The 60,948-nt window shown below is 37.0% G+C and overlaps 4 protein-coding genes and 1 long non-coding RNA gene across 7 annotated transcripts; 3 read left to right on the top strand and 2 right to left on the bottom strand.

Annotated features, from left to right (window-relative positions):
- The first annotated feature begins 7,398 nt into the window (after nucleotides 1–7,398).
- Nucleotides 7,399–8,709, top strand: LOC104117513 (uncharacterized). The gene is made up of 2 exons (XM_009628577.4): nucleotides 7,399–7,674; nucleotides 8,132–8,709. Exons 1-2 carry the CDS (start codon nucleotides 7,537–7,539, stop codon nucleotides 8,291–8,293), a joined length of 300 nt encoding a protein of 99 aa, XP_009626872.1. The 5' UTR covers nucleotides 7,399–7,536; the 3' UTR covers nucleotides 8,294–8,709.
- A 155-nt stretch (nucleotides 8,710–8,864) lies between these two features.
- On the bottom strand, nucleotides 8,865–12,236 carry LOC104117504 (hydroxyphenylpyruvate reductase-like). The gene is made up of 2 exons (XM_009628567.4): nucleotides 11,737–12,236; nucleotides 8,865–9,610 (listed from the first exon to the last, which is right to left on the bottom strand). The coding sequence occupies exons 1-2, from the start codon at nucleotides 12,157–12,159 to the stop codon at nucleotides 9,092–9,094; spliced, it is 942 nt and encodes a 313-aa protein (XP_009626862.1). The 5' UTR covers nucleotides 12,160–12,236; the 3' UTR covers nucleotides 8,865–9,091.
- Nucleotides 12,237–20,739: 8,503 nt separating this feature from the next.
- On the top strand, nucleotides 20,740–23,687 carry LOC104117484 (pentatricopeptide repeat-containing protein At4g38150-like). 3 transcript variants are annotated; one of them, XM_009628555.4, is made up of 3 exons: nucleotides 20,740–20,850; nucleotides 22,110–23,212; nucleotides 23,460–23,687. In XM_009628555.4, the coding sequence occupies exon 2, from the start codon at nucleotides 22,201–22,203 to the stop codon at nucleotides 23,209–23,211; it is 1,011 nt and encodes a 336-aa protein (XP_009626850.1). In that variant the 5' UTR covers nucleotides 20,740–20,850; nucleotides 22,110–22,200; the 3' UTR covers nucleotide 23,212; nucleotides 23,460–23,687. The 3 variants fall into 3 exon arrangements, with proteins under 3 accessions (XP_009626850.1, XP_009626842.1, XP_070047854.1); XM_009628547.4 differs by having other exon boundaries at nucleotides 23,343–23,687; XM_070191753.1 differs by lacking the exon at nucleotides 23,460–23,687 and having other exon boundaries at nucleotides 22,110–23,302.
- Nucleotides 23,452–25,639, bottom strand: LOC104117498 (hydroxyphenylpyruvate reductase-like). The gene is made up of 2 exons (XM_033661639.2): nucleotides 25,121–25,639; nucleotides 23,452–24,127 (listed from the first exon to the last, which is right to left on the bottom strand). Exons 1-2 carry the CDS (start codon nucleotides 25,541–25,543, stop codon nucleotides 23,609–23,611), a joined length of 942 nt encoding a protein of 313 aa, XP_033517530.1. The 5' UTR covers nucleotides 25,544–25,639; the 3' UTR covers nucleotides 23,452–23,608.
- Nucleotides 25,640–27,222: 1,583 nt separating this feature from the next.
- Nucleotides 27,223–28,491, top strand: LOC138903555 (uncharacterized). Its single transcript, XR_011412813.1, has 2 exons — nucleotides 27,223–27,759; nucleotides 27,949–28,491. It is a non-coding gene; the product is annotated as an uncharacterized lncRNA (long non-coding RNA).
- The last annotated feature ends 32,457 nt before the right edge of the window (nucleotides 28,492–60,948 follow it).

Here is a 60,948-nt window from a genome sequence, read left to right as displayed (position 1 = left end):
AACCAGTAGGTCAGTGATATTTGGCATATTTTGATATATGTTGATGTTACTTTACCCATGTTTTAACCATTTTTTGATGTTATTTGATCTTTAAAATACCCAACATGGTTTAATTATTGGTTTTACGACTAATTGAGTTGTGTGTGGTGAGTTAGGGTGTTTGGAGTGTAAAAATATGAAGAAAGGGTGCTCTAGGTAGAGGAAGAGAGATTGGATGCGTCACATCCAATCTAGAAAAAAAATCAGATTTTGTGCACCCTTAGCAGTGAAGTCGGCCCATAGCATCCGCCATAGCATCCGCACCTGGGCAAAGCTGAGATGGAGGAACAAGGGTTGGATGCGTCGCATCCACCCTCGCATGCAAAGCTGAGAAGTAGAGGACGAGGTGGATGCGTCGCATCCACCCTCGCATGTGAAGCTGAGAAATGGAGGACGAGGTGGATGCGTCGCATCCACCTTAGCATCAATCCCTGAAGCCGATTTGGACTAGGAATAGGAGAACTTTGGCCCACGACTTTTGTACGCAATATATAAGCCAAAAACGCCTCCTTTAGGTCATCTAACATATTGGGAAGAGGAAAAAGCCACGACAAAGCCGTGGAGGCCGGAATTCATCAAGTTTCATCTTTCTCCCACCAAACTTAGTAATTTTTATGTTTCTTTGTATGATTTGTTGTTTGGCTACCATGTCTATATGAAGCTAAACTTCACGTTCTAGGGTTGTGGTTCTTTCATGACTATTGTTATTCGGATATTGATTTTGACTTCTTGATTTATCATATTAGTTTATTTATTCAATCTTGCGCTTAATTATTTAATTACTTGATCACCAATTGAATATAATCTACGAATCTAGAATTGAACTCGACAGTGGGAATTCTATATTGCATATAGGATTGAGTAGGGCAAGTTCTTGAACTCGGGCATCGGGGAACAGATTCGTGGTTAGGATAGATATATACCTAATTGTCTTGCTTGGTTGATTTACAGGAATTATAAATGCGTTCTTGTTGATTCTAACTCCATAGACATATAGGCGTTAGGTTAGCTTGAATAGGCGAGTAAGAACTCGACAGATTCTTATGAGCAATATTAACCCTGTCAATCAATAAGCTAGATAAATTAGTCGGTCAATTCAATTGAAGAATACAATAGGATTGTTAGATAGCCCATAACCCTAGATCGTTTTCATTACATTGATATCATAAAAATCCGATCTTTCTGTGTTCAAAGTTCATTATTTATATTTTTTTATTTTATTAGTTTAGAATCAAATATTTTTAGGTTTAATTATTGTTTAGATAATTAGGATAGTCTAATTTAGTTAATAGTTAATCATAAGTCCTCGTGGGTTCGACATCCGACTTTTAGTCACTTTATTACTTGACGACCGCGTATACTTGCGTGAGTGTGTTTGGTCGCAACAAGTTTTTGGCGTCGCTGCCGGGGACTTAGAAATTAGCTATTTTTCTAGATTAGACATTTTTTTTTATCTATTCATTTTTTTTAGTTTAGTTAGTATTTGTTATTTATTTTAACATGGTATCTTGGAATGAAAATTATTCGAATGATGGTTATTCTTATTTTCATGATCCTTGTCCATATTGTGGAGGACCCCACTGGTGAAAAAATTATCAGAATATTCCTGAGACCGATTTGTGCGCACAATCTCAATCATTTGAGTGGAATATTTGTAATATGTGTGGTGGTCAAGATGGCTATTGGGATGGTTGTCCTAATCCTGTTCATCCTTCTTTGAGCCCTTATTATGATCTTTCTAATGATGTTTCTGAGTTTGATAGGGGCAATGAAGTGCAGGATATGGAACCTGATGCATATATTAGGGATATTCTTAGGCAAGTAGCAGAGCAACAGGATGAACTCAAAAAAGATATGAAAAGAATGAGGGAAGCAATCACAAGAATGAAGGCCAATATGGAAGAATTAAATAAAGAGAGCGAGTACCAGCAAGAAGATAATTTTGAAAAAGTGGAGATTTTGAACCATATGTCGCTGGTGGAACAATCTGAAAGATTAGAAATATATGAGGCTCAACGTGAGGAAATTACAAATGAGATGAGATACTTTATAGAAGGAAGAGCCGAATTGGGACAAGAGATCGATAAATTTGGCACTACTATTCATGACTTAGAGGCTCAATTGAATACAAAGGTTGATACGTCTAACGCCCAACAAAACAATAATGAGTTGTGTAAAGCTGAAAATGAGCTTATACGCCAAATTGAGGAGCTAAAAGTGGAGAGCCAATCACTCGAGCATATTTTTGTTGATGATGCCCATATTGAGAAAAGTACACTAGAGCCATGTGAGGAAGTAGATAATGTTATATTTGAAGATTCTTGTGTATGTAAATATGAGGATGTAAAGAGTAATACAATTCTAGAGTTAGGGCGTATTGGTCCTCATTCCAATCATTTTTCCACATTGTGTTTAGATAGTAAGATAGTAATCGAGACATCTGAGCCTATGGGGGAGTCAAAGAGTGAGGATGAGAGTGCTTGTATTCTTGAATTTGTCATGCCAAAAAGCAAAAAATACATTCCTCATCTAAAGGCCGAGAAGTGTAGAGTGAAAAATTTATTACTTGGCCTGGTTATCATTGTAGCCCCACCACTGGAGCATAGCCGCAAACTGGATGCCATGTTAGGGGCTCAATTCATAAGTTCGAGGTGGAGGCAAAAAGTGGTTCACGTCGTGCCGCTACGTTAAATCAGGCGCTTGTTGGGAGGCAACCCAGCTTTACTGTTTTTTTTATTTTTGTTTACTTTTTATTTTATTTTATTTTTATTATTTTGTAGTATTTATTTTTGTTTTGTAGGATTATGAGCATAGGAAGCAAAGCCATTAGAAGAGTGCAAAAGCGAGCTAGATGGTGATGACTAAGTGGGGGGTGCCCACACAAAGGATGATTCCTGGGGAAAGTCTGAGTACCTCGTGAGCCGCTATTGCTTCGGCCTTTGGCCTACCAGGGAGTCTCGTTTACCCTCTTATTATTTATAGTGTGCATTGAGTACATTGCAAAATTTTAAGTGTGGGGTGAGGAGATCGTTTGGATGAGTTTCTGTGCTATTTTAGCTTAGTTGTAGTACTCATTCTTAAGTGTAGTAGCTTTTGTGAAGAAAAATAAAAAAAAATTGGACTTTTCTTGACGATTGATCTCCTAGACAGTTTTCTTGGGGGATTAAAGTCTAAACAAAAATCCAAAAATATGTCTTTTAGCTTTCTTTAGGTAGTAATAATCCCCTATGGTTTTTCTTTGTGCCTCGGTTCTTTTCCATGGGATGTAGTTTGAACCGGGTAGTTTTTTTTCTTTCCGAGTAGATTAGGAATTTAGAAAATGAGATGGAGGAAGAAATATGAGATTCCTAGGGGACTCTTGACTTGTTTGATAGTAGCATATTCAGGCTTTGGCATGTGTAGTGCCTTTCCTATGTTTTAAAATTGATCATGAAGCCTTTATAAATTGGATAGCATGTTTTATGACACCTATGTCTCGTTTATATGACTTATGTTCACTTTGTGCTTAATGCTTAATATCTCGTTGCTCCGTGAATACTTATATTGTTTGAGAGTCAGAATGTGATCATCCTTAGTGAGTCATGTGCCATGTGGGGTGAGGTTTTTGTGTTGTTCATGTATTGTACTTGTGTCTAGAACTTGCTCGGTATGTGAGTTGAAGCGAAATTTGAGGTGATGCTCGGTTTGAAAAATGATTTTAGGCTTTCTTTGATCTTTTTGAGCTTATTGCTTATCATAAATAAAATTTATCCCTAGTTAACCAATTTGAGCCTATTGACTTTTATTTGGTACCCACATTACAAGCCTATACCCTTTTTTATTCTTAATTGACATTGTTTTGATCATTTTACCTCTTGAAGCACTTTAGTTGTTAGATGAGCGCTAAAAGAAGTAAGAAGTAACTAAGTGTGGGGTGACTTTTGAGTGGAACCAATGAAAGGAAGAAAGGTGCACTTGTTTTGTAAAATAATACACCACTAGCGAAAATTGAAAAAATAGTTGGAAAAAAAAAGAAGGAAAAATATAGATAAATAAATTATTGTCTTGTTCTTGCTAGTGGGTATGAATTAAAGTAGTCCTTAAGGAAAGAGAAAATATTGTTGGGGATGATATTATTTTTGAAATTGAAATGGTGTTGAAGAATTTGCGCTTAAGTTATTTGGTAATGTGTTAAAGTGCTTAGGAGGTTGAATCACTATTCCTAAAATATATCTTACCCGTCCCTTAGCCCACATTACAACCATGAAAAAGTCCTAATTGATTCTAGATCGAGCGAGCTTACATTAATAGAGATTTATATTAAGGGCAAGCCTATGGTACCAATTGCATGCATGTGACTTCTTTGTGAGAGTGAGCGGTTTTCTTTGATATATGTGAGTCATTAAAATATATTTGATCATGAGATTCGAATGTGTGGATTGAACTCGCTCTCTTGTTCTTGTTGTGAGGGCACATGGTTTCACGAGGGATATGTAACGTTATTAGACTTCTCTATGGTGTTGGGTGTTCAAGCTATGAGTGCATAGCGACATTGAGTCGGTTTTTGAGGTTAGGATTGTTGTGAGCATGTTGTCTTTGTTTGAATATTTTTCAAAGAATGACACAAGTAAAGGTAAGTGCATATGATGCATATTCTAGAGCCTAATTGTGGCAAATGACCATGGTCATAGGTATGGTGTGCTTTGAATGATAAGATCTTAATTTTATTTTGTCTACTATAGTGATGGTTTGTTCGAGGACGAACAAAGGTTTAAGTGTGGGGTAGTGATGTTTGGCATATTTCGATATGTGTTGATGTTACTTTACCCATGTTTTAATCGCTTTTTGATGTTATTTGATCTTTAAAATGCCCAACATGGTTTAATTATTGGTTTTACGACTAATTGAGTTGTGTGTGGTGAATTAGGGTGTTTGGAGTGCAAAAATATGAAGAAAAGGTGTTCTAGGTAGAGGAAGAGAAGTCGGCCCATAGCATCCGCCATAGCATCCGCACCTGGGCAAAGCTGAGATAGAGGAACAAGGGTTGGATGCGTCGCATCCACCCTCGCATGCAAAGCTAAGAAGTAGAGGACGAGGTGGATGCGTCGCATCCACCCTCGCATGTGAAGCTGAGAAATGGAGGACGAGGTGGATGCGTCGCATCCACCTTAGCATCAATCCTTGAAGCCGATTTGGACTAGGAATAGGAGAACTTTGGCCCACGGCTTTTGTACACAATATATAAGCCAAAAACGCCTCCTTTAGGTCATCTAACATATTGGGAAGAGGGAAAAAGCCACGACAAAGCTGTGGAGACCGGAATTCATCAAGTTTCATCTTTCTCCCACCAAACTTAGTAATTTTTATGTTTCTTTGTATGATTTGTTGTTTGGCTACCATGTCTATATGGAGCTAAACTTCACGTTCTAGAGTTGTGGTTCTTTCATGACTATTGTTATTCGGATATTGATTTTGACTTCTTGATTTATCATATTAGTTTATTTATTCAATCTTGTGCTTAATTATTTAATTGCTTGATCACCAATTGAATATAATCTACGAATCTAGAATTGAACTCGAAAGTTCTTGAACTCGTGCATCGGGGAATGGATTCGTGGTTAGGATAGACATATACCTAATTACCTTGCTTGGTTGGTTTACAGAAATTATAAATGCGTTCTTGTTGATTCTAACTCCATAGATATATAGGCGTTAGGTTAGCTTGAATATGCGAGTAAGAACTTGACAGATTCTTATGAGCAATATTAACCATGTCAACCAATAAGCTAGATAAATTAGTCGGTCAATTCAATTGAAGAATACAATAGAATTGTTAGATAGCCCATAACCCTAGATCGTTTTCATTACATTGATATCATAAAAATCCTATCTTTCTCTGTTCAAAGTTTATTATTTATATTTTTTTTTTATTAGTTTAGAATCAAATATTTTTAGGTTTAATTCTTGTTTAGATAATTAAGATAGTCTAATTTAGTTAATAGTTAATCATAAGTCCCCGGCAACGGCGCCAAAAACTTGTTGCGACCAAACACACTCACGCAAGTGCTTTTATGGTTTTTCATTAATAGCCCATTATGTTGCTCGGCTACAAGAAAATGTGAGATAAGTTCAGAATCCTTTTTGAATCTCATCTCTCGATATTGCTGCTGCAGGAGCATATTCGAGGCATGAAAAGTGGTGAAAGTTATCTCCAACATATCATGATCAGTAATATTGTCACCGCATAGTTTTAATTGGGAAATAATTCTAAACATAGCAGAATTATACTCACTGATAGATTTAAAATCTTGTAGCCTTAGATGAGTCCAATCATAACGTGCATGTGGAAGAACGACCATCTTCAGGTGGTCATATCTATCTTTCAAATTATTCCACAGTATGACTGGATCTTTAACAGTAAGATATTCCATTTTCAGGCCCTCATCAAGATGATGGCGTAGGAATATCATTGCTTTGGCACGGTCTTGGTTTGATGCCTGATTTTTATCTTTGATGGTGTCTGCCAGACCCATCGCATCAAGATGAATTTCGGCATCAAGCACCCAAGACATGTAGCTTTTGCCCGATATATCCAGGGCTACAAACTCAAGTTTAGAAAGATTTGACATTATTTAGAAAAAGAAAGTTCGGACCTCTGATACTTTCAAAGTATTTTCTCGAGATGGCAGAGTCTCGTGCTGATAACGTGTTATAAAATAAAGACAGTAAAGTAAAGACAAGTATAGAGAGAAACTGATATATTATTCAAACTTCAAACTTATGTACATAATGAACTGAATTCTCCTCTATTTATAGAAGAAAGGAAGCTGTTGTGTAAGCTGCCACTTTAAGTTGTTGTGTTAGATATAGATAATCTTCTACCATGTGTAATATTTATCCATAACGGAGTACCGAAAGGATAAGCTTTTTCAGGAGATTTATTTCCAATAAAGTACTAAATAGATAAATATATTTACGACGAATCCTCGTATGGATAAATTTTCTCAAGAAACTTATTTACAATAGAGTATTAAATGAATATTTATAATATAATATATTTATAACAAGATAAACTTTCATTTCTTAAGTTGCGAGTGCTAATAAAATTTGGGTAGCAAAAATGATTTGAAAAACATGGATTATTTTAGGCCTCACCAAGTTTATCCTCAACATAGTTATCCACATTATGGAATGACGTAGAAAGAGAAGAATCAAACAATAGAATAAAGTTAAAATTGTCCTTAAAGTGAGGAGGAACACGACACTGAAGTTGGACTATGTGCTAACACATGACTGCTTATCAAATGTCTCCTCTACATTTGGAAACTTGCATTTAAAAACAGATTGGGATGACCAATTTTTTTTATTTTTTGGAAAGAGCCGAAAAAACCAAAAAAAGAGAAGGGGAGCTTCTTTCCTCAATGTGGGTTTTTACCCCTAAAGTAAAGCTAGCTACATATTGTTAAATATACTAAATCCAACTGAGATTTGAGAGTGTAGGTAGTAGTAGCAAACACCATGTTAGAAGGCAAAGCTCTGATTGAAGATACAGATATGCCAGTGAAGATGCAGATCCAAGCCATGGCCTGTGCTTCTCAAGCTCTTGATGTTTATGATGTTTTAGACTGCAAATCCATTGCTGCTCACATTAAAAAGGTAAACTACAATCACTTTCTATCTGCAAAGAGTTTTAAGTTATATAAACCGTTAGTCCAATAGCCTGTCTTATTTTCAAGATTACAAATGTTATATTTATATTTTCAATATTACAAATCTCACGTTTGAAGAAACCTTAGCGTAACTGGTAAAATTATCGCCATGTGATCAGATTCGAGCCTATGGAGACAATCTGTTGCAGAAATATAGGATAAGACTTCGTATGATAGACCTTTGGGGTCGAACCCTTTCCTCGACCTCCCGCATAGGTGAAGCTTAGTGGACCGACCTTTTATTTTTTACAAATCTCATATTTGGATGACTTGGTAGTGTAAAGACCTGTGCTTTTGACACCCACTTACCCCTTCTTGATTTCAGCACATGTGGGGTTGAAAATTACAATCTTTTTCATTAAAAAAAGTACAATTTTTCCTGAGGTTTTGTGCTTTGTATGCAGGAATTTGACAAGAAATATGGAGGTGGATGGCAGTGTGTGGTGGGATCAAACTTTGGGTGTTTCTTTACTCATACTAAAGGAACATTTATCTATTTCACCTTGGAGACTCTTAATTTTCTCATCTTCAAAGGAGCATCTTCTCCTCCCTCTTCTCCTCGATAGGGGTTATTTGGCTGCTCAAGAAAAGAAGAAAATGAGGAGATGTAGTTACTTTTAGTTAGGTCATTCTCTTGTTCATAACGCCCCTTTCCCTTTTTGACTTCAATATGTTTTCTTTTTTACTACTTCTGAATGCAAGATGTGGAGATCTAGGTAATGAGAAAACCAAGAAGTTTACATGAATGAGAAGACTGCCCCGCTTAAACTGGATTTTCTTCCTTTTCTTTTTCTTGCCACCCTGAGCCGAGGGTCTGCCGGAAATAGTCAGAGAATTACGTGTACACTATCTTTCCAAGACCCCTTAGTTGTTATTTTTTTCTGGCCACTAAAAGCTGTGTATGTTTCCAAGAAACTGTAGTTTTTAGTTAGTCATGTATCCACGAGTAGATTAATGGAATGATTGGTGTTGCTCTGCTCAATACTACCTCTCTGTCTACCAAGAATGTCTCATTTACATGAAGTGGACTGGTCTGGAATATGAGGGATTGTGATGAGATTGTGGGGGGCAATTGAAGTGTTTGAGGCTCTATTTCAGATTGGTACAATGTATTTGTGATATAATGACTCACCTCAGTTTCAAAGACAACCATGTACATTCAGAAAAATGGCCAAAGCTAACAGGCCATGAATTTAGATAAAATTACTAAATATATCCCATAATCAATCATAAGGTTTTCTACAGATACAAGCATTGTAGTTTTTCATCATCAAACAGAAATGAATACAATTCCAGAATATTGGAATTGCTCAATGTGTTCAAAGATATTATAACTCATGCTAAGCACTGATGAATGCACATGTTCAGAGCACAGGAGTCAACAATGGTTTGTGAAGAAACTGAGCTTCCAAGTTTGCAACAACAAGGTCAGCCATGGCCGTGCAAGTTTCTACTGTATCACTTGCAGCATGGGACAATAGAACAACATTCTCAAGTCCGAACAATCGTTCAGGAACATCTGGTTCCGTCTGATAAACATCAAGACCAGCACCGCCAATACGACCTTCAATCAGTGCAGCTACAAGTTCAGATTCATCTACATGTGCACCTCGTCCTATGTTGATTAGGATGCCCTTTGGACCTAATGCATTAAGCACTTTTCGATTGACAATGTGTCGTGTTTCTTCAGTCAAAGCACATGCAACAATAAGGATTTCAGAATTTGCAGCCAAATCGACCACATTAGAGTAGTATTTGTAGTTTACGTTTGGTTTCTTTGATCTGGAGTGGTAGCTAATGGGGCATCCAAAAGCTTCAGCTCTCTTTGCTATTGCTGAACCAATTCTGCCCAACCCAATTATGCCAACCAATTTACCACTGAACTGAAAAAAAGAACAGTGATCATTTGTTTAAAATTAAAACAAAAAAACAAATGAAAAGAAGAATTTAGCATTTAAATTTTATCATGAAAAAGAAGAAAAAGAAAGAAAGAAAGATACAGGTCCAATGGAAGTGCATTATGTTGTACTGTTTTACATACTTTGAGGCCTCGAGATGATATATCCATACTATTTCAAGACTCAGCAGACATCATGACAATAGGGGGTTGCTCATTTGGTCAGCACCCCCACCTACAACTCGAGTCACCAAATGAGCAATAGCTCCTAACGAAGGGGGATCAAAATAAAAATCAGACATCATAAAAGCTGCAAAGGAACTCCTATAAATACTAACACTCCTGTTATAATTCATTTTGTGATGTATAATCAGCAAGGTGGTCTGCTCTGTCTAGATCAAAGTGACATACGAAAAATACCTATAATATTGGTTCCTGATTCATGGTGCTAATTTATGAAGCTGAGGCTTCTCATTCCATGAAATTTGAAATGGGAGACAGACTATAACAATCCAGAGTAAAATTTCCAATTTCCAAGATCTAGACATAATAGTGTAGTGATAACCAGTGTTATCAAAGGCGAAAAGCGCAAAAAAACTCTAAAGTCCGTTGGAGCTTTAAGCGCAAAGTGCAAATAAAGCGTGGGCTTTAATGAAAAAAGGCGCAACGGGAGAAAAAGTAAAAATATGCATATAGTCCAAGACTAATCATTATAAGCATGAATAACAAATATATGGACAAAGAAATTGAAAATAAAAATCACGATAAAGTGAAATATCAATTGTTTAAGGTCGCATTATCAGGATTACACTCATTGGCAAGGAAAAGTGTGTCTTAAAACTTTGATGCGACACTAAAGCGCACACAAAGCGAGGAGAAGCGCTAAACGTGTTTTGAGCCTCACTTCAGGGCTTAAGCGCGCCTTTGACAACACTGGTGATAACATAAACAAAACTAATGAAAGTCCAGAATTAGCATTCTTCAATTAGTGTCAACTATAAAATCAACACTTCATCAACAAAGAATTGCCAGAAAGCAAGGTCCCAAATAAGGAAAAGCACATTATATTGTGTCTGTCCTAAAAGAATTGCCAATGTTCAATTTCAGCGAGCCAAGTAAATTACTTGACCAACAATTTGCCAAGCAGTTTTTTTATATATGTACATGGCAAAAAAGATTAATCTTTAACTTAGTTGATTGTGAAGTAACTTAACATTTTACACAGCATCCCATTTACCCCACTAGATTGTGATGTCTGAGTCCAAATACTGCTATACTTAAGCTATGGTGAACATATTTTGGGGGGTCTTTCCCTCTGTTCAATAATCATAATTCCTAACCATGTTCAATTTTAGATGAAGGATAAGATCATCACTGTTCAAACATTGTGAATATGTTTCAATGAGAGATATGCAGTATTCGCAACCCTCTATTCCAGCAAGTTCATTTTCCTTTTTTGCCCCAATTCTTGGAACTCTCTACCAGTGTCATTAAAAGACATTGTTTCTTCACTTAAAGTGATGAAGGGATGCGAAGCCATGCGCTTTAAAGAAATTTATGTTTCAAATGATGGTGCACAATCTGACCCCAACTAGAATTGTTCGTCTATTGAATCTCAACTTTGAGGAGTTTGATTAATATCTGGATCTTTGTACATTAGATATTGAATTAGTTATTTTAATTGCAATTTAATTCTTCTCGCTTTTCGCTCATGAATGAACCTCGTCGTTTGTGTCTTGTAAAGCCACTGCTCTCTCTTCTAGATGAATTCAAATTTGCCTATAGAGGATTTCACTTAACTTATTGTGTCATTTCATTTCTTTGATTTCAGAGGAGGTCACGGGTTCAAACTACCTTTTGCAAAAATCCCTAGTGCATCGGGTTGACTTTTTTTGCCAAGGTATCATTCAATCAATCAAATAAATCTCAATCCCAAACTAGTTGAGGTCAATTATATAAATTTTCAGTATTCATTTCGCTATATTAAGACCCTTAATATTTAGACAAATTCATCATAAATAAAACTACTACTTTTTTGTCATACAAATCATATATTCTCAATCTCAAATTAATCGGGGTAAGATAATTAAAAAAATGAGAAAACGAAGGAACCTTAGTTGTCAACCCAAAATCGCCATTTTTCCACAACCCGCGCCTCACAAACCCATCAGCAACACAAATTTTCCTCAAAGTCGTTAATGTCAGTCCAATTGCTGTATCCGCCACGTCATCCGTCAGCACATCGGGAGTATTAGTTACTCTAATCCCTCTTTCTTTACATTTCCCCAAATCAATCTTATCTAAACCCACACTGTAAGTTGATACGATTTCCAAGTTTGGCAATGCGTCAATGAGCTCCGAGTCAGCACCGAAAAATGCGTTTCCGACAACTGCTCGGACTGAGTCGCCGTTCTGAGTCAAGAACTCGGCTTTGTTAGGAGTTAACCAGAATCTGAAGAGGTTGAAACGCTTGTTGAGTTGTTCTTCTAAGTAGGAAAACATTGGACATGTCATCAATACTCCCATTTTCTCCATTTTTTTCACACTAGTTCCTGGAACTGGGGAGCAGCAGTTGTTGGGATTATTAGGAATCAGGAAAGAAGTTGGTTGGGCTTGTAGAATGGGCCTTTTACAAAACAAAAGAGTTTTTTACCCGCTTCATCCTTTTTTAACTATTATTTTAAAAAATAGCATCATTTATTATTTATTTCATAAAAAGCATTTTTTTTCATTATTAGCATATTACAAAAATTAAGCCCAAATAATTGAGTGGGTATTTTTACCTTCATATACACTATTTGAAGCTTTATTACCCTACCTACTCAAGTTTTAATTTAATTACATAGGCATATATAATTTACCAATTATATACATTTTAGAAATTTAATGAGAATCAATTAATTCCTATAATCTCGCTAACGTACATAACCCACCCCCCCCTCCACCCCACATCCATACCCCCCACGATTCTGTACTTTCTCCCTCCATTAAAGCTCTCTTCCATTTTTGTTCAAAAATCTTTTATAATCTCTCTCAGTCTTTCTGAATTCTCTCTCAAAATCCTACGAAATTAGTAACAACTTAAAAATTTTCTTCCCTTACAATGAAGAAGAAAAGAGTTCAGAAGAGTAGCCCTAAAAAAGCTAATGTTGGTGATATTCCTACTTTTGATTTGGGTGTTTTCTTACAGGATTTACCCAAAAAAGTAGTGAAATCGACACATGCAAAACCAGAGACAAAGTCCAAGCTTTTCCCTCGTAAAGATAGGGCTAAAGATCGAACAAAACTCAAGCATGATAGGGATGCTAGTGAAGCTGCGACATCTGCTAAATCAGTAAAGCGGAAGGGCAAAGAAATTGCTCGTGATGATGATTTCGTCGAAGAAGAAATTATCCCGAAACCTGCAAAAAAAATTAAAGTTTCTCCTACTGTCAAACCTTCAAAAAAGAAGAAGGTTCAAAAATCTCCTAAAATTATACCCCAACCGTCTTTAGAGAAGGTAAAATTTTAGTAGTTACAATTTTGGTTCTTTTTTTTAGTTACAAAACATGTTCTCATTCTCGTGACTATACCTATTTTTTGTTTTTCTGTATTTGTAGAAATTTTATCTACATTGTGTATATTTGTTGTTGGTTATCAACGTTTCTATATTTTCCTAGAAATTATAGATTTCTTGTATATTATTCGAAATAATTTTGTTAGGGAATGTACTACATGATTTAGTTGGTTTTATTGGTTATTATTTGCTCTATTTGTAGATGTTAGTTTTATTTTCTGTAAACAAATTGTATATATTATGTCTAGTTGTTAGTTCTAATTTCTTGATCTAAACATAATTTTATCAGTACATTTTGTAGCTTAAATGTAGTCCGTTATGTTATATGTGTACTAATTTTATAACTTACTTGTATGCAATGTATTAATATTTTTCTGACTGTAGCTAAAGTGTAGTAGAATTGTGATTATTTTATTTTTTGATCTTTAAACAAATTTTATTAACTTATTATTTTTTTTGGTGCAGAATCGAACATTGTTTGCACCACATGATGTTGATTATGGCATCGCTAGGTTCCAGACATTATCTGACCCTGTTGTTCCTGGACAAATCAAGGTGTTGTTGTCTTAAAATGGGTTAAAGTTGTTTAAGAAGACATGTTTTGGGCACTTTCTTTCCATGCCCAAAATATGTATCCAAAATCAGGCAATTCACCTTCTCATGAAGTATGAATTGAACGCATCCGGGTCTCTTTTTTTTACAGCAGAGATAAAGGGTGAGAGGATAAACTTTGGGTTGAGGGAGTTTGCCCTTATCATGGGCCTTAGATGTTTTACAGAAATAACAAACTTTGGTTACACAACTAAGTATGATAGTAAAACAACGAGGAACTATGTTTCGAACAAGGAAAAAGTTGAGAAGTCGTACTTGAAACAAATTGTAACCAGCCGTAGTTGGGTGAATGATGAGGATGCAGTCAATCTGTGTATTCTCTATCTGATAGAATTCTTCCTCTGTCCTTCAGAGAAAGATAATAGTCTGATTGACCATTTTAGGTTCTATTTGGTGGACTTGGGGCCGTATGCGAATTTCGCATGGGGTATCGAAGCTTATACACAATTGCCTCAGTCTGTTAGGCATAATCTGAATCTTTCTGTGCATGTTTATCTAATTCGAGGTTTTTTACTCGCTATGCAAATCTGGTTGTATGAGTGTTGCTCTACAGTCAACACTGATATAGATACAAGGGTTGGTAATTCGATCCTCCGCATACTTAACTGGATATCTAATAAGGGTAAGATATGAATTTCTGCATTGGAAGAGAGGATGATCAAACCATCATGGATCAAGGTACATGTTTTTTACTTCTGGATAGACAATATAATACAAATTATCTACACATTTTATACATATAATGACTAGGTCCCTCGCATTTTTTTCACCCAGTTCACCAACATGCTTGAAGCCTAAGAAGAGCTTTCTAGAATGACTTTGCTAGACAAAGTTGAATACATCATTGAAGAAGCTGAAACAAAGGCTGAGCATCCGACAGATGCTCCATCTCCATCTGGACATAAGCAGGCAACGGGAATAGATGACAAGAAAGATATTGTGAAACAGCTAAAAAAAATTAAGAAAAGATGTTGATAAGGTAACATCTTAAGATAATCCTTGCTGGTTTCTTTAATTTATGTTATGCAAATTATTTATTTAACTCTTTCTATTTTAATACGTAGGTCGGTTCAGAACTTGGATTGTTCAAGAAAGATGTATACTTAATTCTTGATTTTTAGTCTTTTTTATATATATCTGTAGGCCTGTAATTGTCAGATACATTATAACCATTTTTTGTTCTTTAGGTTTTTCAAGAACTAGGTAGCATTCGATTGCTACTCAATGATTCCATCAAGTCTGTGTTACATGCAATAAAAAGTCAACATGATACTAACATTGAAGCTAAGGTTTCATTCGAAATATATTCATTTTGGACAATAATTTTTACCATGTTTATGTTTATATTAGCATTCATAAAGTATATAGCCAAACAAATTCTGCTTGTAGTTTACTGGCAGTTCTACGAAAAATGATGAGCATTACAAAGAAAAGAACAAACAACAGAATCATGGCAGTAGTGCTAAACCAGTGTTTGGCAGCAACAGTAAAACGTGTATTTTAACAATTTTAACACAATTTGATGATAAATAATCTACATTATATCTACATATAGCCTAAATTACCAACAAATAATCTATATTATATTTTCAATTGTTGTCTTAGATACAGAACACATGTCTGACATTCAAAATGAGGAGAACGTTCCTATATCATGCCCTGTGTATGTTGCCTTATCTTCTCAACGTTCCTGGAAAGCATGCCAAATCCCTTTTTCTCCCTTATTTCAGTTCTAGGGGAAGCACTTCTGTTGGACCTCCTCAAATTTTCAACATCAAGCATCCATTTACTGGGGTTATTGTCGACGATGTTGATCCTGACTTGTTGAAAGAATTCAATAAGTGGTTATATTTAGGTACCGACACAGTTTCAAAGAGGTTAGATTATATAATTTTTTCATATTATCGAGTGCATACAATTTATGGATTTCCAATTGAAACTACATAATAATTGTACTTGTTATGTCTTTAAATAGGAGAAAGGTATCTTATACTTTAAAAGATAACCAGCTCAAGCCGTGGTCTGGGTTTGATCTTGGAGCGGAGAAAGTTGATAAAAAGGATTGGTTTTATACTTTGGCACATCTCGGGCAAGTTTTCAATAATATGGTACACACATACCCTGACATAATTTAATGATTAGCTGTAGTATTCTGTTATTTTAGAAATCTTAAGATTTTTTGTTTGAAAATTATAGTTAAATTGTATGAAGCATTGAGAAATAATAAAATCTATTTTTTTTGCAGCACATTGATGTTATTTTATACTATTTGAGGAAGAGAGGAAAGTATGGTCCTAAAAATAAAATACGGTTTACAACCACCGACTGTATGTTCAAGACTAGAATTGAACAAATTTATGAGAGGTACATTAATGCTCCTGCCGATAAGAAACTTGTTGTTGTCAAACCCCAGGACATCGTATCAGAATACATATTGGGGGTACCAATTACTTGCAAATGTTGCATGGGGCAAAGTTGATTTTGTGATTATGCCCATAAATATTGTGGAAATATTTCATTGGTTGTTGGCTGTGTTTGACATTACCGATAGGGTTCTATATGTTTATGATTCTATGGTCTCTTCGCGAAATCACAAACTTGTTGAATTTATTGTCGACAAATTTGCTATTATGATCCCCCTCTACTTGTCATGCACTGGCTTCTATGGCAAGCGTCCAGACATCAACTATAAGAACACAAAGGCATACATTGAAAAGGTGCTACTAACCCTCTTGACATTCAGTGGTTGGTCGGTAAGATACACCAACAAAAAGAGGGATCACTGTATGTTCTATTTTACCTCCTATCTATTTAACCAATTGTATTTTACATTGAATGCTAAATCTTTTCCCCTATATTTTTTGCAGTGACTGTGGTTTATACGTGGCGGCATTTGCAGAATATGTTAGCATTGGAGAGCTATCGATTTCAAAGGAAGATCTTTCTGATATTGATCAATACCGTAGACGCTATGGAGCGCTCCTTTGGGATTATGCTAGGAAAAAAATAAGAGCTTGATGCAATTAGTTAAAGTGAGGTGATTGGCAGATTAACAAGAAGAAAAGGTACACCAGCTGTGAACGAGAGAACATAAGTCCGGAAAAAGAAGAATTAGTTGCCCTTTTCAGTAGAAATTTTGTAGTTAAAGTGTTTAGTTGTAGCTGGATTGTAGTACAGTTGTAGACATATTGTTTATTAAGAACAAGTCAGTTGCAATTTATTTGTAGTAGATTTGTGCTACAATTATTTTACCTTTTGTTTTGTTATTTTATCTAGAATTCTACTACTTAGAATAGAAAACATATATTTTTTTTGTTGAAAGTTGTTAGTACTTGATATCGATATTGGTACTATATACGTTCTTTACAACATAACTATAATTATGTCTACAACTGCTATACAAAAATACATAATATATTCAATTTAAGCAATGTTGTTGGGAAAGGCTGAAAAGTAATAAATAAACACAGTATTTGAACAAAACAACTACAAACCAATTACATTAAGAGTTAAAATCTGTTTATCAAACATTCATTATATGAGACAATCTTTATTCAAATTAGCAACACAATTACACCACAACTATTATTTTTCAGAACAGAACAAATACAATTTCATATGTCTTAAATGACAGATTATCATCAACAATACTCAGTAAAAAATTCTTTAAACTGTATCAATTTTTATTTCCTTTTGGGAGCATTACTACAAGATCTTTGGTCATGCCCTTCTAGTCCGTAGTTGCCATATGAAACCTTGTACTTCTTTGCATTTACTTCATCATATAGTTTGTATCTTTATTTTTGAGGTCTCCCTGGCTCCCTTTCCCCAGTAGGTGGCATTACAACTTCTTTAGCTATATGTTGTGGCACATTCCATTTGCTTTCATCAGGCAGCAGATCTACTGGTATTTCATAAGTCTGCAGAAGGATCTCCCTCGTGTAATAAAGAGAACAATATTTTTCACTAGACTCGTTCTTGTGCCTCAAAGCCGCCAAAGCATGTGGACAAGGAAGTTCATCAAGCTGAAATTATCCACAACTACATCTCTTTTTTTGAAGGCAAACAATGAAGCGCTTCACACCATCTATCACAGTATGGATGTAATCTGTTGAAGCCCTCACCTACAATTTCATTACAAACACACAACAAGTTGTCAGCAACATATACAAAATAAAATAACTACAATTATATAATGACATTTCTACAATTATCAGTATATATTTAGTTTGATGGAATCAATTATGTGATGTTATTGGCTATAACTTACTCTCTTCTTATGCGATAATGTCATGTTGTCCTCCAACTCTTTGTTGTATTTTTTCCCAAGGTATGTGAACGTACCATTTGCATTCCATAATGTTTCATTAGTCCAACATGTACTCTAATGGTTCTACTACGGGCAACTCTCTTGCATCTTTAGTTACCGTATTCAAGGACTCTGCAATATTTGATGTCATCGTCCACGTTCTGTTTATCGTAACATATACCCGAGACCATATGTGATAGCCAATATCGTATAGGTATGTTTTAACACATATATGTCGATCTCTTCAATCTTTGACATTCTTTCATTAAATTCATCAAGCGTGTATAATCGTGGCATGGCAAAGTACAATTCGCTTAACTTTAGATGACCCTTCTTTATCTTTGACCTTACATTTGTCCAAATATGCCACATGCAAGCATAGTATGGCATGCGGGGTATAAACAATAAATATTGCCTTCAAGATACTTTTATTCCGGTCCGAAACAACACACATATTTGGTTTTTCACCATATGCATATTTGAATTGCTCAAAAAACCATCTCCACAATGCGTTATTTTCTGAATCAACAACGGCGTATGCTAGTGGTAATATTCTACCTATCACATAGGTAGCAAAATTAAATTCAATTTCTATAATAAAACTTGAAAATATAAAAAATACAGTCTCAAAAACAACTTTATAACAATATTTTTACAATTAATCTACATTACCTGTTACATCCATTGTGCTAACTGTTAGCATGATTTCCCTATATGCCGACTTCAAAAAGGTGCCGTCAACTACTACAACTGGCCTACAATGCTCCTAACCCTTGATGAACGTACGAAGTGCAACAAATGAATACAAGAAATAGTCATCTTCAGTCTTCTGCAATTTCACTACCGACCCCGGATACGTTTTCTCTAGAATATACAAATAACTCGGCAAGCGACTGTAGGAATCAACAGGATGACCTCTCAAAAATTTCAAAGCCTTTTTCTTTGTTTTCCAAGCTTGCATGTATGTTAAGTTCACACCATGATCCGACAACATGTCAGTTTGTATGTCTTTTGGTATGTATATTATCTTAGGATCCGCATATTTTGGCATCACCATGCTGCCAACTACCATGGCAGTAGGTTTGCATTGCATATATGTGTTGTCCATCAAAGAACATGTGTGCAAGTTGTTGAATTTTCGAACCTTGAACAATGCTGATTCATTTATGCTGGCGGACTTGAAGTGCCACATACAATTGTCCCCGACACATATGAGGTAGTAGCTATAGAATAAAAATAATTCAAAAATGTTATGCAAATTGTAGCTATAGAATACGAGGCTATTTATGTACGACAACATGTCTTAAACAATTTATATACAAAAAAATTATAACTTATACACAATATGAATTTGACAAATAAAATATTCCTACCTTCTTGCACTAGACCTTTTCACCCTAAATTAAAACTTATTCATGACAGAATAGTGCTTCATTGCATTGATAATTGCTTACTTGTCTTGGTAAACTTGGCCTACTTCAATTACATTTGGCGTATGTTCTGTTATGATGATACTTTCATATTCCATAATTGTCGGAGATGTTTGCATATCAATCAACTTCATTGTTCCTGATACCTCTCCAATTGTGTTACAATTGCTTGACAATTGTACCATGTTAGTATTATGATAATCAGATGAACCTGCACTCAATTAAAAGTATAGTAATTCAGACGTCTATATATTCATGTGTTCAATATTTGACAGAATACTTGTAGAGACATAACAGTTGAACTACATTTGTTATGTAGTATTATTGTAGATAATTTATAGTAAAATTGTAGGACACTTGAAATTGAAAAACATCAGCACTGAAAAAATAAAGCAAACCTGCAATTGTGCTCGCATTCGACATACTGCATTCCAAATCGAAATCACGCACTGTTATACACAACGATTATACATTCCTAAGTTTTTGTTTTCCTTTTGTGTCTCCATATACACTGGAACTCCCATATCGTTCCGAATTTCTATTGGAGGACAACGTTCATTGACAGTGTATTTGATTTCGATGATTTTTGCTGAGGTATCGATCATTAGATGCTCTGCAATTGCGGAATTCAATTGACTATAATTTGAATCTTCACTGACTACAATTCCATCAACATCAAAATCTTTGTATCTCTCAACACTATCCCACTGACCATTGAGCTGAAGCATAATTGCTAATTTTGACATTATGTCACGAAATTCAATTCAATTGTAGCTAATTGTTTGCAGTTGTTTTCTTCAAAACCTTTGTTTGTGGAAAATCATAGGAAACCAGAGAATAGAAGGATACTACAGATATGTTGCCTTGATTATGGTGCGATGATAATCAGAGAAAATCTGCATGATAGAAGGATTCTACAAATATGTTGCCTTGATTATGATGCGATGATTGCGTCAGTAAAATCTCTAATTGAAATATAAGCGATCCCACAATTCCGCGTCTAAATAAGGAAGAATATCGCAGAAAGGAGTTTAGTTTAAATAAATATATATTTTTTGTAGCTAAAACGTATTTAGGTCGGGTAAATACCTAAACTTGAACATTTTTGGTAATAAGGTTTCAAATAGTGTATAAGAACGAAAAAATACCAATGGGAAAAAGGGGCTATTTGTGCACAGGCTCACGCATATTGGCCCAAATCCAACACTATTTACATTAGTATTTCAGTTTTGGACTTTATACACAAACATTTCCTACTCCTGCTTCGGTTCCTCCAATGGCGAACTCCTTGTAATCTCTTTCTGCGGCGAAATTCAGCTGTAAGCCTGTAACTTTAAGCTCACTTCTTTCTTTCTTTTGTTCTATCTGTATTTCTCTTTTTGTAATGAGTCACAAAGATGAAGTAATTTTTTTTTTGGGTAACTCATAAAGAAAAAATATTATTGTTGGAAGAAAAAGGAGTTTCTAATCATTTTATCAAATCATCCGATAAAGAATTGGGTTTTTCTAATTATTTAAAGTGCCTCATGTATCCAGTTTTTGTTATCCAAACAAGTTAGTATGTTTGAGAACTTGATATCTTTAGCAACTAGGAGTCTAGGAGCAATAAATTTCCAGTTTCAAGATTATTAGTATTTCTCCATAGGGATTTGTTTGGCACTTTTGGCCTTTTGAGATTAAAGCTAAGTGAACTTTGTCCATTATTTTGAAACATATATTTTGATACGAGGAGAATTGCAACTAATATTTGAGTCTGAATCTTTTGGGGAAAAAAATTAATCTTGTCCGAATTTAGCTCAGAGAATTAATCAATTTGACTCCTGATAAGCAAAAGTTGCCAAACAAATTGGGACTGAGAGAGTAAATATTAGTGAGTGCAATGTAACAAATTGTATCATGTATAGAATATGAACAAACAGATGGTTGAAATTTATGGATGATAAGAACGGAGTAGTGCTAAATAGTTGGCGTCGGGTTTATGGAGAAGATAAACTAATGAATTTGAAACAAATAGTGCTGTAGAAATCACTACATTCATTAAAATGAGCATGAGATCTTAGAAGACAAAGCATTTAGTATTGGAATGAAATAAGTACAAAATAGAGTAGAATGGATCCACAGGATTTGTGTAACTAATTGAGGTATGATCGATTGATTGATTTATTAAGTGGATACAAGTCACTTGTAAAGTAAGCAATGGAATCATAAGTGATTATTTTTGTTTCTGACAGTTTCAAGAGATTATATTGGTATATCCATGTTCATGTTTTTGCTGGATGTGAACTTATCTGCTATTGGCACTAGCTTATTGATTGTGTGCATTTAGCTGCTGTATTGCTCGTTGTTTCTGTCTTGGCCGTTGATCTCTGACGCTTTTACCATCGCCATATACTCTTCTGCTGCTGATTCACGTTCTCTTATATCTTGTTGTCATTCATCATTTTTATGCTGTCATCATATGTAGTTAATCCTCTACTATTTTTTTTAAAACACTGCTCTTTGTAGGTGTAGAGTAAAAGAAAGTTCATAATTAATGTCTTTGATTGCGCGGTATGAAGTTTCATTATTTTGTCTACAGGTCATTTGGATTAGCAGGATAAAACCATCTTTTGTTGCCTTGAATAACTAAGTAACACCTGGTGCTATTTTGAAACGAGTACATAAACATTATGAGAACAACATTATTGAGAAAGAAGGGTATTAACATTTATTGGAAAAATTACAGCAGTCTCTGCTCTCCTAAGGTGAAAGTAAATGAGACACTTTCGTCAACAACATTACCCTTGTTTAGCAGCTCGAACAAATACCCTGATGAATCCACTCAGTCTAACTACCCTCCTCCTCCTGATCCTATACCGAATAGGCCCTTAAGAGCTGATTCCAGAAGGCCCTTCAATCCATCCCAAAGACAACGCCCCAGCAGCAGCAACCCCACCCATTCTACAACTTTTAGAAGACCTGGTGAGAATAATGAAAATCAAATCGAGTGCCAGGATAGCCAAGATTTTCTGAAAAGGTTTCAGCTTGGATTTGATCGTAAAGATGAAAATCCAAACACCAATCCTGCACGGAGTGACACTCCTGCTTCCGAGTCACCTCCAGCTCCACCAGAAGATTCAGATGAGATATTCAAGAAAATGAAAGAAACTGGCCTAATACCCAATGCTGTAGCTATGCTTGATGGGCTTTGCAAGGACGGCTTGGTCCAGGAGGCCATGAAGCTCTTTGGTCTGATGCGTGAAAAGGGTACCATACCTGCAGTTGTTATCTACACTGCTGTGGTACAAGGCTTTTGTAAAGCCCACAAATATGATGATGCTGTGAGGATCTTCCGGAAAATGCAAGGCAATGGCATTATTCCTAATGCTTTTAGTTACAGTAGCTTAATCCGGGGGCTCTGTCAGGGAAAGAGATTAGAGGACGCCCTCGAGTTTTGCTTGGAGATGTTGGAGGCTGGACATTCCCCCAACATGACGACCTTTGTGGATTTGGTCGATGGGTATTGCAAAGAGAAGAGTCTGGAAGATGCCCAAAGCATGATTAAAGCGGTGAGGCAGAAGGGTTTTATCCTTGATGAGAAAGCTGTTAGGGAATATTTGGACAAGAAAGGGCCATTCTTGCCGCTGGTTTGGGAGGCAATACTGGGGAAGAAAGCTTCACAGAGGCAATCTCTCTTTTAAGGTGCTTTTTTTCAAATGGAAATTCTAGCGTTCAATCAACATTTGTATGAGTATTATCATGTTATTCAAAAATTTAGTTTCGTTGATCCTATTTAAACTGTTGCCGAATATAAAAGCTTTGTACAAAACAGGTCATTGCAAGAACTTGTTTAGTTATCAGTATTGCTTCAAGTTTGAGCCATTTCTCATGGTTTGCGTTAGTGGCTTTTGATGCAACAAGAAAAATCTAAATCTCTTGGGAAGTGCAGAACCGATCAAGTCTATTGCATACCTCCTGATCACATGGCAACAACTTTACAAGTTACGCCAAGACCCCGTTACATAAAGGGAAACAAAATTTACATCAACATGTAGCTAACCTCCAGAAAACCATAACAAATATATGTTAGTTACATTCCTAAACCACTGGAGTTAACAATGGTTTGTTCTGAAAGTGAGCTTCTAAGTTTCCAATAACAATGTCAGCCATTTCCTTGCGCGTTTCCTCTGTGCCACTGGCTACATGAGGCAACAGGACTACATTCTCAAGCCCAAATAACTGCTCAGGTACTTCAGGTTCATTCTCAAACACGTCAAGGCCAGCGCCTCCTAATCGACCATCAAAAAGAGCAGATACTAGTTCTTTTTCGTCAACATGAGGACCCCTTCCGATATTGATAAGAATCCCTTTTGCACCTAATGCATCAATAACTTTGCGGTTGACAATGTAATGAGTTTCAGGAGTTAGTGCACACGCCACGACCAGGATCTCACAGTTAGTAGCCAACTCGACTACAGTTGGATAATACTTGTAAGTTGTATCTGGTTTTTCTGATCTCGCGTAGTAACTGATTAGACAACCAAAAGCTTCTGCTCTCTTGGCAATTGCTAAGCCAATCCTCCCTAATCCTATGATACCAACGGTTTTGCCACTAAACTGCAAAAGAGAGAACGACGAATCAGGTAAATGCTAGTGTATATCACTCTGCTCAGATGGTTATGCAAATTGGTCACAGAATATTTACTCCTGCAAGTTCTATTGCCCCTGGAGAACAGAGAAAAATTCCATATGTCCCACAAATTACCTTTTGAAGCGCCATGAGTTTACATTAAGACAAAGATGATGTACAATAGTTTTTACGACATTAACAAAAAAACCAAAAAAAAAAAATCAAAGTGTAATCCCACATGTGAGGTTTGGGGAGGGTAATGTGTATGCGAATCTTACCCCTACCTTGTGAAGGTAGAGAGGTTGTTTCCGATAGACCCTCGGCTCAAACAACAGTGAAAATAAAATAACAAACAGTAGCAACAACAATGCAATAAGAGCAAATGACACAACATGTAATAATAAGGAACCAGGAAAAAACAAATACAAAAATATAGTATTAGTACTACCGGTAAGACTAAGAGACACTAACAGTCACCTATTAGCCTTCCACCCTAATACTCGACCTCCATTCTTTCCTATCGAGGGTCATATACTCGGTAAGTTTTTCCAACATCCAGAAACAGAAACTCCAACATGACAACTTATAACTAAAAACAAAGCCCACGTCGCACATAACAGGTTGATTTTGACATTTCATTCAGAAGAGAAACTGAATAAGCTGAGAAATTGCTGCTTAATTGTCACTATGCTAAAAACGCCAACAGTTGAGTCATATTACACTTAATGATAACTGATATGGGCAAATCTACAAAAGGGAAATTATGTTATATTGTGTTCTAAAACAAACATGAATACTTCAAGATTCAAGAGGAACATGTACTACATTGAACAACTTAGCCATATACATATCGCCAATGAGATAATGAAGTTTATAGACATATCACCAAAGGATCAAAGGCTGGAAATATTGAAATAAAGGATATCTTAAACTCTCAAGTCAAATATCGTCATATAAAATGAAATCATTGGAATACAAACCTTAGAAGTCAACTTGAAGTCACCAGCCTTCCACAATCCCTTCTTAACGTAGCGATCACACTCGCAAATCCTCCTAAGCACAGCCAACATTAATCCAATAGCAAGGTCAGCAACATCATCAGTTAACACATCAGGTGTATTTGTCACTCTAATACCCTTCTCTTTACACTTGTTCAAATCAATCTTATCTAAACCAACACTGAAACTGGACACAATTTCTAGCTTAGGCAACGCTTCGATAAGTTCAGCATCAGCACCAGCAGCAGCATTGCCCACGACAGCGCGTATTAAATGCGCGTACTCGTTCAAGAATTCTTTCTTGTCGGAGAAGTTCCAGTAATGTAAGAGGTTGTATCGCTTGTCAAGTTCTTGTTCTAAGTATGATGACATTGAACATGCCATTAGTACTCCTATGGTTTCCATTTTCTTGTTCTTGTTTTTCTTCGCTAGGAGGTTGGTGTTATTTTTATAACTTATCTTTTGATAGTAGAATTTGGTGGCTCTCAGCCTCTCACTGGTTCTTATGAGGGATTGGCTGTATCACGTGTACAATCATGTGAATTATATATTGCCTTTCTGTTTTCTTCCCATTCTCCCGGGCAGCCCAGTGTACTAAGCTCCCGCTATGTGCGGGTATAAGGAAGGACCGGACCAAATGATCTATTGTACACAATCATTTGAATTATATATTGCCTTTCTGTTTTCTTCCCATTCTCCCGTCTAGGCAGCCTGGTGTACTAAGCTCCCGCTATGTGCGGGGTATAAGGAAGGGTCGGACCAAAGGGTCTATTGTACACAACCTTACCCTGCATTTCTGCAAGCATTTCTGCAAGAGGCTATTTTCATAGCTCAAATCCGTGACCTCCTGGTCACATGACACGTTCTCCTGTCTATAACTCTATATTCACCACAAATAATTGGTTAATTTCAAGAATGATCACTTAACTTTCATTTTATTGCATTAAAGTTATTAAACTGTTTTTTGTAACAAAAAAGTCATTAATTTTGCCTAATATTTTAGAAAGTAACTAAACTTTTTTTGTACTAAAAAGTCTCAATTTGTCTAAGTATCACGTAAAGTCATTAATTATAAGCTCGCACAAGAAGGTTTTACATTTACTAGTATACTAAGATAAAATTGAATGATTTTTTTATTACAAAAAATTGTTTAATATTTTTTTGAATACTTAAGTGAGGTTAGACTGATTTTTTCATGCAAAAAATAGTTTTAAACTTGAGTGTATTAAAGTGGAAGTTGAATAACTAAAAAAAGAAGACAGTGGAAGCTCCAAAGTTCCTTGTTCTAATAGCCGCGCGCACACTTCTTATGGATATGGGCAGATTCATTTGCCGATAACTATATATCATTTGCGACAAATATTGTTTCCTTCTTGTCATCTAACTTATGGTACAGGATAAATTTCCTTGTGGTGGGGATGATGTAATTGCAATATATATATATTAAGGGACTAATAAAATTTAAATGATGAATAAAATGCAATATATGTTAAGGAGGGACAAAAACGATCGTCAAGAGTACATCTTTTGCATGTCGGCATGCTACAAATTTCAATTTTTAATTACTTATTGTTATTATTATTATTTTTTATTGGAGTACAAGGAATAGAACACCGTATATAGCAATGAGCAAGCAAACCAAGAAAGAGGACAATTTTGGAACTTCTTTTTCTCTTTCTTATTTTATTTGTAATAGATAATAAAAAAAATAGTTATAAAGAAAGTCAAATAACTTATTTTACTAAAACTAAATATTTATGAAAATAGAGAAGTTACTCAATACGTTCTTATTACTGATTTATTAAAACTCAACCTGAGCAAATGTCCAATTATTTTCATGTGAGGATTATGAAAATGGTATATATATATATATATATATATGCCAGTTAAATAAGGAAAGGGTATACTTGTCTTTACATATATATAGCAAGGGCTTATTAGTCATTACAAGGAGGAAGGTTAGTTACGGTTAGTTACACAGTTAAGTGGTTTGTTAGTTGAGTTGTTAGCTAGTTGATCTGTTATAATGGAGATCTTAAAAGAGGAAATCTTATTGTATAAACTTCAGTAATACTCTCTCTTTTCTCTCTTCACAATGGCTTACTTTTGCAGCAGCCATTGCTTCTTTCTGTTGCTAATAGTCTTGTATTTTTTTTGTAATTCCTAATTCTGCTAAGGCGCATGAATTTCCGCATTTTTATTCTTCCATATACTCCCTTCGTTCCAATTTATTTGAACCTGTTTGACTGGGCACGGAGTTTAAAAAAAAATAAAAACTTTTGCCGTTTGTGGTCCTAAACAAATCAAAATGGGGCCCAGATTATTTGTGTGGTTATAAAAGCATCTCATTAAAGGTAGAATTGTAAGTTTAAGCAAAATTATTTCCAAATTTAGAAAGGGGTCATTCTTTTTGGAACAGACCAAAAAGGAAATAGGTTCACATAAACTGGAACGGAGGGAGTATATAGTTTCATCGACTTTGCTTCAACTTCATCTGATCATCTGGCTGATGTCCTTGGTTTGCCTTCTCCTCAACCATACACGGAAAATGGCGCAGATTTTGTGTCACGACCCAAAATCCCACCACATGCGTCGTGATAACACTTAATCTCTAAGACTAGGTAAGCCGATTACAATTACATTTCGAGCCCTTTTTTTTTTAAACATATTGATGTTGGGCATATTTCGATATGTGTTGATGTTACTTTACCCATGTTTTAACCGCTTTTTGATGCTATTTGATCTTTAAAATGCCCAACATAATTTAATTATTGGTTTTATGACTAATTGAGTTGTGTGTGATAATTTAGGGTGTTTGGAGTGCAAAAATATGAAGAAAAGGTGCTCTAGGTAGAGGAAGAGGGGTTGGATGCGTCGCATCCAATCTAGAAAAAATCAGATTTCGTGCACCCTTAGCAGTGAAGTCGGCCCATAGCATCCGCACCTGGGCAAAGCTGAGATGGAGGAACAAAGGGTGGATGCTAGCATGCGAAGCTGAGAAGTGGAGGACGAGGTGGATGCGACGCATTCACCCTAGCATCAATCCCTGAAGCTGATTTGGATTAGAAATAGGAGAACTTTGGCGCATGACTTTTGTACGCAATATATAAGCCAAAAACGCCTCTTTTAGGTCATATAACATATTGGAAAGGGGGAAAAAGCCACGACAAAGCTGGGGAACCACGGAATTCATCTTGAGTTCTTATTTTTCTTTCTTTTATTGATTTTTATGCACTCTTGTGAATCTTTTGATGATTGCATGAACATGAGTGGCTAAGAACCCTATTATTCTAGGGTCATGGGCGATACATGAATGTTGATGTTTGAAGTTTAATTTGACAAGGTTGATTTTATCATATTGAGTTATTTATTTAATTCTGTTTTTAATTAATTTACTGAGTAGCTAACATTGAATTACTATCTACGAATCTAGAGTTGAACTCGAAAGTGGGAATTCTAGATTGCATATAGAATTAAATAGAGCAAGTTCTTGAACCCGGACATCGGGGAACGAATTCGCAATTAGGATAGAAATATACCTAATTGTCTTGCTCGGTTGAAATACAGAAAGTGTAAATACATTCTTGTTAATCTTAATTCCATAGACATATAAGCATTAAGTTAGCTTGAATAGGCGAGTAAGAACTCGACAGATTCTTATGAGTAATATCAATCCTGCCAATCAACAATCCAGATAAATCAATTAGTTATTTTAAGCTAAGAATGCAACATGATTGTTAGATAACCCGTGACCCTGGAATATTATCTCCTATTGATTGTTATTCGAAATCATTTAAGTGTTGTGGTTGATCTCTAGTATTTCATTACTTGATAGTTTTTAGGTGGTAAATTAAAAAATTATCTATTTTGTGAGAAATCGCTTGAATCGATAAGTTATTTGAGTTTGAGTTAGTCAAAAGTTAATCATAAGTTTTCGTGGGAACGATACTCTACTCACTACTATATTACTTGACGACCACGTATACTTGCGTGAGTGTGTTTGGTCGCAACACATATAATTTAATACAAGTGTCGAAACCAAAAGCGGAAACAAATATAACAACCTCCCAAGACTGGTAATATTGAGTCACTAACTCTGTTATAAACCTATTGGACAAGTTTGCCCTTGTGGAGCACGTGAGATTGGGAGATTAATAAATATCACAAAATGGGGCAGAGAAAGGCATGCGAATTATGTTAAAACTTCCCGCTCCCTCTTTTCTTCTCATCTCTTCTTCAGTGTCTTTATCTTCTCATCCCCATTCTTACCTCTATCCTTAGTTACTTATTATTTTAGTATTTCCATAGTAATTGGTGTTGCAATTATTATTCCAACACTGTAATTGTGTTCTGGTTCTTACTAGTATAGTGTGGAGTTTGTTTATTTGTTACATTGGTGCTTTCATCATTCGGACTCCATGAATCTTTACTCTTCTACTATTATCCATTATCATCTCAATGTCATCCAGGGTTTGCTAAGGGTGATGATGGACAATAATGCTCGTATGCTCAGACACCTCGACAACATAGAGAACACGCTCTCTGCCTTCTCCAAGACGATCCCTGATGCTCCAGAGCACTCAGACGTGGTTGTGTCTTTGGACAATAAGTGCGAATCAGCGGAGGTCTCAACAACTCTTGTTGTCGCAGAATCAGAGGCTGATTTTGATTTGGATAAAGGACTCTCCAGCCCTGTGGAGAATTTCGTGAACAACACTTCAAGAAGTGATGCCTGCAAGGTGCTCGTTGAAATAACTGGTAAGGAAAGTGGCATGGAAGCTGAAGATTTCGTGACGAACAACTTAGTGATTCCTGAAACCCAGGTGTTTGATGATATGTTTCAACAAGTTTTCGCAGTTAAGTCTGCTTACAGTCACCTTGTCATGTTTGATGATCAACTAGCACATCCATGTATGATTACTGCTTCCTATCACGACCAACCTATAGGCAGAGATATGTTTGATTACGTAAATGAACTTCATCGTGCTAAACTTATATTATCTCTGGAACGATTTCCACCTGATCCATTTGGATCAGACTTTCCCTTTGATCCTGGTTCAAGGTTTCTTACCACATACCTCGGAGGTACAGGAAATTGTGCATTCTGTAATTCGTTGTACAGACTGTATGGTAAACTTATATTAAATGTTTAATAAAAATTAAGTGGAGTTAATACATAATATATATACATAAATCTAATTAAAATACATAAGTCAACATGGTATAATTAAATATTTTATTTTTACAAACTCTAACCGAATACATGCGATGATCTCAAGGATCGAATATACAATACTGTTCGAATAAGAGTTGACAGTACAATAAAATGGAAAAACTCCAAGGGACTGCGACGACCAATCAACTCTACCTTGAATCCTCGCGGTCAACACACTAATTCTTCCCGAGTCCGATATTTCCAATACCCGGCTCTGCATAAAAATGTACAGAAGTGTAGTATGAGTACACCACAGTCGGCACCCAGTAAGTATGAAGACTAACTTAGGTGGAGTTGTGACGAGGTACAGTCAAGACACTCACTAGTCAAATAACCTGTGCAATGTAGCAGTATACAATAGTACTGGAAAAAAACTGGCAGTGATAGCAACAAAAATCAACCAGTGATATAAACAACAAGGCAACAAGAACACCATAATTATTACTCAAACGAGTAAGGAACACAAGTACAACCAATTGAACACGTCCTTCAAATATAAATCTTTCACATATAATACCTTCCGAATATATTTCTTTCAAATAAATATCTTTCGAATATAAAATTATTTCAAATAAATATCTTTTGAATATACTTCTTTCAAATAAATGTCTTTCGAATATAATTCTTTCACATAAATATCTTTCGAATATACTTCTTTCAAATATATATCTTTCGAATATACTTCTTTCAAATAAATGTCTTTCGAATATAAATTCTTTCAAATAAAAGTTACTCTATGACACCTCATTTCATAATCATAAAATACGGGTCTCAGCCCACTTTTATATTTTCGTAACATGGGTCCCAACCCACTTTCATGTTTCCACGGCACCTCGTGCCCTTTGTATCAAAACTGTACGGACAACTCACGTGCCAATAATAAAAACTATCATATTTTTCCCAGCACCTCGTACCCACATTTCATATATGTTGCGGCATGTAACCCGATCCCATATAACATTAATCATACCTGTTGCGGCGTGCATCCCGATCCCATATAACATAATCTGCCCGACAATAGCCACACGCTCACGATTTCAACATAGATCAGACTATTATCAAGTTTATCGAAACAACAAGACAGTTGCACAAGATATAAGAATAAACACAAGAAAAATCACAACATCACATGAAAATTACCAACGCAATAATCTCACATCATCACATAAAAATTACCAACACAATAATCCCATATCATCACATATCATCCCTGACAACAGCCACCTTTATCGCTCATATAGCCACCCTTATCGCTCCGTATAATAGCCACCCTTATTGCTCCGTATAATAGACACCATTATCGCTCTATATAATAGCCACCCTTATCACTCCGCTCAGACAATATACCAACACAAATAACTACAGTGAAATGCCACCCTTATACCCACATAATATTAATAGTAGAATGCCACCCTTATGTCCTTATAATAATAACTCAAATCACATAACAATTGACACGGAACATTATAACGACAACACAACACAATCAATTCATATAACAAATTGCCCAATGGTCACAACAAAATCAATAAATTTCACAACAAATAGCCTAAGGCTCCACACAACGTATATAACACCTCAAAACAACAACAGAGATGGAAAAGTAACTCAACATAGGACAACGCCTTCTTAAATCCAAAATTTGATAAATATATAATGCCTCAATTTAAACTTATTTAATAATTATTTGTTGATTGAAAATCCATAATGAAATTAATTCCAATAAATATCAAATCAACAAATACACAAAATTCACATAAAAGGTCCAAGTGGCAATCACCCCAAATTATCATATAAAATACAAATTCAACAAACAATGAATGAGGCATGACAAATCAAGGATTTACTAAGTTTCAACAATTTTTTTAATTTAATACATAAGGGTGTCTATGAATTTTAACCGATATAATTTGCACATATAAACCAAGTACGTACTCGTCACCTTGCGTACACGGCTTTCAATCACACAATTTCCACATAAGACTCAATGCCTAAGGGGTAATTCTCCCACTCAAGGTTAGACAAGATACTTACCTTTTTTTTTTAAATTTAGGCCGATATTCCAAAATAGCCTTCGTGCGTGAAATGACCTCCGGACGGCTCAAATCTAGCCAAATAAATTATATAACTTCATTAAAATTCATCAGAAATAATTCTGGACAATAAAACGTCAATTTAAAATTTTATTCTAAAGAGTCAACGCGGGGACCGCCTCTCAAAACCCGACAGAATTTTCACGAAATACGAATACCTATTCCGATACGAGTTCAACCATACCAATTTCATCAAATTCTGATAACGAATCGACCTCCAAATCCTCAATTTAAGGTATAGAAAATTTCTACCATTTTCAACCCAATTCACTAATTTCATGATAAAAACAACAATATATTCATGTATTTTAACCAAAATCGAGTTAGGAATTCTTACCCTAATATTTTACTTGAAAAACTCTCGAAACAATCGCCTCACCCGAGATTTCTTCATCCAAAAATGGAAGAATGAGACGAAGTCTCATTTTTTTGACTTTATTCTGCTGCCCAGGGGTTTGTTCTTCGCGTTCGCAACCCTTCCCTCGCGTTCATGACCCTCCCCTCGCATTCGCGACCCTCCCCTCGCATTCGCGATGAACAAATTCTTCAACAGCCATTTCCAAACTCTTCCCAGATAACCTCTAGTATAATAGTCATAACGTTTTGTAAAAACTCCCCTCAACAAATGGTTTAACTTTTTGAAAACTACACATCAAGGGCTACAACTTTTATGTTTTGCTCATCTCCTAATTCCTTATAGATTTCAAGATATAAGCTTCCACAGGCAGCTCTGTGCAGCAGAAATTTCTTCTTCGCGATTTTTAAATTCTTCCCAGACAACTTGTAGTATATCCACCATAACATTTTTGTATCGAACTCCAGATGCCAAACGGTTTGCATTTCTGAAAACTAGACACAAAGGGCTACAACTTTCATTTTGGATCATCTCCAAATTCCTTATAGATTGAAAGATATATGCTTCCGAAGTCGGGTGACGGACATCAGGAATTCCTTCTTCGCGAACGCGAAGAATAAATTCCCAGAAGCCAAATCCTTCTTTGCGAATGCGAGAGGCACCTCGCGAATGCGAAGAACAACACTAGACATCAGAAAACCAACATCCAAAGTAGCCCAAAATGATTCGATAACACCCGAAACACATTCGAGGCACCCGGGACCCCAACCAAATATACCAACAAGTTCTAAAACACGATACGAACTTAGTCAAAACCTCAAATCACATCAAACAACACCAAAACTACGAATCGCGTCTCGAATCAAACTTATGAGTTTATGAAATTTCCAAAATTCTATAACTTGCGCCGAAACATATCAAATCAATTCGGAATGACTTCAAATTTTGCACACAAGTCATAAATGACATAATGGAGCTGTTCCAATTTCCGGAATCAAATTTTGACCCCGATATCAATAAAGTAAATTCCCGGTCAAACTTTCTAAAAATAATCTTCCATTTTTCAACTTTTTCCAAAATGCGTCAAATTGCTTTACGGGCTTTCAAATCTAAATTCGGACATACGCCTAAGTCCAAAATCACCATACAAAGCTATTGACATCATCAAAATCCTATTCCGGAGTCATTTGCTCAAAAGTCAAACTCCGGTCATGTCACGACCCAATTTCCTCTCCGTGTGACATCGTGACGGCACCTAGTCTCTACAACTAGGTAAGCCTAACATTTTGTGGAATAATTAAATAAAAATAAAAATTTAACCAACTATTCAAAAATACACAACAATCCTAAAATCCAGAACATCGTGAATCACAAACTACAGGAGGAAAAAATTCAGTGTCTCTATACATCAGAGTCTATCAAAAGAAAATACAAAAGATAATGGACATGAGGAAGAGTAGAAGGGGACTCCGAGGTCTGCGGACACGACAAATATACCTTGAAGTCTCCAAAGCTGTCCCAGCTCACTGATAATGCGGCTGATAAGGAGCACCTGGATCTGCACATGAAAAATATGTACAGAAGAGTAGCATGAGTATACCACAATCGGTACCCAGTAAGTGCCAAGCCTAACCTCGGTAGAATAGTGACGAAGTCAGGTCCGGGCCCTACTGGAATATGATAATAAAGCAAGGCAAGAATGAAATATCGCAGTAAAATAAAGACTGAAATTTAACAAGAAATAATTCATAGAAGGTAACAACTCAATACACAGAAATACAACAGGGGATCTCCTGAGATACCGTCTCGTAGTCCCAAACGTAAATGTGCAGGGGGATCTCCCGGAATATCGTTCCGTAGTCCCAAAGTAAATATGCAGTATAGGGGGATCTCCCAGAATAACGTTCCGTAGTCCCAGAGTAAATATGCAGTACAGGGGGATCTCCCGGAATAACGTTCCGTAGTTCCAAAGTAAATATGCAACGCAAACAATAGAAATACAACTATATCACGAAATCTTACTATTTAGACTAAGTATCAGTTAAGGAAGAAGCAGGAAATTCACTAAGCATGCTGCATAGAGTTCACATAAGCAATTAAGATACATAGACATGCTGTACTAGACTAAACATGATAGCTACACATTTTTGGAATAACTCAATTAAGAATGAAAATAGATTAATACTCATTAAAGTGGTATAACTCAAAATAAAAGGAAAACATGTTGCTGCTCAGTAAGAAAATCGGGTTTTTACCACAATTAGATCGTGTACATAGTCGTCACCTCACGTACACGGTGCTCACATATCACAATAATTCCAAATCTTATGGTGGATTTCCCCTACACAAAGTTAGACAAGCCACTTACCTCGAACCAAGCTCAAATCAATCTGTCACAATGTGTTTTCCACGAATATCCGACTCTGAATGGCTCAAATCTAGCCAAAATCAATTACATAACATAAATATAGCTACAAGAACTAATCCAGCTAACGAAATCAAAGTTAAGGCAAGAAATTAGAAAAACGCCCAAAACGCCTCCCCGGACCCACGTCTCGAAACCCGACAAAAGTTACAAGATATGAATGCCCATCCAACCACGAGTCCAACCATATAAATTTCACCAAATTCCGACATCAACTCAACCTTCAAATCTTCAATTAAGATCTTTGAAGATTTCTATCATTTTCAACCCATTTGAACTCAACACTCTTTCCATAAACCTTATTGATACGTATAAATAATACTCTTAATCACCCATCATTACCCAAATTCGAAATTGAAGATTAGGGGTTAGAACCTTACCTCTTTGATGAAGAACTTGAGGGATTTCTTGTTGGATTTCAAAGCTTGAACAAGATTTTTGATGAACAAAGTACTTGAGCTTCTTTCTCTCTCTAAAACACTCTCACATCTCTCTAAAATCATCAGGTAATTGCCCAAAAATAAGCCCTAAAGCATATTTATCAAAATGGGGCCGGGTTATGAAAATAGGTAAATGGACCCTCCGAACTCAGGTATGCGATCGCACAATGGACCGCACAATGGGTATGCGGGTCGCACAATGGACCGAAAAATCGATGCCGAAAATCGGGCTGCGCTGGACAGGTCTGCAACCCATTTTGCGGTCGCACAATATGTTTTGCGATCACATAATGATTCTGCGGTCGCACATCTGATCGCAGAATCATATTTTTTTTCAGCCTTTGGTAATTTGGTCATAACTTCTTATAAAAGTGTCTAAATGTCAAACAGTTTAAAGTGTTAGAAACTAGACTCAAAGATCTTTCATTTGATAGGTAATACACCATATAACACTTCGTATCATGAGAGTTATGCTCATTTGAAGTTAGGTCTTGTGCGAACTCACTTGAAACTTTAGTCTTATGAAATTTCCAACTTCTACATTCGATATCGAAACCTATCGAATCAAGTCTGATTGACCTCGAATTTTGCACACAAGTCATAAATGACATAACGGAGCTATAAAAATTTTCGGAACTGGATTCTGACTCCGATATCAAAAAGTCAACTCCCCGGTCAAACTTCCAAACTTAAATTCCTATTTTAGCCATTCCAAGCCTAAATAAGCTACGGACCTCCAAAATACAATACGAACACACTCCTAAGTCCAAAATTACCTAACGGAGCTAACAAAACTAACATAATTCCATTCCGGAGTCGTCTTCATACAGTTCTGACTAAGGTCCAAATCCTAAGGCTTAAACCTCTATTTAGGGATTAAATGTCCCAAAACATTCCAAAAACCAAAATGAAATCTCCCGGCAAGTCACAATAGCAGAAATAGACATGGGAGAAGCAGAAAATATGGGATCGGGGCTATTACTATCAAAATGACCGGACAGGTCGTTACAGGTCAACTCTTTAAATTTAAGCTTCAAAAATAAGGATTGTTCTTCCAATTAAATTAACCTTCCAAAAACCAAACTCGACCATACACGCAAGTCATAATACATATTTCGAAGTTGCTCGGGACCTTAAGTCGCTGAACGGGGCATTAATTCTTAAAACGACAAGTCGGGTCTTTATATTTTCCCCCTCTTAAACATATGTTCATCCTCGAACGTGCCAAGAATCATTCTGAGGACATTAAATTACTGAGTGTATTCTTACACACATACTTGCAGGTGATTCTACATCACTGCAAATTTAACATGGATCCGACAACGCCATCTCAGTTGAAGATTATTTCTTTCATCCATAATTATAAACTTTAAAACCAAATTTCTTACACTCCAACATTTTAAAAAGGCCTAATTTATTTTTCACATCAACACACGGTATTAGTCTCAACCATCTGTAGCAACTTGTGCCTACGCACACATCATACGTATACCCATAACCACATCTCTGGTCATAATAGCTGTTTATAATTAATTCCAGCATCCTCAATCAACCTCATATTAATCAAACTCTCATTTCAAATTTTCACAATACTGACAGCAAAACGCGAGGCATGACGACCTCATAATTATTTGCCCAAATTAATGAGTCATATTTAACGCCACATGAGCACTCATCTCTAGGCTAAAACTCAATAATTTTAGCACAAATATGGCTAAATATGCACAGAAACACATAAAAGAATTATCAAATAAGCCCAGTCATGGCTCCCTATCAGTACTATAGTACAAATTAAATTTCACAAAGGGAGAATTTAAAACACATAAATTTAATCACAAGGATCTCATCCTGATATAACTTCCACCGCGGCACGTAGCCCGAGTTAAACATATCAAATCACATTAAACCGCGAGAATCCCATCTTCAACTCTGAATCACAAGTACTTTGCACATTGTGCCACTGAGATTTTTCATTTCTTTTCTTTCTTCTTTTTAATAAATTTCATGAAATAATTTTACAACACATAATGAACCCCCATACCGGTAGGGCATATAATTCATAAAGTTGTAATCAATTATCCCGAAATTATATCAAAACCCATTATAGTGAGTAATCGAAAGTCATTTTTGTATTCATAGCCCACAATAGTGTACAAAACAAAAATAATAGACATGGGCTAACACCATTAAATCTCCCAACATAGATAAATACGGGAGTGGAGTACAAATTCACAAACTCACCATATGAGGAGCGTGAAAGGAGCTTTCACCTCGACAAATGGTTTAACTTTTTGAAAACTAGACATCAAGGGCTAAAACTTTTATCCTTTGCTCATGTCCTAATTCCTTATAGATTTCGAGATATAAGCTTCCAAAGGCAGCCCTGTGCAACAGAAATTTCTTCTTCGCGATTTTCAAACTCTTCCCAGACAACCTGTAGTATATCCGCCATAACATTTTGTATCGAACTCCAAATACCAAACGGTTTGCATTTCTAAAAACTAGACACAAAGGTCTACAACTTTTATTTTGGATCATATCCAAATTCCTTATAGATTGCAAGATACAAGCTTCCGAAATCGGGTGACACACATAAGGAATTCCTTCTTCGCGAATGCGAAGAACAAATTCCCAGAAGCCAAATCCTTCTTTGCGAACGCGAGAGGCACCTCGCGATCGTGAATAACAACACAAGACATCAGAAAACCAGCATCCAAAGTAGCCCAAAATGATTCGATAACACCCGAAACACATTCGAGGCCCCCGAGACCCCAACCAAATATATCAACAAGTCCTAAAATACGATACAAACTTAGTCGAGGCCTCAAATCACATCAAACAACACAAAAACTACGAATCACACCTCGAATCAAACTTATGAGTTTATGAAATTTCCAAATTCTTTAACTTGTGCCGAAACATATCAAATCAATCCGGAATGACTTCAAATTTTGCACACAAGTCAAAAATGACATAATGGAACTGTTCCAATTTACGGAATCAAATTTCGACCCCGATATTGATAAAGTCAACTCCCGATCAAACTTTCTAAAAAATAATTTCCATTTTCCAACTTTTGCCAAAAATGCGTCAAATTGCCCTACGAACTTCCAAATCTAAATCGGACATACACCTAAGTCCGAAATCACCATACAAAGCTATTGTCACCATCAAAATCATATTCCGGATTCGTTTGCTTAAAAGTCAAACTCCGATCAACTCTTTTCATTTAAGCTTCAAAAATAAAGATTGTTCTTCTAATTAAATTCTGAACCTTCCAAAAACCAAACTCGACCAAACACGCAAGTCATAATACATATTACGAAATTGATCGGGACCTTAAGTTGCTGAATGGGGCATTAATTCTTAAAACTACAAGTCGGGTCGTTACATTTTGAGTCTGATCTAAGTTTCATGATGATTGGAGCAACCATTATGAGACCCTTTTCTTTCATAAAAAATAGTATACCACCGCCTTATCAATCTCATCACTTAGAGATTACAAAATTCTTGAGACTCTTGTATGAAAAGGATGTCTATCATCTTTATGGATCAAGCCAAGTTTTAACGATTACAAGCACAATTATTTTTGCATGGCAAATCTACTTTTGAGGCGTACATGGATGTGATTGCTACTCTCTTCACAAAAAAAGATTTTCTATTCCCAGAGTTCAATCTCAGATGCAACATCTAGTAGAAAGGCATTAATGTGGTTTCAACAAATTAACAAGATTGCGTTTCTGTGATGACTTCTCTTCTTAATTTTATATGCAAGGCAGGGGAAGGCCAATGTTTCATACTTCCTCCGTTTCAATTTGTTTGAACCTTTTTCAAGTTTGAGGGTCAAATTGACTAATATTCGGTGTAAATTCTGTGACGACCCTGCCAGTCATCTTGTGTATTGTAGCCCCATTTTCCTGTTATTGCTCATTCTATGTTCATTTGTGCTTATGTGACTTGCCGGGGCGGTTGGTTTGGTTCTGAGGATGTTTCGGAGTGAATTGGGATATCTAGTCCCAATGTTAGAAGCTTAAGTTGAAAATGTTGATCGGAGTTTGACTTTTGTGTAGAAAACTCCAGAATAGAGTTCGGATGGTTCCGATAGCTTCGTATGGTGATTTTATACTTAAGAGTATGTCCGAATATCGATTTGGAGGTTTGTAGGTCATATATATATATATAAGAATATACATATGTTGTTGTTGCTAAAACTTAAGTATTAATATAGCAATACATCTTATAGAACTATACATTTTATTTTTAAATGTGATATAGTAAGTTTTAATCGAATATAATTGAATTTCCAATTGATCCACTGATGAAGTATCCGAACAAAGTACTAATATGGTGATCGAGAATAAAACATTCAAGACTATGTCGATTGTACACATCTTGGAGCTTCTAGTCACTCATTATACCGGAGAGTGTAGTCACTTAAACTTCATGATTTATTTTCTTATTTATTCACCGATCAAGCATTCGAGCAATGTAATGAACAGTTGAGAATAAATCATCAACGCTTGTCATATATATGTAAGTGTAAATTATCATATATGAAATAAAATCATACACTCTATTATAATCTATTACATGTGTCGAAACCCAATATTGCCCTCATATTTTATAGATATCCTATATACTTTCAAATTATTAATTTTGCATTATTACCCAATTTACAAGAGACATATAAGTATTTTCTTTCATTTTCTATAATTTTTAAAGCTTTAAAATTGATTTTCTAGTATTCAATTTGTTTAAATATTTATTAATTATCTCTTTAAATTATTTTAGGGTGATTTAATCATCCAAATTTATCATTTTGTACCCACATGTCTTTTATAATATTTTATCTCATCATGTACGTAATTATATTTGCATTTTATCCATTCCATCTACACTAGTTACAATAACAGCCTATATTCTATACATAATTCTATTTATTATATTATTTATATTAAAATAGAGTTTTTTTTTATATATTTTCATAATGTTAAGCTATTATTTTCAAGTATTTTACTGCATAAATAATATTTTATTATTTATTAGTCATTTTTATAATTTATTTTTAATGAATTTCTTATATTTAAATTGTAGCCCAATTTTGAGCTAATTTCGGACCAAAATCAAGGCCCAAAACATTTAGCCCATACCAATTAAGCCTTATAAGCCCAAACCAACTAACCCCTTAACAAACTCGGTCGCGACCCATCTCAATGACCTGCCTCACTTTTTTTTTTAATCTTGGCCGTTGATCTCAGAGATCAACGGCCTACAAACCATCTCCCCCTTTTTAATCCACCAAGCCCCTAACCCTAAAGACCATTCCCCACCTAACAACCGCCCTAAACCCTCTCGAATGTTCTCTCGTCTCTGAAAGAAACCCTAGCATCCGCCTCTGATTCTCTCCGATTCCAACCTAAACATGGAGTCAATCCATGATTTACTTACTTATTTTGAGGTACTACGATGGTGTATACACGCTTATGGTATTACTTAAGTTCTTGCCTTATTTTTGGCAAGAACTATCTTCCGAGATCTAGCATGGTCGACTCTAATTCTTTTGGAATTTGGACGATGTCTCATCTATATACATTATACAAGTAAGGATCCTTGATTCTCGGTTCGATTCTCCTATGTATGGACCCAACTAGGGTTTGAGAATCTCCTTCTCCTTTGCCGATTTTGATTGCATGCGATATATTCTTTCCTTCTTTGTGTTTGATTGATAATTTTTCATGTTTGTCTGCTTAATTTGAACACTATATAAACCCTTCCCCCAAACCCCTGAAAAAGGGCCTCAATCACTGAAATTACCACTATTCTCTCATTCTCACTTGTCTTATACTACTGTCTTTTGGCCGACTGAAAGCCAAGGCCACCGGAATTCGATTGTCGGACCTTTCTCAGTTTGAGCATTGTCCGGGGTTCATTCGAAACCCTTGGGAACTCTGACGCACTGAGATTCCTGGGTTCTACTACTCGTCTTGCTACTAACATTTGAGATATTGCTGAAATTGTTCTTCTTGTCTACTTATTTGTTAATTAGTAACAGGTAAGTACCTTTGGCCCTTGCAATTTCATTCTCTTTTCGTATGAGTTCCTGCTTTGTATATCTATGTCCCTGAAGCTTTTGTAAATCAACATGCTATCATTCGTGTCCTTGTCTACTCTGAAGTTATTCTTAAGGATCTATACTTCTCTAGTATCTGAACTTGCTTAATTTTTAATCTTGATTCTGGCCCTCTTAGGCATGTTTACCCTAATGTGTGTGTTTGAATGCTTATCATCTGCTACTCTTCCTGAGTTTATCCCCTACTTTGTTCTGCCTTGTGATAGATCAACTCATGTGTTCTAATGTATCTGATACTCTACTATGACTAATTCCTAACTATAGTGTCAGTCAATTGTGAGCTTAATGTGTGTTCCATGCTTAGTTCAATCCTGTTTTGTACTACTTATATTCTATAAGGTGAAATGCAATATGTAGCCTTTATGTGACAATCTAGTTCTTAATATGTCTTTGCCTATTAGGAACTCTGGCTCTACTAAACCTGTTTAGTCTGCTATATTACGCTGATATTTGTTGTCAATCCTGATTTTGCCTTTTTGCCCTGTTCTGGATTATTATGCCAACCAAATTCATGCTTAGGAAGTAATAGAATTCATGCTTAACTTGTTACTCTTCTTGTCCTGCTGTTCATAAGGATATGTTATCATTGTATGTTTGCTGACTTGGTCAACATTGCATTCCTTAGTACCAGTTAAGACCTTAGGAATAAACCTTATGGTTGACCTTCTTTCACCACACATGGCCAAATAGTATTAGACTTGATGCTTACTTCTATTATTGTTGAAGCTTGATATGTCTCTTATATTGTGACTAATGTTCAGCATGCTAAAGTTTTTCCCCTGCTCCATTAAGTAATTGCTTGATCATGAACCTGTTCTGTTATGTTGTTCCTTTCATTAGGCTTTTCATGATAGACACCTTCATGTGGAGGTAGTGCTTTGCTTGTTTCTTGTCTGATTCTGCTAGACTCTCATCTAAGGTTCTCTAGGTTGATTCTGAATCATGCTTCATTTTGAAACTTTTTGGAATGGTTTACTATCCTATGATGGTCAATCATGTCACTCTTAAACTTTGTTTCTGGAATTACAAGCATAAACTTGCCTTATATGTGCCTTGTGTGCCTTTCAATCTAGCATGATCCTATTTATATATCTTAGCTAGAGATGTTGTTATCTATAGCTTTAATAACTAAGTGTTTAAGTTGTTTAGTCAATTCCAATAAGAACTTTGTCACCTGTATGGCTGCATTTGGATTCCATTTGGGTAGGTAAGTTATTCGTTTGGGCCTGGTATGTTGAACCTGCTATGGTACTGAAGTTCTGAAATGCTTTGTCCGTATCTGGAGTTTGGGCCTGCAGTCCATATGAAGTCCTAAGCCTGTTTGAAGGCCCAGATGTATTACTGGGTTATTCTATATTAGTATTTGGCCTGTAATTATTCAACGCTTTAAATTTGAATGGGTTATGTTACTTTTGTATTGCCTCACTTAGATGACATATCTATAGGGATAAAGTGTTACAAAATCAAGTCTAATTGCCAATTGTTAGAAATCATGCCTATAGGATTTTTATCGACGCTGCTAATCCTGTGTTTTCAAGTGACTTCACTGCCTTATTATGCAACCATTACAAATAATGCCTATAGGATACTGTCACCTGCCTAAGACACATATCTATAAAAATCAGCACTGGTAATTCAGGGTTCTGGGATTGTTTTCACTACCTTATTACGCAATCAAAATAGAAATCATGCCTATAGGACTTGCAACACTTTAATCCACCTATACATTAGTCCAGAAACTGCAGCACTGCCTGTATAATACTAGAAACATATAGAAATCATTCCTATAAAACCTAATGATTCTAATACGTCTTAATTTTGTCTACTGCATAACCAAATAAAATCTGATCACGTGCTTTTGTGCTTATGTGTGGAGGTCAACTTGAGCCTTTCATTGCCATTATGTGCAGTCCTATCTGTTTTGAATGTTACCTAGTTTTATCATTTTGAGCAACCTAAGTAAAGTCTAGACTACCTAATAGTAGGTCCAAAACCTCCTGGACCATAGGCACGGGACGGGTAGTGCACGCATAGGGTACGGTTTAGAGTTGAATTAGAGTGATTTTAAGTAATAACTTTAACATAGTAATTGGGTAGCATGAGATGATAGTCTGTGCTCGCTAAATAATATGAGCAACCCCTACCTCAAGGGAGTTCCGAAGTATTATTTATGTTGTACGGGGTGATCCTTTAGGCTAAAAAAACTTAGAACCCCCTTTCTTTATATGCTTGTTATCCGCATTTAGTCATTTGTACTCCTCGTGATTTTTTTAAGACTTGTATCAATTAGCCATATAGTTAATTCTTATGTTATAATAGAGTTTTCAACTTCTACATCTTTCTTAACTTATTTGATCACCTAACTTAATTCTCTAATCCATATAGTTTAAACTTTGGTGGGGAATCTTGAGTTGTGGACCTCAAAGAATGCCTAACACCTTCTCTTTGAGGTAATTTGATCCCTTACCCGATCTTTGGTGGCATTGACTAGTCAAAATAGAATTATTTGCAAATAGGTGTCCTAACGCACCTTAAACCGTTAGGTGGCGACTCCTCTTTTAATGCCCATTTAAAAGAGTTGTCACACATCAAAAGCCATTTTCGTGAGAAAACGGGGCACGACAACATGTATACGGATTTGAAGTGTAATTTATGTGAAAGCACACATATGATTAACATTATAAATATAATTGATAGAGTTTAATTGAAATAGTCATTATATACAATATGCTATGATACACATAGTATCATAGCAAATAGATAATAAAGTGTATTGTTGATACGTGTGTCTATATATATATATATATATATATTATGTTACAATTTATATGGATTGTAACGACCCGACCAGTCATTTCGAGCTCTAGAGTATCGTTCGACGGTTTGAGGCCTTGAGTAGCTTCACATCATGTTCTATGACTTGTACGTGTGGTCGGAATTGAATTTTGGGAAGTTCGGAGTTGATTTGTAAAGAAAATTCTAAATTGAGAAGCTTTAAGTTGGAAGAATTGACTAAAGTTTAACTTTTGAGTAAATGACCTCGAAATCGGGATTTGAAGGTTCCAATAGGTGCATATGATCATTTCAGACTTGGGTGTATGTTCGGGTTGAGTATCGGGTGGTCTGGGGGCATTTCGTCGCCTATTATGGGAGGTTGGCGTTTTAGAAGTTCCATAATTTCATAAGTTTGGGTTGAAGTGGATTTTAATGTTATCGATATCCGTTTGGAGTTCTGAGCCTTGGAATAGGTTCGTATCATGATTTGTGCCTTGCACGCAAAATTTGGCATCATTCTGGGATGTTTAAGAATATTTCGGACGCGTTCGGTGAAGTTTGAATGTTTAAAAGTTTAAAGAAAGGTTTCGATCGCCGATTCAAAATTTTGATGTTATTTGACGTGATTTGAGGCTTCGACTAAGTTCGTACATAATTGGGGGCTCACTGATATATTTGGTTGAGGTTCCGGGGGCCTCGGGTGGATTTCGGGTGTTCAACGGATTGGATTTTGGATTTAAGGAAAAAAACTGGAAGTTCTGGATGCTGGTGATTTCGCACATGCGCAGGAAGGACCGCAGGTGCGGTGCCGCAGGAGCGAGGCAGTGGCTTGCAGAAGCAACCTAGGCAGGGATGGACTGAGGTCGCATGTACAATGATATTTTCTGCACCTGCGTGATCGCGAAAGCGGAAATGAAGCCGCAGAAGCGGAAGCAGGCAGCTGGGACATTTTCGCAGAAGCGGAGGGGCGGGCGCATGTGCGAATTCGTGTCTGCAGATGCGAATATGGGAGGCTTTAGGAGAACTGCAGAAGAAGATTGTTTGGCCGCACCTGCGGAACCGCAGAAGCGGTCAAGTTGCCATAGGTGCGATGATCACTGGGCAGAGGGCTTGTTTAAATGTGTGGGTTTGGCTCATTTTCATTTCATTTCTTCCATGGGAGCCATACTTGGAGCGATTTGGAGCTTCATTTTCATCGTCAATCATGAGGTAGGTAATTTTTACAAGTTGTGAGTTAAATATACGAATGTGGGCTTGTAAACACATGAAAAATTATGGAAATTGTGAGATTTTAAGAGAAAACCTAGAAATTGGTGTTTTTAGATTTTTACCACAAAATTAGACATTGAATTAGAAATAAATTATATATTTGAGTTCGTAATATTATGGGTAATGATAATCCTTGAAACATTTCGGAATCCGGGCATGTGGGCCCGAGGGTTGACTTTATCGACTTTTCGAGCGGAGTTGGAAATTGTTATAAATTGATTAATTATGGGTAATAGAGTATATATTTATGGATTTGCACATTGTTTGACTGGTTTTGGAGAGACATGGATCGGTTTGAGGTGTTAGAGTGACGTTGGAGTCTGGTATAAAATTTCGGAGCGAGGTAAGTCTACTGTCTAACTATGTGAGGGGGAAACTACCCCTAGGTGATGTATTTGATATGTGGTACTTGTTGCGTGGACTACGTACGCACGAGGTGACGAGAGTCCGTACGTAGCTAGATTCATGTTATGTCCGAGTAGACTTAGGTTCCCGCCATGCTATAACTGTATTAATTGAGTTGTCCCTTGCCTATTAAATTCCTTTATTTTACATTACAACTTGAGACTTAGACTTGCGTAGAGTGATAGACTTTCTATTGTAGATATTTGATGAGCTTCATGATTAGCCACAGAACAATTGTGCTCCCCTTATAAATTTCTCCCGCGTTGTGCGTTTTCATCGGAAAGCTTCATTAAAGTTCATAACTCACACATTTATTCGTGAATGGGGTCAAGGACCCGTTAAAGCTTCTTATTCTAATAGGATTGGGCCATTCGCATCGGCAGGATTATGTATCACACTCTCATGGGAGCGGGTCGTTCGCCTCGGCAATATAATAGATATATCTATGGTTCGTGTCATTCGACCCTCGGCAGTGCACACATTATGATGGGATCGGGCCGTATGCCTCGATATTTCTATAAAATACTCTTATGGAATCGTGCGTAATATTTGACAAAAAGCTAGTGCATATGTGAGTTTTTACTGATTCGAATTGTGACGACCTATCTGGTAAGGTCCATTATATACATATGCTTCCGTTGATGAGGTAACTGCTAATTGAGAGTTTGAGTTTATTGTTGAGAGGAGGATTGTACCACGTATTTATACTTTCTTATTTCATTCATTTACTCTACCTCACATCTATTTACTTCTACTGTATTTGTCTTATTGGACCACTAGTAAGTGTCGATGTCGATCCCTCGTCACTACTTCTCTGGGGTTAGGCTAGATACTTACTGGGTACCCGTTGATTTACGTACTCATGCTATACTTGCTGTACTTATTGTGCAGGTATATATATATGTTTTTGGTGGTCCTCTAGGTGCAGAGGCGCGACTTTTGCTGGGACTTTACGGTGAGCTGCATTTTCTTGTTACGATCCGCAGCATACAGAGTCTCCATCAGAGTTATTTATTTTTCCCATCTAACTGGTATTCCAGACAGTTGTTGTATTATTATTGTACTCCTTAGTAGATGCTCATGCACTTGTGACACCGAATTTTGGGGGTTCCTACTGGTTGTTCATTATTGTAGTTCGTGTAATTATTAACATTTCACCTTGAAAATTTATATTTTTATACAGGAATTGGAAAATAAAATCATGGGTTTTGCACGAGTACCAGCTTTTATTCTTTTTGATTGACAGGAATTATGATTTTAAAAGTAATAAAATTGAGTAATTAAGTTGATCGATCACCGTTGGCTTGCCTAACGGCGGCATTAGGTACCATCACAACCTATAGTGGATTTTGGATCGTGATAGCTTGGTATCAGAGCATTAGGTTCACTTAGGTCTCATGAGTCATGAGCAAGTCTAGTAGAGTCTTGCAGATCGGTATAAAGACGTCTGTATTTATCTTCGAGAGGCTACGGGGTTGTTAGGAGCACTTCCCTTCTTGATTCCTCATCGTGCGATTTGATTCTTTTGAGGCATATGCTTTTATTTCCTTCCTACTCAATCTTATGCGATGTGAAACGCTTGTTATCACTTGGACATCGAGGAGTTGTAGTGGTGCTGCAGACTTGGTGCCGGATATTTTTCCTTGCGTATTCGGGCAGGCTATTATCGTCTTCTTGTGGAAGGATGTTCTGTTGTTTTAGCTCAGTATCTATATTTTTGATGGTTTTGAGACTATGCACGGATTGCTATGATGTACATGCGTTGTTATCGCACGGTGTTGGTGTAATGGTTAGGTGCTTGTTATGTGTCGAGGAAGTAAATTACTTGAAATGAGAATTTCTCAGTGCATGATTTAGAGGTTCAGCATTTAATTCCAGTAGAGGAAAGGCAATCACAATATGGAGGTTCAGACTTTGGTTGATGGAGTAACGAGACTTGATATTTTTGAGTGTGGTGGAATTTTCATTGTGATGCAGTATCATCGTCCTTGTTTGAACGCATTAAGGTTCGCCGGTATTATGGTCTTCTTTGATTTGCCTTCGGGGCAAGGTGTGGTGAAATAGTGTCTAAGAAATGGTTGTCAGAGATAGCAGTGTGTAGCAGTTTCAGAATTGAATCGGTGTTTCGAATGCTGATGGATCGAGAGAGAGATGATATTTGAGGAGGCTTAGAGTTGGTAGTAATTTATTAATCCAGGTGCTACAGAGATGGATTTTTATTTGATGCAACCTTTGGATAGCGAAGGATGAGGAAGGACATAGTGGGAGGTGTATCGCAGTGATTGAATAGTTAGTAGGTCAAGTACGTGCAGCAGAGGTCGAAAAGTTGCCTAAGGAGATGGGTTAACCAAAGTGGGAGTGACAGAGTAGCGTATAGATCCTGTGGTAGGATAGCCACGTGCTTTGAGAAAGTTTAGGGCGATTTGGAATCGGGATGGAAGGTAATTTGGTCTACGGATCTTATTTGGGATGGTGGCTACTGCACCGAGGGAGATTGAATATGGCAAAGAGGAGTTTGCTTGAAATGAAGAGGGGTGTGAAGACTTGATTATCATTTTTGGATACAACGTGGCTTCGAGTTTTGGTGGTATTGCCAGATTTTCAGTTGATGTCAATGGGGAGACTCAGAGTTTATGCTTCTTGTGGATGTGATGTACAATGAAAAAAATTCAGCCGGTTACTTCTTTGAAGAGGTGTTCATGTGCTAGCAGAGCGTTGGAGTTTAGTTATATTTAGGATGAGGTCAGAGTGGGTGACTCTAAACAACGGTTCTAGTGGGTTCAAGAATTTAGGTGCAGTGCCAAATATTTCGGGTCCGTTGTATGGTTAAGGATCGAGTGCGTATAGTGGATTATGAAAGGGGCTTGGAGTGTTCTATGTTATCATCTGGTTAGTGGTGCAGTATTTGAGGAAAGGGAAAAATAGCTTCGGATTCGCGGAAGGTCTTGCAGAACGGGCGTACCAGTTGGAGACACTATTGTGTGCTTGAGGAGGGTATGAGATGGTTCACGGGTATTGAGGCGATATAGTCTCGTGATTCGGGTCACTCGGGATGAATGTGGATTGAGTTCGTTATGTTTTTTGAATGAAGCTATTATTATTTCTAAGGTAAGTCAAGAGGAAATTAGAAGGACTTGGTTCTGTTAGTAATGTTTGAATCAGCATGATTGTGGCAATGATCAGTTCCTTCAGTGTGTGAAGTTATACATGTGGTTTGTGGTTGTACGCGTAGATTTGGGAGGTGTTTGATTCAAATAGCCTTGTTGTGTAAATGGATTCCGGAAGAGTCATGAATTTTTAGATCATGACTTGATGTTTGTATTTTCTGCGGTTTGGGAAATTCAATTGCGTGATTACATATGTTCTTCTGAAATGAGGTAAGTGAAAGGTTTCTAGCCAATGAAGTTTTTATTTTACTAGTAACTCAGGGGTTATGATGAAGCTCTGGGATTCTCGCATAGTAGCTCGTTAGGTGTGGTGAGCGGCATGGAAATTGGAAGTTTAGGATCAAGGTTGTGGTTTGGTGTTGATGAGAATGTCACGAGCTCGGAGGAGCGGGGGAGGATTTCAGATATTCAAAGTATGTTGGCACTATGTTCGGGCAGTATGAGGATGGTGTGCTTTGTGGTAGGAGTGTTGGGTATTAAATTGCGGACTCTTGGTTGGCTTTACAAAATTAATACGGTTGGTGGTGTGGAGGTGCAGACTTTGCTACCTGATGCGAAAGGTCATGAGGGCGTATCCCACTGGGAAATATATATAAGTATGACATGTTAGTCACTTGATTGTTAAGGATTGAAACCAAGTATGGAGATCCTGGTACTGTCGCTAATGTGAGAATTTATGCCTGAAAGGTGCTCTATTCCTTTGGTTGTGGACTGTGGGAGTGTGTTCCGGATTGGACGGCTGTTTGTGTGTGTGTCATGAATAGGATTATTATGGATCCTTGGAAGGTTATTATCCTAGTATGTGGTAAGCGAAATCGGCTTGAGGTCCGCTAGTAGATTTATATCAGATTGGACGTGTTCATTCATCATAGCATTGCTTATGGAGGAATCTTCTGGAGCTGGATGTTATTCCCGTCGTCAACTATTCCTAACACTCTATTGTGCCAGATGGGTTGTGAGACAGCTTGATTATTCCCACATGTGTTGTGATCCCGTGTAGCTTGTGGTATTATGTGAGCAAGATGGCTCTCGAGATGCAGGTCATTTATTGCACCTTAGTCGTGCTTGAGTTTTGTAGCGTATGGCGCTATCCGTCTCCCCAGGGTTGTATTGTTGCATTTGGCGTGCTTGTGATCGATATTCGGGCATTTCATGGGTATGAGCATTCTGTCTTGGTGGGTATTCCTTTATAGATTGTTATGTGTGGATCGGGTGGCACGCCTTCACGGGTATGTTATTTAGATCGGGTTGCACGCCACAACGGTATCATGTGTGGATCGGGTTGCACGCTACAATAGTATCATGTGTGGATCAGGTTGCACGCCACAACAGTGAGATGTTGAGTACGGTTCCCTCTATCTATTTCTTTGTATTTGGTTTCTCATTCTCTAAGAAGAGTTTATAGCATATGTTCGGTCATTTTTATTCATTATTCAGGCTGGGTAGTTCTTTTCTAGAGTTCGTGTTTCCTTATGTACCACATTCGAGTTTGTAGCTTTTTGGCGCATTGATGGCATCATATGAGATTTTTTGGCAGTGATTGAGATGGATTACTGCCTGACTAGCTTGTACTGGGTGGGACGAGGTTATTGGACCCGGGATCAGTGCGATCGGAGTTATGAAGGGTATATTAAAGAGCAAATATCGTTATTCAGTTCAGAATGAGGTAATGGTTCCTGTCAGGAGGAGAGACTCCATGATTTATTGATTTGGTTAGGTGGTTATGAGTTTCTACACATCTCTTCCGTCGTGACAGTATCGCAAAAGTTGGAACATGGCTTATATGTGTTATGAGGTATACTACGGGCTTCGGGTAAGTAAAATTTCAGTTGTTGTGCTTGGAGGAGGTTGCCTTGGGCAAATAAGTTATGTGGTGCGATGTGTGATGTCAGAATGGGTGCATGATCATGTTCTGGTATAGTGTGTAGTGACTGGTAAGGTGTTTGTATGTTAGAATCAGGTCTTGTAGAGAAATGCGGAAGCTGAAATTTGGTTCTAAGGCTTATAGACTAAATAAAAGGGAGGATCTTCAGTTTGGCTTGATCTAAAGTGCTCACATGGAGTGTAGAGGCACGGGTAGGTGCACAAGGTGTTGAACAATGATTTTGGGGCAACTCCGGAGCAGTTCTTAGCATGTTCGAGGACGAACGTATGTTTAAGTGGGGGAGGATGTAATGACTCGACAGGTCGTTCGACGATTTGAGGCCTTGAGTAGCTTCACTTCATGTTGTATGACTTGTACGTGTGGTCCGAATTGAATTTCGGAAAGTTCGGAGTTGATTTGGAAAGAAAATTTTAAATTCGGAAGCTTTAAGTTGGAAGAATTAACTAAGGTTTGACTTTTGAGTAATCGACCTCGAAATCGGGATTTGAACATTCCAATAGGTTCGTATGATGATTTCAGACTTGGGCATGTGTTCAGATTGAGTATCAGGTGGTCTGGGAGCATTTCAGCGCCTATTATCGGAGGTTGGCATTTTGGAAGTTCTAGAATTTCGTAAGTTTGGGTTGAAGTGGATTTTGATGTTATCGATGTCCGTTTGGAGTTTCAAGCCTTGGTATAGGTTCGTATCGTGATTTGTGACTTGCACGCAAAAATTGGCATCATTCCGGGATATTTAAGCATAATTCGGACGCATTCGATGAAGTTTGAATGTTTGAAAGTTTAAAGAAAGATTTCGATCATCGATTCTAAATTTTGATGTTTTTTGACGTGATTTGAGGCTTCGACTAAGTTCGTATCATAATTGGGGACGTGTCGGTATATTTGGTTGAGGTCCCGGGGGCCTTGGGTGGATTCCGGGTGATCAACAGATTGGATTTTGGACTTTAGGAAAAAACAACTGGAAGTTCTGGATGATGGTGTTTTTGCACCTGCGCCGGAAGGACCACAGGTGCGGTGCCGCAGAAGCGAGGAAGTGGCTCGCAGAAGCGACCTAGGCAGGGCTAGACTGAGGTCGCAGGTGCGATGATGTTTTCCGCACCTGCGTTATCGTGGAAGCGGAAATGAAGCCACTGAAGCGGAAGCGGGTAGTTGGGACATTTCCGCAGAAGCGGAGGGGCAGGCGTAGGTGCAAATTTGTGTCTGCAGATGCGGATGTGGGAGGCTTTAGGAGAACCGTAGAAGCGGATTGTTTCGCCGCACCTGCAGAACCGCAGAAGCGGTCAAGTGGCTGAAGGTGCAATGATCGCTTGTGCAGAAGGCTTGATTAAGTGCGTGGGTTTGGCTCATTTTCATTTCATTTCTTCCATGGGAGCCGACCTTGGAGTGATTTGGGGCGTCATTTTCATCGTCAATAATGAGTTAAGTAATTTCTATAAGTTGTGAGTTAAATATACGAATGTGGGATTGTAAATACATGAAAAATTGTGGAAATTGTGGGATTTTAAGAGAAAACCTAGAAATTGATATTTTTGGATTTTTATCACGAAATTGAACATGGAATTAGGAATAAACTATATATTTGAGTTTGTAATGTTATAGGTGATGATTATCTTCAAAAACTTTTGAAATCCGAGCACGTGGGCCCGAGGGTTGACTTGCGTGCATCATCGGCTCGGGATTTTTAGTGGTTCGGGAATGATTTGAAGGAGTGACTCTCATTTGAGAAACTCGAAGTTGAAAGAATTGACCAAGATTTGACCTTTGAGTATTTGACTTCAGATCGGAGTTTTGATGGTTTTGTTAGGTCCGGATGATATTTTTGGACTTGGGTGTATGCTCGGATTTGCATTTGGATGTTTCTAGAGGGTTTCGGCATCATTTGGCGGAAGTTGACAATTTAAAGGTTTGGAATTTTCCTAGGTTTGACCATGGTTTGACTTTAAGGTTATCGGGTTCGGATTTTGGTTTCGGAACTTGAAATAGGTCCGTTTCATAATATGGAACTTGCCTGCAAATTTTGGCATCATTTGGAGTTGATTTAACTATAAAATTTGGCATCCCGAAAATCCCCCCTCCCCGAGCTCCAAATCGTCAAAAATGGATCATTTTCATAACTTAAATTCTGCTACCCAGTCATTTACAATATGTGATCGCGGAAAATGCTTCGCGATCGCGAAGCACAAAATATTCAAGCACACTTTTACTCTATGCGATCGCAGCCATTCCCCCGCGATCGCGATGAACAGATTTCCAACAACCTTGTCCAACTCTTCCGGACAACCTCTAGAATAATAGTCATAACATTTTGTACAAAAATTTTAAATGACAAATATTTTACCTTTCTGAACACTAGACACCAAGGGATACAACTTTAATTTTTGGATCATCTCTAAATTCCTTATAGATTGCAAGATATAAGCTTCCAAAGTCAGCCGTGTGCAGCAGAATTTTCCTTCAACGCGATCGCGATGCACAGACCAATTTTTCCTATTTTTCTCTTCGCTATCGCGAACAAAACCATGCTATCGCAATGTACACCCCTGTAGCTAAAAACCAGCAACTAAAAATGGTACGAAACCACCCCAAAACTCACCCGAGCCCCTCGGGACCCCGTCCGAACATACCAACAAGTCTCAAAATATATTACAGACCTACTCGAGGCCTCAAATCACATATAACAACATCGAAATGACGAATCACACCTCAATTCAAACTTAATGAACTCTAAGTCTTTCAAATTCCAAATCTAGCTCCGAAACATATCAAATCAATCTGGAATGAACTCAAAGTTTGCGTACAAGTCATAAATGACATAACGAAGCTACTGAAATCTGCGGAATCACAATCCGAACTCGATATCATAAAATTCTACTTCCGGTCAAACTTCCAAACCTTCAATTTCTTACTTTCGCCATTTCAAGCCAAATTCAACTGCGTACTTCAAAATAAATATCCAGACACACTCATAAGTCCGAAATCACCATACGGAGCTATTGGAACCATCAAAACTCCATTCTGGAGTTGTTTGCACAAAGTCAAACTCCAGTCAACCCTTTTTATTTAAACTTCCAACATGAAATTTATTCTTCTGAACTAATCCTGAAATACCTGAAACATCAAAACTGGTGATTCACACACGTCATAATACATCATATGAAGCTATTCAAGACTTCAAGTAGTTGAAAATAGCATAAATGTTCAAAACGACAGGTCGGGTCATTACATTCTCCCCCACTTAAACATACGTTCGTCCTCGAACATGCCAAGAGTTGTTCCTAAGCCCTTATATCACTATTCCACCTTACCACGCACATACCCGGGGGTGATCCAACGTCACCCTATTTCATATAGGCCTGACGACACAACATTATTGAGGATCATTAATTCAACCTTAGCCCATAAACCTTGGAATTCAATTTCCAACATTCAGAATTTCTTTTCAAGACCCGAATCTCACATCTACACACTGTATAAGTTTGAACAAATTGTATCAAGCCATAGCTAAAACCGAAGATGTAATCACATGATATACCAGACAACTCGCATACTCGTAGCAATAATTTCTAATCATAATAGCTTCTTAAAAACAAACTCGATACCGGTGATAAACCTCATATCAAATAAAACCTCGTTCAAAAAACTCTGTACACTGCCGATAAGGAAAGAAACACTCAAAAACTCATAACCACTATAGATCAACTAGTCATGAAGCTCTCTTTCCCCAACCAGAACCATAATCACATTCTAAGCCGACTTTCGATATTATCCTCCCAAATATACCGAAATAAAAATCTGATAGTACCCATTCTAGGTCCAATGACCTTATATTATCAAACACAACTATTCCATAGACACACCACACTAATGTAACTCAAGCCCCAAATTGCGCAATCTGTGTACCCAAAAATGGAAAATGTCTCAAAGAAGAGAACCGTTTGCAAGTTCAACAAGCATCACCACAACCACAATGCTATGAGCTCATCATATATAGTAGAACCAAGACACAAGAATCTAATAACGGTAACCAGCTCTCCTAGAGCTCACACTAACATAAACTACATGACATGGTCACAGGCCTCCGGTCCAAGCATATCATACATGAGCAATCAAACAAGTACACATGTACATGATAATTGAAATAAGACTCTTATGCTCCTGGGCTGGTATAAATAACACGCCATAGAGTAGGCATGTGAAAAATGTGCTATCACAATTTAAATCGGCAAGTTAATGCAAAAATAGTAACTAACAAGTTTATTTAGGGAATTAGCCTCTTTGTAACCTCAAGTATAGCCAAATAGTTCTCAAAAAAGGTACTACTACGAGAAACATTATAACTTTACGCTTAACAATCAACTCTAGGCATATCATAGCCTAAGTATTCTTCTGAGTATGAATACTTTCCCCGGTGCCCGTACATGGGCCCAAACCTCCCATATATATGCACTCATAGCGCGTAGCTATCACAAATAATTAACACAACTAGTGCCTGAACTGATTTTAAATAAAATACTCATCTCAAACAGGTTGGAACCCTGAAACAATATGCTTCTGAGAACTCACAGACTCCAAATTCATAGAACACATGAATCACCGTAATTGGTCCCAACTCCAGCACTCGAATGACTAATACATCTTTCACGCACGATTATCCCACGAGGAATACTTCCATAATTCTTCCGTGCCACATAGAAATAATTGGAATCTCAGTAGTCTATCAACCAGGTGAATACCGCAATACCTATGAACATCCGTAAGTCAAAACACAATGCGCCTTCTGAAATGCGCACCCTTCTTAGGGATTACCGAGCAGTTATAACATTCATCTAAATAACTGAAACTGATCATTCTATCTAGAATTCATGACCTTCCCTTCAAGACTGAATTGCCACCTTGTACATGTAAATCTTAATCCCGCACAACACACCACATCTATCATGCCATCATGTGACAAGCACAAGAATCTCATTATCAACTCTGGGTAACCAGCAAATTACATACCCGGTCAGTTAGAAACCTCTTTCTTGCTTCCTTCTAGGAGGAAATCACCATACATAACGTGTTTCCCACACCAGTAGAAAATATCCAGCTCAAATCATGGTAGAAACTATCAAGAACACTTTGAAATCTATTTGCACATAACCAAGCAATCAGAACTGAATTCCTCTAACTCGACCAAGCCACGCATGTCACCAAATCTAAGAATATTGCCACCAAAACATCTGTAAAGTCTCACCACATCATAATTAACCCCATAAATACCACAACCAAAACACCCACTCTGGATATACCTTATGTGAATTTAAAATTATTCTCTTACCTTTCTTATACTAGAATGTAGAATCCATAGCCATACAACATTGCTGCAAGTCCCGGAACCATCAAATGCAAATCTCAGATTCTATCCACACACAAGTCCGAAAAAATTCTCAATTGCTATATAAATCTCAAACCCATTAGAACCTTCTCGAGATCCACCCACCTTGATCAAATCTAAATTGCACCGTCCAAACGAGCCGAAAGACACATGCCCCATTAGCACAACAACACCAAAAGAAGTAACCATGCCTTAACACCACCAATAAAATTCATACTCCGTGCTCACTACATCCTTCACAAATAACACTCACTCATCCCATGATTTTCATAAACTCATAAAGCGCAATATAACCCGTATTAAGGAATTTCACTACTTGAGTCTTCATCGATCTCAACCTCTGTAAGTCATAATTGATCCATCAGTATGCCTCAGACCAAAACCAATACAACACATAACCATGTAATTAAATCGTATAGCAGACTCCCCCACTTGGCTCAAAGCCATATAACATAACATTTGATAACTCACCATACCCATACTCTACTATTGTCATAATACCGCAGTTAATTCAACAAAAATTCTTCACAAGCTCAGGTAACACAAACCATAAAATACCTCAAATCATCCGCTAAGCTCGCCTTCATCCTCGTGATGGTCAAGTCAACTTTCTTAACTAACCAAACTCGAATCTCAACACATATACCCCGCTGGTAGAAAAGAAACTCCCCACATAATATTATAAGGAACACACCTACATAGATTACTCCACAGGAGATAACCCACATGCTTAGCCTCAAATTGGCATCTTGCTATACCCTTTCGCAGCCACAATTATTACGCAATCACTTAATCTTTCCGAGTCCAAACTCATTAACAAGACATGAGAATTTAATTTGTCCCACAATTTAACAACGTGAAAGATCCTTCAACACACTCGTAACTCAAGACTATACATCAAATCAAGACGGAATCAAGCACCCAATGGCCTATTTTTTTACATCTCGAGAAACTCTTCTCATCACATTCAAACCATCTGAACACATCTCACAGTCGCATCATACTCATCATTACTCATTCCACCGTCCATCGAGTCACTAATTCCACTCATAGTATAACGACCCGACTTGTCATTTTAAGAATTTACGACCCTGTAACGACCCGACCAGTCGTTTTGAGCATTTACGCTCATTTCAACTATTTGAAGTCTTGAATAATTTCCTACGAGGTATTATGACTTGTCTGCATTATTAGTTTTGGTTTTAAGGTATTTCAGAGTTAACTTGGAAGCTTAAGTTGAAATAGTTGATCGGATATTGACTTATGTGTAAACGACCTCAAAATTTAATTCAGATGATTCCAATAGCTCCGTATGGTGATTTTGGACTTAGGAGTGTGTCCGAAAAATTATTTGGAGGTTCATAGTGGAATTAGGCTTGAAATACCGAAAGTTAAAATTTTGAAAAATTTAACCGAGGGGTTGACTTTTTGATATCGGGGTCAAAATCTGATTCTGAAAATTAGAATACCTCTGTTATGTCATTTATGACTTGTGTGGAAAATTTAAAGTCAATCGGACGTGATTTGATAGGTTCCGGAGTCGTTTGTAGAAATTAGAAATTTTAAAGTTCATTAAGCTTGAATTGGGGTGTAATTCATGGTTTTAGCATTGTTTTAGCTGATTTGAGGGTTCGACTAAGTCCGTAAGATGTTTTAGGACTTGTTGTTATATTTGGTTGAGGTCCCGAGGGGCTCGGGTGAGTTTGGGATGGTTAACAGATCATTTGTGGCCTTGGTGGGATTGCTGATATCTGTTGCTGCATTTTTTAGATTTTCTCTTTTGCGTTCGCGAGTGGGCCCTCGCATTCGCGAAGAGGAATTTCAGGCTGGCAGGATTTACTCTTCACGTTCGCGATGGGGTCTCGCATTCGCGAAGAGGAGCTGGGTGGTGCATCGCGTTCGCGTTTGGGTATCGCGTTTGCGATGGGAAAAATAGTAGGCATGGGTTTTTGACTTCGCGTTCGCGAAGGGGAGATCGCGTTCGTGAAGAAGGGCTCTCTAAAGCATCGCGTTCGCGAGAAGTGTCTTGCATTCACAAAGAGAAAATGTTGGGCAGCACATTTTGTGCTTCGAGAACGCGAGGGGCCTGTTGCATTCGCGAAGAAGAGAGGCCTGGACAGAAAGTTTAAGTTCAGAACATTTTTAACAATTTGGAGCTCAGATTGAGGCGATTTTTGGGTGATTTTCAGAGGAAATAACGGGGTAAGTGTTCTTAACTCATTATTGGTTAAATTACCCGAATCCATGATTGTTTTTATCATTTAATTGGTGAATTGAGTTGGAAAAGTTTGAAAACCCTGTTTAAATTGAAGATTTGAGGGTCGAGTTGGGGTCGGATTTTGATAAAATTGGTATGGTTAGACTCGTGGTTGAATGGGCTTCCGGATTTTATAACTTTTATCGAGTTCCGAGATGTTTTTTTGAGCTAATTTTTGGATTTTTATGGAAAATCATTATTTTCTTATGGAATTAATTCCAATAAATTTTATTGACTGAAATGAATTATTTATGACTAGATTTGAGGCATTCAGAGGTCGATTTGCGAGGCAAAGGCATAGCAGAGTAAAGAATTTCACGCTCTGAGGTAAGTAACATTTTTAAACTTAGTTCTGAGGGTATGAATTCTCGAATTTGTTATGATATGAATTGTTTGGAGGTGAAAGACACGATAGGTGACGAACATGTAGACGTGCACCACAGAAAGTGTGTCTTGAATAAATCCTGTGAAGAAAAAAAATTAAACAATTATGTTATTATCTGAACATGTGGCACTTGATAGAGGAATTAAGCTGAGGCTAGTAATAAAGATCATGTTTAGGCTATGTGCTAAAATTTTTGGACCCATGGGATCGTGATGCTGTTGAATTAATTGTTCTAAAATATACATTTCACACTTAGTAATAATTATCCATTGTGAGGATATTTATGGGATTGAGCTGCACAATGCAGCAGGCCATTTGGATTTATATATGTTATTATTAAATGGATTGGAGCTGCCCGCCTGCAGCAGACCTTATTGTCTTTACTATTTTATGGATCGGAGCTGCCTGCCTGCAGCAGGCCTTATTGTCTTTACTATTTTATGGATCGGAGCTGCCCGCCTGCAGCAGGCCTTAAAGGCTTTGTTATTATACGGATCAGGACTGCCCGCCTGCAGTAGGCCATATTGGCTTGTATTACGCTTGGGCGGAAGGAGCCCCTCCAGAGTCTGTACACACCCCCAGTGAGCGTAGATGATCATCGATATTCGGGATGGACTTTCCAGGGCATGGACTTGCCTTACTTACTGCTTATATATATATATATATATATATATATATATTTGGGATGGATTTTTCCCAGAGCATGGACTTTCCTTACTTATTTGTATTGTAATGAGTTATGCGGACATGGATCTTGTTAGTATCATTTATATTTAGGGATAAATTATCCCAGGGCTAGATTGGCCTTATACGGTACTGGGTGACTGATTTGTCAGTCGATGTGCATATATATACGGGTTGGAACACCCCTGGGCTGGATTGGCCATGAATAGTACCAAGTGACCGGATAATTTGTGACCAGTATTTACTTGAGGTCTTTCTACTGAGATGTCATATGCCTCATATCAAGCAGTATTGATCTATTTCACTTGTACTGAGTTTAACTATTGAACTTGAAAGCATGCCTATATTTCTGTACCATTATTTTTACTGGACTGTACCTGCGGAACTCATCATTTCTTTCAGCCCAGAGGTTAGTCTTGTTACTTATTGAGTTAGTTGTACTCATACTACACTTTACACCTCGTGTGCAGATCCAGGTGCTTTCGGACACGGAGATTGTTAGATTTCAGAGTACTATCAGTTGGGGACTATCAAGGTAGCTGTTTGGCGTCCGCTGACCTTATCTCTCTTTCCTCCAGTTATTGTATTGTTCTATACTTTCAAACAACGCCTTTTTTTTATCAGACAGACATTGTATTCATATTAGATACTCATGTACTCAGTGACACTGGGTTTTGGGAGTGATATATTTGAAATTTTGAGATTTCTTCCATTGAATTTAATTATTTTGTTTTCAAATTTAAGAGAAATGGTGGTTTATTGGGATTTTTGACTTGCCTAGTATTGAGATAGGCGCAATCACGACAGATGGGATTTTAGGTCGTGACAGCCCCGTTCAGTGACTTAAGGTCTCGAGCAGCCTCACAATATGTATTATGACCCGCGTGTGTGGTCGAGTTTGATTTACGGATGATTCGGAGTGATTTGGGACACAGTCCCTAAGACGGA

The sequence above is a fragment of the Nicotiana tomentosiformis genome, chromosome 12 (genome assembly GCF_000390325.3).
Source record: "Nicotiana tomentosiformis chromosome 12, ASM39032v3, whole genome shotgun sequence".
Classification (NCBI taxonomy): Eukaryota; Viridiplantae; Streptophyta; class Magnoliopsida; order Solanales; family Solanaceae; genus Nicotiana; species Nicotiana tomentosiformis.
This window is presented reverse-complemented; position numbering and strand designations above follow the sequence as displayed.

Excerpts from the sequence above, each read along its gene's own strand:
- LOC104117513 (XM_009628577.4), top strand. The coding sequence starts at position 7,537 with ATGTTAGAAGGCAAAGCTCTGATTGAAGATACAGATATGCCAGTGAAG. Across the intron at positions 7,675-8,131 it reads TTGCTGCTCACATTAAAAAG|GAATTTGACAAGAAATATGG; the intron begins GTAAACTACAAT and ends CTTTGTATGCAG.
- LOC104117504 (XM_009628567.4), bottom strand. The coding sequence starts at position 12,159 with ATGGAGAAAATGGGAGTATTGATGACATGTCCAATGTTTTCCTACTTA. Across the intron at positions 9,611-11,736 it reads ATTTTGGGTTGACAACTAAG|TTCAGTGGTAAATTGGTTGG; the intron begins GTTCCTTCGTTT and ends TCTTTTTTTCAG.
- LOC104117484 (XM_009628555.4), top strand. The coding sequence starts at position 22,201 with ATGAGAACAACATTATTGAGAAAGAAGGGTATTAACATTTATTGGAAA.
- LOC104117498 (XM_033661639.2), bottom strand. The coding sequence starts at position 25,543 with ATGGAAACCATAGGAGTACTAATGGCATGTTCAATGTCATCATACTTA. Across the intron at positions 24,128-25,120 it reads ACTTCAAGTTGACTTCTAAG|TTTAGTGGCAAAACCGTTGG; the intron begins GTTTGTATTCCA and ends TCTCTTTTGCAG.